Raw genomic sequence first — 57,415 nt, 5'->3', positions numbered from 1 at the left:
TTTCGAGGCTGGTAAACGGGACCAGCCTGTACAGGATCCTTAGACCACAATTTAGATTTGTTGGTTGTGATTGTAAAGAATGGAATGGAACCATGATGTCTGCGAAGATGTAGATAGTAGGCCACCTCAACCCTCAGCAGCACTAGCCCTCACAGCAGGTTTTGCCTAATCTACGACAACTTCATAAAGACATCATGCTAGGTTCTACAGAAAAACGGAAATACATAGGTTATTGTACTGTGCACATGCTAGGCATTGATGTATCGAAATCAGATCGTCATTCAAATGCATTTTGATAGGATCCTCACACACACACACGGCAGTCTCAGACGCCAGTCTATATTAGGGACAAACCAGTGGTCGGTCAGTGGAACTCTGGCACCACCAAGTGGTCATTCTAGAGTAGCGTAACGAGCCCCGCTAAGAACAATGTCCAATTGCTGACACAAAAAATAATAAATAATAATATGCCATTTAGCAGACGCTTTGGATAAAAGCGTCTGCTAAATGGCATATTATTATTTATTATTTTTTGTGTCAGCAATTGGACATTGTTCTTAGCGGGGCTCGTTACGCTACTCTAGAATGACCACTTACAGTCATGCGTGCATACATTTTTGTGTATGGGTGGTCCCGGGGATCGAACCCACTACCTTGGCGTTACAAGCGCCGTGCTCTACCAGCTGAGCTACAGAGGACCACAAAAAAGCAAAGTTTGGTTAAAAAAATTGTAGCATGTGGATGGATGATGGTCATGCTTAGGCAAACAAACTATTAAGGGAAATAAGTGGCTACCATTTACACTTTCCTAGTTATTTAATGAAATATTGTTTTTGAAAAAGGCATATTTTCCCCAATTACTGGGGTAACTCCCCACCCCCACCAATTGGGTTAACCAAGCCCCCGAAGATCAGTGTGTTAAAATCTATTGTATAATTTTTATTTTGACATTTTTCATTAATTAACTCTTAAAAGCTCGAGTCTAGGTATCTTATTTTAATAATATCAAACACTGCGCTATTAATATCCTCACTATGATGAGGTTTTTATGTTTCTGCACCAAATCATGTCCAAATCATCCTAAAGTAAAAAAAAAAATGGACTGTGTAACGAAGTTACTTGTAGATCATTTGGACATGATTTGGAAAATGCTAATTTAGGTACCTCTGACTTGCATCCCACTCAGCACGCAACGTCCACAGACTTTGAATTCTAGGCGATATCAGGTCCGTCCGTCGAGGTCGTATTTCGCCCCCCCAAAATAGTAATCCCAAATTGGGCTGTGTTTAGTCTGTCCGTTTCGGTCAAAATGTAACCGAAGATCAGCCTGACCACTAGTTTGCTGTCCTCATTGAGAACATGAAATCCACGAAAATAATCATACACTATATATACAAAAGTATGTGGACACCCCTTCACATTAGTGGATTCGGCTATTTCAGCCACACCCGTTGCTGACAGATGCATCAAATCGAGCACACAGCCATGCAATCACTGCCAGGTCGCAGTTGTAAATGAGAACTTGTTCTCAACTGGTTTACCTGGTTAAATAAAGGTGAAATAAAAATAAAATAAAAAATCTCCATAGACAAACATTGGCAGTAGAATGGCCTTACTGAAGAGCTCAGTGACTTTCAACGTGGCACCGTCATAGGATGCCACCTTTCCATCAAGTCAGTTCGTCAAATTTCTGCCCTGCTAGAGCTGCCCCGGGTCAACTGTAAGTGCTGTTATTGTGAAGTGGAAATGTCTAGGAGCCGCGAAGTGGTTGGCCACACAAGCACACAGAACTGGACCACCGAGCAGCCACACACAAGCCTAAGATCACCATGCACAATACCAAGCGTCGGCTGGAGTGATGTAAAGCTCGCCACCATTGGACTCTGGAGCAGTGGAAACGCATTCTCTGGAGTGATGAATCACACTTCACCATCTGGCAGTCCGACTGACGAATCTGGGTTTGGCGGATGCCAGGAGAACGCTACCTGCTCCAATGCATAGTGCCAACTCTAAAGTTTGGTGGAGGAGGAATAATGGTCTGGGGCTGGTTTTTATGGTTCGGGCTAGGCCCCTTAGTTCGAGTGAAGGGACATTTTAATGCTACAGCATACAATGACATTCTAGACGATTCTGTGTTTCCAACTTTGTGGCAACAGTTTCAAATCAAATTGTATTGGTCACATATACATATTTAACAGATGTTATTGCGAGTGAATGCTTGTGTTCCTATCTCCAACAGTGCAGTAGTATCTAACAATTCACAACAATACACACACATTTAAAATAATGGAATAAAGAAATATATAAATATTAGGACGAGCCCTTTCCTGTTTCAGCATGACAATGCCCCCGTGCACAAAGCGAGGTCCATACAGAAATGGTTTGTCCAGATCGGTGTGGAAGAACTTGACTGGCCTGCACAGAGCCCTGACCTCAACTCCATCGAACACCTTTGGGATTAATTGGGAACGCAGACTGCGAGCCAGGGCTAATCGTCCAACATCAGTGCCCGACCTCACTAATGCTCTTGTTGCTGAATGGAAGCAAGTCCCCGCAGCAATGTTCCAACATCTAGTGGAAAGCCTTCCCAGAAGAGTGGAGGCTGTTATAGCAGCAAAGGGGGGACCAACTCTATATTAATGCCCATGATTTTGGAATGAGATGTTCTTCTGGCTGAAATTAAGCAAGTCCCATTAGGGTTTAATATTTTCCCGGTATTTTACAAATGTTCCGAGAATAAATCACTTTTCCCGCCAAAACCGGAAGGGTCATTCAAAGCATATAAATCGGCCAATGTCTGGATTTGATTAGAGCTTTATCCAATACAATGTACAGTGGGGAAAAAAAGTATTTAGTCAGCCACTAATTGTGCAAGTTCTCCCACTTAAAAAGATGAGAGAGGCCTGTAATTTTCATCATAGGTACACGTCAACTATGACAGACAAAATGAGAAAAAATATTCCAGAAAATCACATTGTAGGATTTTTAATGAATTTATTTGCAAATTATGGTGGAAAATAAGTATTTGGTCAATAACAAAAGTTTCTCAATACTTTGTTATATACCCTTTGTTGGCAATGACACAGGTCAAACGTTTTCTGTAAGTCTTCACAAGGTTTTCACACACTGTTGCTGGTATTTTGGCCCATTCCTCCATGCAGATCTCCTCTAGAGCAGTGATGTTTTGGGGCTGTCGCTGGGCAACACAGACTTTCAACTCCCTCCAAAGATTTTCTATGGGGTTGAGACCTGGAGACTGGCTAGGCCACTCCAGGACCTTGAAATGCTTCTTACGAAGCCACTCCTTCGTTGCCCGGGCGGTGTGTTTGGGATCATTGTCATGCTGAAAGACCCAGCCACGTTTCATCTTCAATGCCCTTGCTGATGGAAGGAGGTTTTCACTCAAAATCTCCACGATACATGGCCCCATTCATTCTTTCCTTTACACGGATCAGTCGTCCTGGTCCCTTTGCAGAAAAACAGCCCCAAAGCATGATGTTTCCACCCCCATGCTTCACAGTAGGTATGGTGTTCTTTGGATGCAACTCAGCATTCTTTGTCCTCCAAACACGACGAGTTTAGTTTTTACCAAAAAGTTCTATTTTGGTTTCATCTGACCATATGACATTCTCCCAATCCTCTTCTGGATCATCCAAATGCACTCTAGCAAACTTCAGACGGGCCTGGACATGTACTGGCTTAAGCAGGGGGACACGTCTGACACTGCAGGATTTGAGTCCCTGGCGGCGTAGTGTGTTACTGATGGTAGGCTTTGTTACTTTGGTCCCAGCTCTCTGCAGGTCATTCACTAGGTCCCCCCGTGTGGTTCTGGGATTTTTGCTCACCGTTCTTGTGATCATTTTGACCCCACGGGGTGAGATCTTGCGTGGAGCCCCAGATTGAGGGAGATTATCAGTGGTCTTGTATGTCTTCCATTTCCTAATAATTGCTCCCACAGTTGATTTCTTCAAACCAAGCTGCTTACCTATTGCAGATTCAGTCTTCCCAGCCTGGTGCAGGTCTACAATTTTGTTTCTGGTGTCCTTTGACAGCTCTTTGGTCTTGGCCATAGTGGAGTTTGGAGTGTGACTGTTTGAGGTTGTGGACAGGTGTCTTTTATACTGATAACAAGTTCAAACAGGTGCCATTAATACAGGTAACGAGTGGAGGACAGAGGAGCCTCTTAAAGAAGAAGTTACAGGTCTGTGAGAGCCAGAAATCTTGCTTGTTTGTAGGTGACCAAATACTTATTTTCCACCATAATTTGCAAATAAATTCATAAAAACTCCTACAATGTGATTTTCTGGATTATTATCCCTCATTTTGTCTGTCATAGTTGACGTGTACCTATGATGAAAATTACAGGCCTCTCTCATCTTTTTAAGTGGGAGAACTTGCACAATTGGTGGCTGACTAAATACTTTTTTCCCCCACTGTATATACCTAGTAGTCTTTCTCTCTCTATTGTTGCTTCATACCTTCATCGCTTTCAACAGTTACATTAAATACGTTTAGTTGTCCTTATCTCCAACATTCTAATGACATCCTTGAATATTATAGGACTAGAATGAGATGCAGAAGGTTTCTCTTCACGGAGATTGATTGGTTCTGGGTCTGGATAAATAACTGCTATAGTCTACCACCATCACGCGCTCGCTCTTCTTTCAAACTACCTGTGAGTTCTATTGGTCTGCTGCATTTAACATTCAGCAAACAAGAGCTTGCGTAACCTATTGGTATAAGAAATGCTAAAAAAAAAATTATGTCCAGAAATCTATTCTAGTCTAGCTTTTCCTGCATGGGACTCCAAGAGCTAAGGAGTCAAACAAGTTGTTTCCATGTGTTTGGTACCATTCCATTGATTCCATTCCAGCCAATAGAATGAGCCCATCCTCCTATAGCTCCTCCCCACCAGCCTCCTCTGGTGTGCGTGTATGTGTGCAGGCCTGCGGGGTCGGGGAAGAGTTGGGTTCCTCCTATAGCTCCTCCCCACCAGCCTCCTCTGCGGGGTCGGGGAAGAGTTGGGTTCTGTGGTTCTGTTGAAGACCGATGCGGTTCAGCAGCTTCCTCTTCCCCCTCCACTGGACACATCCCACCACCCTCACATGAAATGTCTCTCCCACGGATCACGGACCACGGACCACGGATCACGGATCACGGACCACGGATCAAGGATCACGGACCACGGATCACGGATCACGGACCACGGACGGCGAGTTTCTACGATGACGATGAAGACAATGACCGACACACACACACACATCACATGACCAATTCAGTTTGAGTTTGAGTTTATTTATTCTTGCTCACAGATAAAACTGAAGAAATGCAGAATTTACATGACTAATAATTGCAAAACCCTCATTTAAAAATCCATAACACATAATACGTGACAGAAATAGAGTACAGAACACTTGAAACATTACAGGACATTTTTCATGACGGAAATTGAAATGTTAAAATGTGATTGTAAAAAATATAATTTTGGGGAAAACCATTTAAGAGCTAGAGTTATTATACAGTCGGACAGCAGTGGGTAGAGGGGCGTTTCACAGGCGGTTCGTACGGACAGGTATACAGGACAGGTATACAGGACAGGTTTACAGGACAGGTTTACAGGACAGGTTTACAGGACAGGTATACAGGACAGGTATACAGGACAGGTTTACAGGACAGTTATACAGGACAGTTATACAGGACAGTTATACAGGACAGTTATACAGGACAGTTATACAGGACAGTTATACAGGACAGGTATACAGGACAGTTTTACAGGACAGTTTTACAGGACAGTTATACAGGACAGTTATACAGGACAGGTATACAGGACAGGTATACAGGACAGGTATACAGGACAGTTTTACAGGACAGTTTTACAGGACAGTTATACAGGACAGTTTTACAGGACAGTTATACAGGACAGTTATACAGGACAGTTATACAGGACAGTTTTACAGGACAGTTTTACAGGACAGTTATACAGGACAGTTATACAGGACAGTTTTACAGGACAGTTATACAGTTATACAGGACAGTTATACAGGACAGTTATACAGGACAGTTTTACAGGACAGTTTTACAGGACAGTTTTACAGGACAGTTATACAGGACAGTTATACAGGACAGGTTTACAGGACAGTTATACAGGACAGGTTTACAGGACAGTTATACAGTTATACAGGACAGGTTTACAGGACAGTTATACAGGACAGTTATACAGTTATACAGGACAGGTTTACAGGACAGTTATACAGGACAGTTATACAGGACAGGTTTACAGGACAGTTATACAGGACAGGTTTACAGGACAGTTATACAGTTATACAGGACAGTTATACAGGACAGTTATACAGGACAGTTATACAGGACAGTTATACAGGACAGTTTTACAGGACAGTTTTACAGGACAGTTTTACAGGACAGTTTTACAGGACAGTTATACAGGACAGTTTTACAGGACAGTTTTACAGGACAGTTTTACAGGACAGTTTTACAGGACAGTTTTACAGGACAGTTTTACAGGACAGTTTTACAGGACAGTTTTACAGGACAGGTTTACAGGACAGTTATACAGGACAGGTTTACAGGACAGTTATACAGTTTTACAGGACAGTTATACAGGACAGTTTTACAGGACAGTTATACAGTTATACAGGACAGTTATACAGGACAGTTATACAGGACAGTTTTACAGGACAGTTTTACAGGACAGTTTTACAGGACAGTTTTACAGGACAGTTTTACAGGACAGTTTTACAGGACAGTTATACAGGACAGGTTTACAGGACAGTTATACAGGACAGGTTTACAGGACAGTTATACAGGACAGTTATACAGTTTTACAGGACAGTTATACAGGACAGTTTTACAGGACAGTTATACAGTTTTACAGGACAGTTATACAGGACAGTTTTACAGGACAGTTATACAGGACAGTTATACAGTTATACAGTTATACAGGACAGGTTTACAGTTTTACAGGACAGTTATACAGGACAGTTTTACAGGACAGTTATACAGTTTTACAGGACAGTTATACAGGACAGGTTTACAGGACAGTTATACAGTTTTACAGGACAGTTATACAGGACAGTTTTACAGGACAGTTATACAGTTTTACAGGACAGTTATACAGGACAGTTTTACAGGACAGTTATACAGGACAGTTATACAGTTATACAGTTATACAGGACAGGTTTACAGGACAGTTATACAGTTTTACAGGACAGTTATACAGGACAGTTTTACAGGACAGTTATACAGTTTTACAGGACAGTTATACAGGACAGTTTTTACAGGACAGTTATACAGGACAGTTATACAGTTATACAGTTATACAGGACAGGTATACAGGACAGTTATACAGGACAGTTTTACAGGACAGTTTTACAGGACAGTTATACAGGACAGTTTTACAGGACAGTTATACAGGACAGTTATACAGGACAGTTTTACAGGACAGTTTTACAGGACAGTTTTACAGGACAGTTATACAGGACAGGTTTACAGGACAGTTATACAGGACAGGTTTACAGGACAGTTATACAGGACAGGTTTACAGGACAGTTATACAGTTTTACAGGACAGTTATACAGGACAGTTTTACAGGACAGTTATACAGTTTTACAGGACAGTTATACAGGACAGTTTTACAGGACAGTTATACAGGACAGTTATACAGTTATACAGTTATACAGGACAGGTTTACAGTTTTACAGGACAGTTATACAGGACAGTTTTGCAGGACAGTTATACAGTTTTACAGGACAGTTATACAGGACAGGTTTACAGGACAGTTATACAGTTTTACAGGACAGTTATACAGGACAGTTTTACAGGACAGTTATACAGTTTTACAGGACAGTTATACAGGACAGTTTTACAGGACAGTTATACAGGACAGTTATACAGTTATACAGTTATACAGGACAGGTTTACAGGACAGTTATACAGTTTTACAGGACAGTTATACAGGACAGTTTTACAGGACAGTTATACAGTTTTACAGGACAGTTATACAGGACAGTTTTACAGGACAGTTATACAGGACAGTTATACAGTTATACAGTTATACAGGACAGGTATACAGGACAGTTATACAGGACAGTTTTACAGGACAGTTTTACAGGACAGTTATACAGGACAGGTTTACAGGACAGTTATACAGGACAGTTATACAGTTTTACAGGACAGTTATACAGGACAGTTATACAGGACAGTTATACAGTTTTACAGGACAGTTATACAGTTATACAGGACAGTTATACAGGACAGTTTTACAGGACAGTTTTACAGGACAGTTATACAGTTATACAGGACAGTTATACAGTTATACAGGACAGTTATACAGGACAGTTTTACAGGACAGTTTTACAGTTATACAGGACAGTTATACAGTTATACAGGACAGTTATACAGTTATACAGGACAGTTATACAGGACAGTTATACAGGACAGTTTTACAGGACAGTTTGTGGCTGCTTCTCAGGAGCCTGGTGGTGCAGTTACCTCTGTTTGGAGGGAGCAGGTCATTCAGTGGATGGTCAAGAGTGTGCATGTCCTTCACCAGGTGCACTGCAGCCCTGTTCTCGCCCGCTCTGCAGTGACGGGAGCTGTGGTTGGACTGGTCCACCTCTGGAGATGATCCTCAACGCCCTCCTCTGCACCCTGTCATTCAACTAACAGCAGTCCACTGTATTCCAGACAAGGCCTGACCAGTGTAGTTTTATACTGTGACCAGATCTTCAGTGTGTAGGCCATTTCTAGCAAGAACAGTCAAAAAAAGTGCAGGCGTTTTGAGGCCTTCCTCACTGACTGCTCCACGTGTGTCACCACTGAGGTTAGAGTCTAGATGAAAACCAAGATACTTGGTCGTGGTTACCACTGGTACTTCCTGTCCTCCTAGGATTAGTGGTGCAGGTTGTGGACGGTCTCTAGAAAAACATATCCCAATTTCCACAGACTTTTTCCCCATTCAGGAGCATGTTGTTAGATGTGGCCCACTCTTCCAGCTGCTCTGCCTCCAAGCCCATGGAAGTGTCCTGTTGGATGCTGGTTAATGGTACGGCTCAGGTCAGCCCTACATCGTCTGCATACCCAGTGTCCAGAGTGTCACTGAAGACAACTTTTTCGGGTGGACATGTGAAGGAGAAACATATATGGTGAAACTACTCCCCCTTGTGGCGGTAGCAGCGCTGCACTTTGGGAGGTAGTCATACTGATTCGTGCATTCAGATAGAACTGTTGGCAGGAGTTTTTTTTTTTTAATGATGAAGCTCTCCTGGGTTTTTCCAAGGCATGAAGTTAGAGAGATGGGCCTCCAGTCACTCGTTGTACCTGGGTTTGACATTTCTTTAGGTACGGGACACGCATTGGCAGTCTTCCAGGTCAGCAGGAACAGTCCCCCCTGCCAGTCGGACGTGTTAACAATGTGTGTGAGGACAGGGGCTAGATCTTCTGCTCTTTTAGTAGCCAGGCTGGAATGCCATCAGGCCCACATGCTTTACGTGGGCTGAGTCTGGTCAGAGCTTGCTTTAACTGGCCAATGCTGCACAGCTCAACCTGCCTTGTAGACACGGGCAGGGGGAAGATGGCAAGAGGGGTGGTGCTTGTCCATGCCTCAGCAAAGAAGCCATTTAAAACATCTGCCACGTCGTCGTCTTCAGTTCCCTCGACCTGTATTCTCCCTCCTGATGTTTCCTTTCGCCCCAGTCCATTGTTAATGAAGTCCCACCAATTCCTCAGAGTTTTTCGTCTTTAGGTCCTGGATTTCAGTTTTGTAGTAGTTTGTCTTTGCTTCCTTGATAAGCATCTTCTGTCTTTTCCTGATTCAGCCTTTATTTGTTCAGTCATCCACTGTTGTTGTTTTCTTATTTCAGACATCCTTTTTCCCGCAGCACCTCGCTTCTCCCTCCTGATGTTGTGTTTGGGGAGAACAGCAGACATTTGTGATCACTGGATCCGAGAGGAGCAAGTTCAGTTGGGGTGTTGTAGTGGTTCTTCAGATTTGTAATGATCAGATCTAGGATGGAGTCCCCTCTGGTCTTGTCTTTGACCACTTGTTTCATGTCTGGATGGGAGTTTGTCAGCATGTTGATGGGCAGGTGATTAAAGTCTCCACACAGGATGAGACCCATTTTGCGAGAGGACATCCTGATTCACGTGAGCGATTTTGTTTTCGATGTATTTTAGGTCTGTTACCGCCTATTGTCAGTATTTTCCTCCGTCTGTCCTTACCAGCCGTAGTCCATCTCACCCGGGCTTCTTGCGTGCATTATCCCGAAGCACTGAAGTTTGTCTCGGATATGCGGTGCCAGTGGAGGTGCATGTTTTTTTTTTTTTGTAAATCCGTGGAAAATGTGATGAGTATTCCACAACGTTTATACAATCCATCGTTATCAAAGCCGTGCTTAATCCGTTAAAAGAGAAAGGAAAAGTATGCAGTGCAATAAAAACCCTATAAAAAAAAAAAAACATTTCCAACATTGTAACTGTCGAGCGGCTGCCTGGAAGCGCCACCATACATAATCCAGGGGATAAGAGGGTTTAAAAAAAATAGATATCCTACGACCCCTGACATGACCCCTGACCCTACTGTCCTATGACCCCTGACCCTACGACCCCTGACACACACATCTCAGTCCCTGTTTTAAGGTTATAATGTGGCCTACGGCTCTCTGTGTTTGTACAGTCAGATGAAATAGCACTTTGTTTTTGTACATTTGCATGTATTGTTTGCATTTGATACTTGTTAAAAAATATAATACTGACTTGTTTTTGAACATTTTGCAATTCTTCCTGACAGACAACACAATATAAATTATTTATATATGAACGTTCTGCAACGTTACATCCTTCTGAACAGACCCCATAATTTCGTAATATTATTACAGATTCAGTGATTGGTTAACACACTTTGGTCCCGCATTTGATGACAGAGGAAGAAGGAAGTACGACAGAAGAGGAAAAAAGGAAGTACGACAGAACACAGAGGAAGAAGGAAGTACGACAGAACACAGAGGAAGAAGGAAGTACGACAGTACACAGAGGAAGAAGGAAGTACGACAGAACACAGAGGAAGAAGTAAGTATGACAGAACACAGAGGAAGAAGTAAGTACGACAGAACACAGAGGAAGAAGGAAGTACGACAGAACACAGAGGAAGAAGGAAGTATGACAGAACACAGAGGAAGAAGGAAGTACGACAGAACACAGAGGAAGAAGGAAGTACGACAGAACACAGAGGAAGAAGGAAGTACGACAGAACACAGAGGAAGAAGGAAGTACGACAGAACACAGAGGAAGAAGGAAGTATGACAGTACACAGAGGAAGAAGGAAGTACGACAGTACACAGAGGTGCTTGGATTGGGGAAGTATCAAAATGTTCCATATTCATTATCTCCAGCACCACCGCAACATCAACATATGAGAAAATGGCACATTTCTATGTTTTCTAGTCAAAAAGATAAGTGTTTCCGATGACATCATCTGGTGTTCATCATGTGATTTTAACCAATTGGTAACCCATGCCTCCTCGTAATTGGTTAAAATCACATAGTGCACACTAGATGATGTCATCGTCAATGAAAGATGGTCCAGTCATAAACCTACAGTAAGAACCTACAGTAAGAACCTACAGTAAAATGCAACTTCATGGGCCCTTAAAAAGGATAGTTTACCCAAATTACAAAATTCCATTGGTTAACCTGGAAGTAGTCTATGGACAAGATATGACAGCAATCCCATGCTTTGGTTTAGTTTTCCTGGCACGGTTTCCGAATGCTAATGTCTTAGCATTTGTGGCACAAATCCCATTCAAAGTCACGAGACCGATATTAGCATTTTTCACGCATCACATCCAAATCATCCGAAGCTGTGGAGCTCTTCTCTTAACACGTATAGACCCAGAATTTAATAGATAATCTGACCAATTATGCAAGACTTTAGTACTGGGTTAACCGAGATTACTTACAGGGTAAGGAATGTGTAGTGTATGAAAATGTATGCACTCACTAACTGTAAGTCGCTCTGGATAAGAGCGTCTGCTAAATGACTAAAAATGGCAATGTAAAATGTAGTGTCAATTTGTAATTTGGTGTACTATCCCTGTAATAGTGCTTTAGAGATGCATAAACCATTTAATGGTGGAAAAAGTGTCAGAGGAAAGGGAAGAGTTCAGGTGAAGACACTTCACAATGAACACGTGTTATCAACATTCTGGAATACTTTGTGGATAAAACATAATCTCTGGAGCATCAAAAGGTTCATTTCAAACGAATGGGTTCACTTATAATATCATAATAATTGTCTTAATGCTGGTCAAAACATGGAAAGCCAAATTAAAGCATCTTAAAGAAGAAGTTACAGGTCTGTGAGAGCCAGAAATCTTGCTTGTTTGTAGGTGACCAAATACTTATTTTCCACCATAATTTGCAAATAAATTCATTAAAAATCCTACAATGTGATTTTCTGGATTTTTTTTCTCTAATTTTGTCTGTCATACTTGACGTGTACCTATGATGAAAATTACAGGCCTCTCTCATCTTTTTAAGTGGGAGAACTTGCACAATTGGTGGCTGACTAAATACTTTTTTCCCCCACTGTACATGTTGACAGAATGGTGAGACGGAGAGAGAGAGAGACGGTTGCTGTACTCCCAGGTAAGGCCCCATGGTTCCTTCTGGAACCCCTGAAGGCCCCAGTATTCACTCAGGCAGCTTGAAGATGATGATGTCACCATCCAGGTCCTTGTCACGGCATGCAGTGGCCTGGTAGGGATGGTGGAAATGCATGATGTACCTTTTACCACTAAAGCCGCGTTGCTGAACAATTCAACCCTTTTGTTAGTGTTCCATTGACATGGAAATTCACATACAATCTAAAAGTTCTTAAGCATTGACCGTAACACCTATAGCTAACCCTGTTTTTGAGGCGTCAGGTAGCTTTAGTGGTTAAGAGCGTCGTGCCAGTAACCGAAAGGGTCGCTAGTTCTAATCCCCAAGCCGACTAGGTGAAAAATCTGTCGATGTGCCCTTGAGCAAGGCACTTAACCCTAATTGCTCCTGTAAGTCGCTCTGGATAAGAGCGTCTGCTAAATGACTAAAATGTAAAACATTTAACCGACCTGGAAAACAAGGTGTGTTGAATTTAGGCTGAACTGAAATGAACAATTAGCCCAGTTGGCCTGGGCTGCGTCCAGTACATGAAAACGTAACAGAACAATCCACTGATCGGAAACGGTGCTGTACTGAACGACCAGTTGCAAAATGAGGGGTTGGGTTGTGGGTTCAAATGCACCACTTCCCTTTAAATACATCACTTAGTGCTTCAAGCCACACCCGGCACACCCACCGAACGGAGCAAAGACATCACAAAGTCTGTTCAAGAACGTACAAGAAAGTTTTGGCAAAAGGTGTTGTTCAGTACAAACCGTTCCACAACATATCAAAAGTTCAAGTGAACTGAATTCGCCCCTGGCGTTGTGCATAGTAGGGATAAAATCCTGCAATACCTGCGGCACTCCAGGAACAGGGTTGCCTACCCCCTGCTCTAGGGTCCTGTGGTGAAACGACCGCTGTGCAAGGTATTGGGCAACAGCTTTCTTCCAGGGCCCCGTTTTCACAAAGCAGCTCACAGTAGGGATAGTGATCTAGGATAACTCACAGTAGGGATAGTGATCTAGGATAACTCACAGTAGGGATAGTGATCTAGGATAACTCACAGTAGGGATAGTGATCTAGGATAACTCACAGTAGGGATAGTGATCTAGGATAACTCACAGTAGGGATAGTGATCTAGGATAACTCACAGTAGGGATAGTGATCTAGGATAATCTTCCCCTTGTCGATGTCCTCCTACTCTGAGATTCTTTGTGAATATGGGCCCTGGCTCGTCAGCAATGCCACAGCAATGCAACAACAAAAACATTAATAAGAATTAGCTTCGTCAGTCAGTAACTTAGCTAACTAGCTAACGAAACATTCATGTAAAATGTGCACAAGCCCCCGTAATAAACCAAATTATATGAAAACAACAACACAGCCAACTTTCAGTCACCAATACATCAATAAACAAGCAGGGAAACAAAGTAGTTTGACAAAACGTGTTCAATAGACAGTAACTAGCTAGTCTTTAAAATATAGCTACCAATAATATCGCAATTTGTTGTTTGCTAGAAACGTAGCTACAGTCCACTTTCCTAGCAAGCTAAGGTGAACTCTGATGGTGGGAGTAAACTAAGGTTAGCTAGCTTTCCCCCAGCAGTTTCAAGATCTCTGTCTAGTTAAAGCTGCAATATGTAATGTTTTGGGCGAACCCGACCAAATTCACATAGAAATTAGTGATGGGGGAACGAAGCTTCCTGAAGCATTGAGATTTTCCAACCAATTGTGTCGAAAATAGGTAAATTACTCGAGGATTTGATCAACAGTGTACCCCAGTGGCATCTGCTGAGCAGCCAGATGACATCCCGTACAAGTAGCGCAGCGTAGCCTTTTTGTCTCCTACCAAACCGATACCAACAAAACAAAGCTTCAGACGTTATTGATCACATGCTTCTGATAAAGCGATACAGGCATCAGACTCACACTGCTTCAAAGTACACTGCTTAGTGATTTCGAGGCATAGCTCTGGTATCAACCGTAACATCACTAATAGAAATGTGAATTGTAGATCTGTCATTCTCATTGAAAGCAGGTCTAAGAAGCGGTAGATCTGTTCTATGTGCGCTATTTCTATGCTTCCCGTTCTTACGTTTCATTTTTACGTCTTTTACTTTCGGTTTTGTACACCAGCTTCGAACAGCTGAAAATACAATATTTTTGGTTATTGAAAATATATTTCACAGCGATTTTAGATGGGACAATGATTCTCTGTTTGTTTTGACACAAACTGAAATTAGGACCAGGAATTTTAGCAACCAGGAAAAGTGGAGTGATTTCTGCATATTGCACCTTAATGGCATTTTTATACATTTGATCAATCAGATGTATAGCTAGCAAACATATTCGTTCACCTATGCGATTTAGGTTTATGGGAAAATATGGTTGGGAGTTTGAAGGGATGGATTTGAACCAACCAAATACAGTACATCTGAAATCCAACACTGTCGCAGGTTTACCAGTAGATGTCGCCAGGGGGCTGTTTGTCCTCTGTTGGCTGGCTGCATGCCGTGTGTGAAAGCCACAAACCCTGGGAAAAGCAGCGCTTTGCCCAAATAAGGCTGCAATCCATCCGCTTCTCTCTTCCTCCCCTGCTCCTTTCCTCTCTCTCGCTCCGTCTTTCTCAGACTGGAGGGATATTTAGAGATCGGGAGTCTAGGCCAGCCAGACCTACCTTATTAGGAGCTGAGCCAACCAGACCCACCTTATTAGGAGCTGAGCCAACCAGACCTACCTTATCAGGAGCTGAGCCAACCAGACCTACCTTATTAGGAGCTGAGCCAACCAGACCTACCTTATTAGGAGCTGAGCCAACCAGACCCACCTTATTAGGAGCTGAGCCAACCAGACCTACCTTATTAGGAGCTGAGCCAACCAGACCCACCTTATTAGGAGCTGAGCCAACCAGACCCACCTTATTAGGAGCTGAGCCAACCAGACCCACCTTATTAGGAGCTGACCTTGTTGTCAGCATCTATATTCCTAGAGGAGAGGACAGTGGTCAGATGGGTCTGTCTGTCTCTACTCTAGCTGCTCACTGCACTGCACAGCACAACACAACACACATAGATGGAACTAGCAGATGGGACTGTCTGTCTGTCTGTCTGTCACTCTCTCTCTCTCTTATTCTCTGTCTGTCTGGGACTGGGCTTAATACTGACTGACTGGTACCCATGGATGGATGTGAACCATAGTGTTACCGGTGGATGGATGTGAACCATAGTGTTACCGGTGGATGGATGTGAACCATAGTGTTACCGGTGGATGGATGTGAACCATAGTGTTACCCGTGGATGGATGTGAACCATAGTGTTACCGGTGGATGGATGTGAACCATAGTGTTACCGGTGGATGGATGTGAACCATAGTGTTACCCATGGATGGATGTGAACCATAGTGTTACCGGTGGATGGATGTGAACCATAGTGTTACCGGTGGATGGATGTGAACCATAGTGTTACCGGTGGATGGATGTGAACCATAGTGTTACCGGTGGATGGATGTGAACCATAGTGTTACCGGTGGATGGATGTGAACCATAGTGTTACCGGTGGATGGATGTGAACCATAGTGTTACCGGTGGATGGATGTGAACCATAGTGTTACCGGTGGATGGATGTGAACCATAGTGTTACCAGTGGATGGATGTGAACCTACAGTACATCTCCAAATACTTCTAACGGTCTCACAACTTCTTTGAGTCTATATAAAACACTTTGGACTGTTTTCCCAGACACAGACTAAACCTAGTTCTGGACTAAAAAGCCATTTCAATAGAGATGCTCTATTGAGCGTTCTATTTAGTCCAGGACTAGGGTTAATATGTGTCTGGGAAACAGACCCTTACACTTGCAGTAAGTCTTGGAGATGCAATGTTGCAAGAAGTAGCTTGACCTTGCAACTGTCAGGAGGATCAAACGATGACAACATTCCTCTGATCAACAACAGTCTCTCTCCCTCTCACACAACACACACTCTCTCAACCCCTGGATACAGAGACACACAACAGACACACAGTCAACCCCTGGATACAGACACACAGTCAACCCCTGGATACAGAGACACAGTCAACCCCTGGATACAGAGACACAGTCAACCCCTGGATACAGACACACAGTCAACCCCTGGATACAGACACACAGTCAACCCCTGGATACAGACACACAGTCAACCCCTGGATACAGACACACAGTCAACCCCTGGATACAGAGACACACAGTCATCCCCTGGATACAGACACACAGTCATCCCCTGGATACAGACACACAGTCATCCCCTGGATACAGACACACAGTCAACCCCTGGATACAGAGACACACAGTCATCCCCTGGATACAGACACACAGTCATCCCCTGGATACAGACACACAGTCATCCCCTGGATACAGACACACAGTCAACCCCTGGATACAGAGACACAGTCAACCCCTGGATACAGAGACACAGAATTAAATCAAACACTGGATACAGACACACAGTCATCCCCTGGATACAGACACACAGTCAACCCCTGGATACAGAGACACAGTCAACCCCTGGATACAGAGACACAGAATGAAATCAAACACTGGATACAGACACACAGTCATCCCCTGGATACAGACACACAGTCAACCCCTGGATACAGAGACACAGTCAACCCCTGGATACAGAGACACAGAATGAAATCAAACACTGGATACAGACACACAGTCATCCCCTGGATACAGACACACAGTCAACCCCTGGATACAGACACACAGTCAACCCCTGGATACAGAGACACAGAATGAAATCAAACACTGGATACAGACACACACATCCTTTATTAAGTGCCATCCTCCATGTAATATCTTAGACCAACATGGTGGGGGAAGAAGACTACATGGAATTCACTTCTGAAGGTTATTATTATTATTCATTCAAAACTAATATTATTTATAATATAATATACATAACCAACAATTTGCCTCCCTTTCAAAGTGGGAGAGATTGACATCAGATAAATGGAAAAATATGAAAATAATATTTATCATGATAATAATAATAATAATAATAATAATAAACAATGCATAGCATATATGTTTTTACAGAACAGCAAGTCTCTCTAATATTGTGCAATGATCTTTGACCCTCAGGTCTGCGGCGATACCTCACCTCCCTCCCTCCCTCCATCCTCCCCCTCCTTCCTACCCAATAGAAACCTAAGGAGGGAGTCCTTTGCATCCCGATAATCGTTGCTTTCTACCAAATTGTTCACTTCTTATCATGGTATAAAAGCAAATGACTGGTATAAAAACACGGTGAAGCCCATGCCTATTCAAGACTTTTACATTTGTGACGGAGTGCACAAGTGCAACCCGTCAGGAGAAAGGACAGATTATTGGGATGCAGATTCGTGTAGGAGAGGAGCTGTTTTTGTATTAGCATGACTCAGGACATGGGGCGAAGCCTCACTGATCTGTGATCGCTTAGCTTTGCCTGGTGCTGCACTGATCTGTGATCGCTTAGCTTGGCCTGCCTGGCTGATGGTGAGTAAAGTGCAGTGGTCAACAGACTGCTCTGTCTGTGGTCATTTAAAAGGAGCATGGAGTTCGTCTGTGGTCTGTGTGTGTCTGGGTACATCCCAAATGACACCCTATATAGTGCACTAGTTTTGACCAGGGCCCTAAAGTAGTGCACTACATAGGGAATAGGGTGCCATTTGGGATGCAGAGACTGTGGTCACAATAGTTTGTGAGGGGGAGGAGTGCATCGGTGGTGGGAGAGGTAGGTGGGTTCAAAACACATGTGGAGTGGAATGACACTACCAGATTAAGAGGCTCATGGATGTGGAATGACATTACCAGATTAAGAGGTTCATGGATGTGGAATGACATTACCAGATTAAGAGGCTCATGGATGTGGAATGACATTACCAGATTAAGAGGCTCATGGATGTGGAATGACATTACCAGATTAAGAGGTTCATGGATGTGGAATGACATTACCAGATTAAGAGGCTGATGGATGTGGAATGACACTACCAGATTAAGAGGCTCATGGATGTGGAATGACCAGATTAAGAGGCTCATGGATGTGGAATGACACTACCAGATTAAAAAGCTCATGGATGTGGAATGACCAGATTAAGAGGCTCATGGATGTGGAATGACACTACCAGATTAAGAGCCTCATGGATGTAGAATGACATTACCAGATTAAGAGGCTCATGGATGTGGAATGACATTACCAGATTAAGAGGCTCGTGGATGTAGAATGACATTACCAGATTAAGAGGTTCATGGATGTGGAATGACATTACCAGATAAAGAGGTTCATGGATGTGGAATGACATTACCAGATTAAGAGGCTCATGGATGTGGAATGACACTACCAGATTAAGAGGCTGATTGATGTGGAATGACACTACCAGATTAAGAGGCTCATGGATGTGGAATGACATTACCAGATTAAGAGGCTCATGGATGTGGAATGACATTACCAGATTAAGAGGCTCATGGATGTGGAATGACATTACCAGATTAAGAGGCTCATGGATGTGGAATGACATTACCAGATTAAGAGGTTCATGGATGTGGAATGACATTACCAGATTAAGAGGCTCATGGATGTGGAATGACATTACCAGATTAAGAGGCTCATGGATATGGAATGACACTACCAGATTAAGAGGCTCATGGATGTGGAATGACATTACCAGATTAAGAGGCTTGTGGATGTGGAATGACATTACCAGATTAAGAGGCTGATGGATGTGGAATGACATTACCAGATTAAGAGGCTGATGGATGTGGAATGACATTACCAGATTAAGAGGCTCATGGATGTGGAATGACATTACCAGATTAAGAGGCTCATGGATGTGGAATGACATTACCAGATTAAGAGGCTCATGGATGTGGAATGACACTACCAGATTAAGAGGCTCATGGATGTGGAATGACATTACCAGATTAAGAGGCTCATTGATGTGGAATGACATTACCAGATTAAGAGGCTCATGGATGTGGAATGACCAGATTAAGAGGCTCATGGATGTGGAATGACATTACCAGATTAAGAGGCTCATGGATGTGGAATGACCAGATTAAGAGGCTCATGGATGTGGAATGACATTACCAGATTAAAAGGCTCATGGATGTGGAATGACACTACCAGATTAAGAGGCTGATGGATGTGGAATGATTTTACCAGATTAAGAGGCTCATGGATTGGGTTTCCCCCTGGTCTTCATTTTAGAGATTGAACTCTGAAAGTGACTGAATACTGAAAGTTTAACCAGTTTCATGGTTTCTGTTTCTTAAACCGGTTCTTCAACTGAGAAACGTTAAGGGCTGGTTTCCCGGACACAGGCAGTATTCCCACGTATGTATCTTTATCTTCACAGACTAAACCTAGTCCTGGACTAAAAAGCTTGCTCAATGCAGAGCAGAACCTCAATTAGGTCTGGGCTAGGCTTAATCTGTGTCCAGGAAACAGGCCCAAACTGTTATGAAAGGTCATGGTTTCTGTTTAGAGTTTAGGATGTTACACAAAGAAAGCTGGATGGATGTCTATGGTATGGATCCAGGTTATGGATGGAGTCAGTTAAAGCCTCTATAAAGGGTGTATTTGTGGGTAGGATCATTTGAGTGGGAGGGACAGGGATTGGTAGTTATTACAATAGTGGAGTGGGTTGGTGATGGTAAAGGTTGTGTGAATGTGGTGGTCACAAAACAAATCCTTACTTGGTGGGAGAGTTATGTAAAGGGAACAAGATGCCTTGGACTGGTCCAATGTGCATGGAGAGTGTGTGTGTGGCACGCAAAGAAGACTATAGGTCTGTGTGTTTATTAGTGTTTTCCCCCCTGGTGCACATTGTCATGGGCATTTGGCTGCTGTCACGACTCGTTACTACTATGCGAGCTGTTGTCATGGCTGCGTCTCTCTCTCTCTCTCTTTTCTCGGGAGGGAGGGAGAGGAAAAATTCCCTCTTACTATTTGGAGAGCTTGTTGATGACTATTTGGAAAGCTTGTTGATGACTATTTGGAAAGCTTGCTGATGACCCTGATCAGCGCTCCGTTCTCGTCTTTCAGTCGCTGGTTGTCAGCTCTCAGGTCACCTAGCACCTAGAGGAACAAAGTTGTTATTGGTTGAAAAACTGACATTGGATACATCCAATGCACCCTACACACTGAGTATACAAAACATTAGGAACACCTGCTCTTTCCGTGCCAGACTGACCAGGTGAAAGCTATGATCCCTTATCGGATGTCACTTGTTAAATCGACATCAATCAGTGTAGATGAAGGGGAGGAGACAGGTTAAAGAAGGATTTTTAAGCCTCGAGACAATTGAGACATGGATTGTGTATGTGAGCCATTCAGAGGGTGAATGGGCAAGACAAAACATTTAGGTGCCTTTGAGCGGGGTATGGTAGTAGGTGCCAGGTGCACCGGTTTGAGTGTGTCAAGAACTGCAACGCTGCTGGGTTTTTCACGCTTAACAGTTTCCCGTGTGTATCAAGAATGGTCCACCACCCAAACGACATCCAGCCAACTTGACACAACTGTGGGAAGCATTGGAGTCAACATGGGGCCAGCATCCCTGTGGTACGCTTTCGACACCTTGTAAAGTCCACGCCCCAATGAATTGAGGCTGTTCTGAGGGCAAAATTAGGAAGATGTGTTCCTAATGTTTGGTATACTCAGTGCACTACTTTTTACCAGGGCCCAAAGAGGTGTCATCTGGGACGCGGACATTTACTTTAATTGTTTGGTTGAAAACTAACATTGACTTCAGCTGTTTGTTGGGCTGAAAACTAACTACATTGGCTTCAGCTGTTTGTTGGGTTGAAAACTAACTACATTGGCTTCAGCTGTTTGTTGGGTTGAAAACTAACTACATTGGCTTCAGCTGTTTGTTGGGTTGAAAACTAACTAACATTGACTTCAGCTGTTTGTTGGGTTGAAAACTAACTACATTGGCTTCAGCTGTTTGTTGGGTTGAAAACTAACTACATTGGCTTCAGCTGTTTGTTGGGCTGAAAACTAACTAACATTGGCTTCAGCTGTTTGTTGGGTTGAAAACTAACTAACATTGGCTTCAGCTGTTTGTTGGGTTGAAAACTAACTAACATTGACTTCAGCTGTTTGTTGGGTTGAAAACTAACTGACATTGGCTTCAGCTGTTTGTTGGGTTGAAAACTAACTGACATTGGCTTCAGCTGTTTGTTGGGCTGAAAACTAACTAACATTGACTTCAGCTGTTTGTTGGGTTGAAAACTAACTGACATTGGCTTCAGCTGTTTGTTGGGCTGAAAACTAACTAACATTGGCTTCAGCTGTTTGTTGGGTTGAAAACTAACTACATTGGCTTCAGCTGTTTGTTGGGTTGAAAACTAACTGACATTGGCTTCAGCTGTTTGTTGGGCTGAAAACTAACTGACATTGGCTTCAGCTGTTTGTTGGGCTGAAAACTAACTAACATTGACTTCAGCTGTTTGTTGGGTTGAAAACTAACTGACATTGGCTTCAGCTGTTTGTTGGGTTGAAAACTAACTAACATTGGCTTCAGCTGTTTGTTGGGCTGAAAACTAACTAACATTGACTTCAGCTGTTTGTTGGGCTGAAAACTAACTAACATTGGCTTCAGCTGTTTGTTGGGCTGAAAACTAACTAACATTGACTTCAGCTGTTTGTTGGGCTGAAAACTAACTAACATTGACTTCAGCTGTTTGTTGGGCTGAAAACTAACTAACATTGACTTCAGCTGTTTGTTGGGCTGAAAACTAACTAACATTGACTTCAGCTGTTTGTTGGGTTGAAAACTAACTAACATTGACTTCAGCTGTTTGTTGGGCTGAAAACTAACTAACATTGGCTTCAGCTGTTTGTTGGGCTGAAAACTAACTAACATTGACTTCAGCTGTTTGTTGGGCTGAAAACTAACTAACATTGACTTCAGCTGTTTGTTGGGCTGAAAACTAACTAACATTGACTTCAGCTGTTTGTTGGGCTGAAAACTAACTAACATTGACTTCAGCTGTTTGTTGGGTTGAAAACTAACTAACATTGACTTCAGCTGTTTGTTGGGCTGAAAACTAACTAACATTGGCTTCAGCTGTTTGTTGGGCTGAAAACTAACTAACATTGACTTCAGCTGTTTGTTGGGCTGAAAACTAACTAACATTGACTTCAGCTGTTTGTTGGGCTGAAAACTAACTAACATTGACTTCAGCTGTTTGTTGGTCTGAAAACTAACTAACATTGGCTTCAGCTGTTTGTTGGGCTGAAAACTAACTAACATTGGCTTCAGCTGTTTGTTGGGCTGAAAACTAACTAACATTGGCTTCAGCTGTTTGTTGGGCTGAAAACTAACTAACATTGACTTCAGCTGTTTGTTGGGCTGAAAACTAACTAACATTGGCTTCAGCTGTTTGTTGGGCTGAAAACTAACTAACATTGACTTCAGCTGTTTGTTGGGCTGAAAACTAGCTAACATTGACTTCAGCTGTTTGTTGGGCTGAAAACTAACTAACATTGACTTCAGCTGTTTGTTGGTCTGAAAACTAACTAACATTGGCTTCAGCTGTTTGTTGGGCTGAAAACTAACTAACATTGACTTCAGCTGTTTGTTGGGCTGAAAACTAACTGACATTGGCTTCAGCTGTTTGTTGGGCTGAAAACTAACTAACATTGACTTCAGCTGTTTGTTGGGCTGAAAACTAACTAACATTGGCTTTCTTTCCAGAACAACTGTAACAATCGTATGTACTATCAGAGAGATCAATCATTGGATTTTCATGCTGTTCAGGTTAACACCTATTTGAGCTCAGTTATGTCTGCAATAGAAATGGAGAGTTAAATGAACACAGCAAAAGGAGGATGGTAGGATGAGTGTTTGGACAAGAAAACAGGAGATCAGGAGGAGTGTTACGGGGTGATCTGGTGAAGAGAGAGATTGAAGACAGGAGGAGGGTTACGGGGTGATCTGGTGAAGAGATAGATTGAAAACAGGAGATCAGGAGGAGTGTTACGGGGTGATCTGGTGAAGAGATAGATTGAAAACAGGAGATCAGGAGGAGTGTTACGGGGTGATCTGGTGAAGAGATAGATTGAAAACAGGAGATCAGGAGGAGTGTTACGGGGTGATCTGGTGAAGAGATAGATTGAAAACAGGAGATCAGGAGGAGTGTTACGGGGTGATCTGGTGAAGAGATAGATTGAAAACAGGAGATCAGGAGGAGTGTTACGGGGTGATCTGGTGAAGAGATAGATTGAAGACAGGAGAACAGGAGAAGTGTTACGGGGTGATCTGGTAAAGAGATAGATCATCATGGTTGTAGTTCTTTATGATAGCCATATTAGCAGCTTATTAGCAGTTCATATTTTGCGGGTAAATACAGACGAATGTATAAAAGTCACCTTGTCCTAGAGAGATTTGCACGGTTAGCAAAACGTCACGCCAGGGTAAGCCTACACAAAACACAGCCCTTATTTTAAGTGTTTCTAAGATCCCTTATGGGGAAAAATGAAAGGTGTAAAAACGATTGGAACCATTTCCCTGTTTGACCGCTAGGTGTTATGGGTATTATGACTCATACTGTGGTACTCTATGGGCCCTGGTCAAAAGTAGTGCACTATATAGGGAATAGGGTGCAATTTCGGACACAGACTCAATGTATTGCTACAACACTAGTGAATTGCAGCACAAGCTGTGAAAGAAGCAGCGAGCTGTAATCATGCGTGTGCATGCGGTGTCTGTGTGGAGTTAAAGCTGGGTTCAAATGCTATTTGTTATCTGTCAAATACTTCGATTTCATGGCAATCTCAATCAAAGCCCAGCTAATGGATTTCAAAATTTCGGATACTATTTGAACTTTTCACCTTCAACTCCGCCTCCAGCTCAGCAACACGCCGCTCCAACATCCGTCGCTCCTGATGAGACAGAGAGAGAGAGAGACAGAGAGAGAGAGAGAGAGAGACAGAGAGAGAGAGAGAGAGACAGAGAGAGAGACAGAGAGAGAGACAGAGAGAGAGACAGAGAGAGAGAGAGAGAGAGAGAGACAGAGAGAGACGACAGAGAGACAGAGAGAGAGAGAGAGAGAGAGAGAGAGAGAGAGAGAGAGAGAGAGAGAGAGAGAGACAGAGAGAGAGACAGAGAGAGAGACAGAGAGAGAGACAGAGAGAGAGAGAGAGAGAGACAGAGAGAGAGAGAGACAGAGAGAGAGAGACAGAGAGAGAGACAGAGAGAGAGACAGAGAGAGAGACAGAGAGAGAGAGAGAGAGCAGAGAGAGAGAGAGAGACAGAGAGAGAGAGACAGAGAGAGAGACAGAGAGAAAGAGACAGAGAGAGAGAGAGACAGAGAGAGAGAGAGAGCAGAGAGAGAGAGAGACAGAGAGAGAGACAGAGAGAGAGAGAGAGCAGAGAAGAGAGAGAGAGAGAGAGAGAGAGAGAGAGAGAGAGACAGAGACAGAGACAGAGAGAGACAGAGAGAGAGAGAGACAGAGAGAGAGAGAGAGAGACAGAGAGACAGAGAGAGAGAGAGAGAGAGAGACAGAGAGAGAGAGAGAGAGAGAGAGAGAGAGAGAGAGAGAGAGAGAGAGAGAGAGAGAGAGACAGAGAGAGAGAGAGAGAGAGAGAGGAGAGAGAGGAAGGAAGAAAGCGGGTCAGGCAGCAGCAGTCAGTCGTGAGGCCAGGCTCAGCATCAGGTGTTTGACACTAGTTACTGTACTAGTTACTATATATATAACACAACACAAGCCAAGCCACACACGGCAGGAAGGAAGAGGAGGGACTTACCTTCTTCTCCAGCTCCAGCGTTGCTGAACAACTAAACCGCTCCTGTCTCTGTAACAACACACCCGCAGATGTTCACGTCAATAAAAGTCAACAGTTTGCAGTTACATTGAAATGGAGAGGCTGCAGAAGACTGCTTATTGTGGTCATTATGAAATGTATAATGCTGGTAGGCATGGACGGTATCCAGATTGTCACACCATACCGGGATATTCGGTAATACCGGCACTGAACACAAGGGGCACTATGTTCTAACCCCACAGCCTCTGTAATCTGAAGGTTAGCAATGCAAACAAGTACATGTAAAATCCCAGAGAATGCTAACTAAATGCTAACGAGCGGATTGCGAAGATTTTTATACATTCTCTGACCTAAACTACTCAAAAATGCTACTCACAGGTTGCTGCACGCAAATAAATATATTAGACAGCAAGGCTCTTGATCCAGGAGGGGATCCTCTGCTGTTTCCATGAGAAGCATGATTTTGGAAGAAGCTAACCACTTGGCTAGATAGCTAACTAGATACTAAATTAGCAGAGCATTTATCACATTTGAGACAGTTAACTTAATAGTTATAAGATATCTAGCTGGCAAACATTTAGTTGTGAACTGTCAAGAAGCAGTGCGGCTTGGCAGGGTGGTGTTTTCGGAGGACGCATGGCTCTCGACCTTCACCTCTCCCGAGTCCGTAGGGGAGTTGCAGCGATGGGACAAGGCTGTAACTACCAATTGGACATCAGGAAATTGTGGGGGAAAAGAAACACTGGAGGTGGTGGATCTGAATATCCTGTCCTACAAGACCTGCCTGCTCATGGCTTTGGCTTCGGATATGCGTGTTAGGGAACTACCAATCAGTTATTTTCAACAACCAAACTACCTAGCAGTTATTTTCAACAACCAAACTACCAATCAGTTATTTTCAACAACCAAACTACCAATCAGTTATTTTCAACAACCAAACTACCAATCAGTTATTTTCAACAACCAAACTACCAATCAGTTATTTTCAACAACCAAACTACCAATCAGTTATTTTCAACAACCAAACTACCTAGCAGTTATTTTCAACAACCAAACTACCAATCAGTTATTTTCAACAACCAAACTACCAATCAGTTATTTTCAACAACCAAACTACCAATCAGTTATTTTCAACAACCAAACTACCAATCAGTTATTTTCAACAACCAAACTACCAATCAGTTATTTTCAACAACCAAACTACCAATCAGTTATTTTCAACAACCAAACTACCAATCAGTTATTTTCAACAACCAAACTACCAATCAGTTATTTTCAACAACCAAACTACCTAGCAGTTATTTTCAACAACCAAACTACCAATCAGTTATTTTCAACAACCAAACTACCAATCAGTTATTTTCAACAACCAAACTACCTAGCAGTTATTTTCAACAACCAAACTACCAATCAGTTATTTTCAACAACCAAACTACCAATCAGTTATTTTCAACAACCAAACTACCTAGCAGTTATTTTCAACAACCAAACTACCAATCAGTTATTTTCAACAACCAAACTACCTAGCAGTTATTTTCAACAACCAAACTACCTAGCAGTTATTTTCAACAACCAAACTACCAATCAGTTATTTTCAACAACCAAACTACCAATCAGTTATTTTCAACAACCAAACTACCTAGCAGTTATTTTCAACAACCAAACTACCAATCAGTTATTTTCAACAACCAAACTACCTAGCAGTTATTTTCAACAACCAAACTACCAATCAGTTATTTTCAACAACCAAACTACCAATCAGTTATTTTCAACAACCAAACTACCAATCAGTTATTTTCAACAACCAAACTACCAATCAGTTATTTTCAACAACCAAACTACCAATCAGTTATTTTCAACAACCAAACTACCAATCAGTTATTTTCAACAACCAAACTACCAATCAGTTATTTTCAACAACCAAACTACCTAGCAGTTATTTTCAACAACCAAACTACCAATCAGTTATTTTCAACAACCAAACTACCAATCAGTTATTTTCAACAACCAAACTACCAATCAGTTATTTTCAACAACCAAACTACCAATCAGTTATTTTCAACAACCAAACTACCTAGCAGTTATTTTCAACAGAAACAAGACAAGGAGACACACAGCAATGTAAGCTTAATGTCGGACCTGTGTAACCTTGTCCAGGTCCAGTCTGGTCTGAGAGATGGTCCTCTGGGCGTCCTGCAGCTGAGACTGGAGCTGACCATTCTCCCTGGACACCTCCTCCAACAGCTGGGACAGAAAGAGATGACATTTTAATTAATACAAACAAGCAATGTTTGAAATAGAATTCCATTCCACTATACATGTCAAAAACAATGTCAATATATTTTTGAGAGAGCGCGTGAAACGGAAACAGAGAGAGAGAGACAGAGAGAGAGAGAGAGAGAGAGACAGACAGAGACAGAGACAGAGACAGAGAGAGTTATAGAGAGTGGAAGAGAGAGCGGGAGACATGGAGAGAGAAAGAGTCCAAAATTGGACAGGATGGGACTCCTAATATTGACTAGACCCTTCCAACCATTCGAACTTTATTCCATCTCCCTACCTTCTTGTAATCCTTGGTCTCAGAGCCTCCTCCTCTGTCGTTACATGACACGTCAGACCTGGGTAAAGCAGGGGTCAGAGGTCAGAGATATTATAATGACACCTCAGATACCAGTCACTTCTATGACAGTCAGGAAACAGGACAGGACAGATCAAAGAGCAGAGCAGAGTGTAAAGGTGGGATCCATACCTGGTGCTGGAATGGCTGTCTGTCTGTGGATCCTGCCCATTGCCTCCAAACCCCTCCTCTCCACTCATGTCGTTGTCATCACTCTACAGCAGGTCAATACATTATGGATGTCAATGTCCTCATTATTATTACCAGGATATAACCTAGTAACCTTATAACCACTCATTATGGATGTCAATGTCCTCATTATTATTACCAGGATATAACCTAGTAACCTTATAACCACTCATTATGGATGTCAATGTCCTCATTATCATTACCAGGATGTGGTCCTCTGTAGCTCAGCTGGTAGAGCACGGCGCTTGTAACGCCAAGGTAGTGGGTTCGATCCCCGGGACCACCCATACACAAAAATGTATGCACGCATGACTGTAAGTCGCTTTGGATAAAAGCGTCTGCTAAATGGCATATTATTATTATTATTATTATATATAACCTAGTAACCTTATAACCACTCATTATGGATGTCAATGTCCTCATTATTATTACCAGGATATAACCTAGTAACCTTATAACCACTCATTATGGATGTCAATGTCCTCATTATCATTACCAGGATATAACCTAGTAACCTTATAACCACTCATTATGGATGTCAATGTCCTCATTGTTATTACCAGGATATAACCTAGTAACCTTATAACCACTCATTATGGATGTCAATGTCCTCATTATCATTACCAGGATATAACCTAGTAACCTTATAACCACTCATTATGGATGTCAATGTCTTTGATAACCACTCATTATGGATGTCAATGTCCTCATTGTCATTATTATTACCAGGATATAACCTTGTAACCTTATAACCACTCATTGTGGATGCCAATGTCATCCTTGCGACAGGTTACAAACAGGACTATGACAGGTTATAATGTCTATGTCGCCCCGTTGAAAGGTCATAACCAGGACTAGCTCATGCACTCACCTTACAGGAGCAATTAGGGTTAAGAGCCTTGCTCAAAAGGCACAGACAGATTTCTTTACCTAGTCGGCTCGGGGATTCGAACCAGCGACCTTTTGGTTACTGGCCCAATGCTCTTAACTGCTAGGCTACCTGCCGCCCATATACAGTTGAAGTCGGAAGTTTACATACACTTAGGTTGGAGTCATTAAAACTCGTTTTTCAACCACTCCACACATTTCTTGTTAACAAACTATAGTTTTGGCAAGTCGGTTAGGACATCTACTTTGTGCATGACACAAGTAATTTTTCCAACAATTGTTTACAGACAGATTATTTCACTTATAATTCACTGTATCCCAATTCCAGTGGGTCAGAAGTTTACATACACTAAGTTGACTGTGCTTTTAAACAGCTTTGAAAATTCCAGAAAATTATGTCATGGCTTTAGAAGCTTCTGATAGGCTAATTGACATATTTTGAGTCAATTGGAGGTGTACCTGTGGATGTATTTCAAGGCCTACCTTCAAACTCAGTGCCTCTTTGCTTGACATCATGTGAAAATCAAAAGAAATCAGCCAAGACCTCAGAAAAAAATTTGTAGGCCTCCACAAGTCTGGTTCATCCTTGGGAGCAATTTCCAAACGCCTGAAGGTACCACGTTCATCTGTACAAATAATAGTACGCAAGTATAAACACCATGGGACCACGCAGCCGTCATACCGCTCAGGAAGGAGACACGTTCTGTCTCCTAGAGATTAACGTATTTTGGTGCGAAAAGTGCAAATCAATCCCAGAACAACAGCAAAGGACCCTGTGAAGATGCTGGAGGAAACAGGTACAAAAGTATCTATATCCACAGTAAAACGAGTCCTATATCGACATAACCTGAAAGGCCGCTCAGCAAGGAAGAAGCCACTGCTCCAAAACCGCCATAAAAAAGCCAGACTACGGTTTGCAACTGCACATGGGGACAAAGATCGTACTTTTTGGAGAAATGTCTTCTGGTCTGATGAAACAAAAATAGAACTGTTTGGCCATAATGACCATCGTTATGTTTGGAGGAAAAAGGGGGTACTTGCAAGCCGAAGAACACCATCCCAACCGTGAAGCACGGGGGTGGCAGCATCATGCTGTGGGGGTGCTTTGCTGCAGGAGGGACTGGTGCACTTCACAAAATAGATGGCATCATGAGGAAGGAAAATTATGTGGATATATTGAAGCAACATCTCAAGACATCAGTCAGGAAGTTAAAGCTTGGTCGCAAATGGGTCTTCCAAATGGACAATGACCCCAAGCATACTTCCAAAGTTGTGGCAAAATGGCTTAAGGACAACAAAGTCAAGGTATTGGAGTGGTCATCACAAAGCCCTGACCTCAATCCTATAGAAAATGTGTGGGCAGAACTGAAAAAGCGTGTGCGAGCAAGGAGGCCTATAAACCTGACTCAGTTACACCAGCTCTGTCAGGAGGAATGGGCCAAAATTCACCCAACTTATTGTGGGAAGCTTGTGGAAGGCTACCCGAAATGTTTGACCCAAGTTAAACAATTTAAAGGCAATGCTACCAAATACTAATTGAGTGCATGTAAACTTCTGACCCACTGGGAATGTGATGAAAGAAATAGAAGCTGAGATAAATCATTCTCTCTACTATTATTCTGACATTTCACATTCTTAAAATAAAAGTGTTGATCCTAACTGACCTAAGACAGGGAATTTTTACTAGGATTAAATGTCAGGAATTGTGAAAAACTGAGTTTAAATGTATTTGGCTAAGGTGTATGTAAACTTCCGACTTCAACTGTATGATGCCAATGCCATCCTTATGTGCAAGGCTTTTATAGGGTTATAAGCAGGGGTTGGAACCGATATTATTTTCCAATAGTTTCGTTCTGAATAGAAACATAATTTTTACGTTCCGTTCCACTGTTCCGACCAGCAAAATAAAGTTCTGAACCGGTTTGAACCCCAAAAAGGTACCAGTTTATATAATTCATATATAATTTTTTGTACATTTAGCTCATTAAATGACTTCACCAATCAGTGCGGATAGAGCCGGCGAGCTGGTTGTTTACATACGTGATGGACAGACGAGTGTAGCCAATGGCGCAAGATGCCACTGAAATGTTACGGGTGAGGAGAGAGCGAGAGAGGGTTGAGGAGGAGGCTTGAAGCACTCGGCATCTTGTTATGACATGCATTATCTGAATTAGGTCCACAGAATAATACCTACGGAGGAGCGGCTTCTATGGAGGAACGCTGAATGTCCTTTGGGCTAGCTAGCTAACAAGCTTGTGTGTGTGCAGAGCGGCACCAGAATTAAAAACACTTCTTACCATTTTGTAGTTAATAAATCCAACGTGAAACGTGATCACTAGGCCTATAGTATCCTTAACTAGCATTGAAAAAGTGAATCCATTCTTCTATAGCTAATTAAATCTCTCTCTCCCTTTCTTCTGAATAAAGCTTGTAAGGTCAGTAGCCTCTGCTTCGGAGGGGGGAGAGGGAGGTAGCATAAACACACACTGGCAAAGGTTTCCAGCTGGCAGGCAGACACTGGAACACGCATAAACACACACTGGCAAAGGTTTCCAGCTGGCAGGCAGACACTGGAATACGCATAAACACACACTGGCAAAGGTTTCCAGCTGGCAGGCAGACACTGGAACACGTTTCTGAGTGACAGAGTGAGGGCTTTGCATAGGTGCTTTGATGCATTTTTTTTTTGTTCGACTGAAAAAAATGCCTGGAATTTTAAAAAAACGGTTCTGTTCCGGAATAGTATGGACCACTTTCGTTCCTGGTTCAGTTCTGTTCCCTGAACCAGTTCTAACCCCTGGTTATAAAGCACTCACCTCTCCGGCTCTCTGAGCTCTCCTCCTGGCCCTCCGTCTCTCCCTGACGATACGGTCACTCTCACTTTCCCCTCCTGCACTACTCTCCTGGCCGGAGGTCTGGGGGCGAAGGGTACCAGCGGGTTGAGTCAACCCCAACAGGTCAGACTTCTGCAGGCTGGCGATACGGGACCTCCAGCTTACCTCCTGAAGACAATAGTAATGTAATCAACCATAACATAATACATCAACGCAGTTCTTTACCATCGCTACGACATATCACATCCAACATACAGGTGTAACATTTGCAACCCACGCCGACACAACTCGGCACCATCAACTGATCAAGAAAATCGACAGTAGGTCCCACGGTGGGTGACGTCACTTGCATGATGTTGTACAACCCCCCTCATAAACCTTAAGACATTTTAAACATATAAACACCTCTTCTGCCTTCTTCCTCTTCTTCTCTTCCTCCTCTTCCTTTGTCTTTTCTGTCCCTTTGTCCGTCTTCATGGTCTTCTCAGCTTCCTGCAGGTCTGTGAGCGTCACGCCCTGATTGGACAACAGATAGAAGGTGCTGGTCCTGTTACTTTCTAAATGTAAATCTGTTACAGTTACTAGTTAGTCACTCACCACCTTCCGGAGTCACTCACCACCTTCCGGAGTCACTCACCACCTTCCGGAGACACTCACCACCTCCCGGAGACACTCACCACCTTCCGGAGACACTCACCACCTCCCGGAGACACTCACCACCTTCCGGAGACACTCACCACCTTCCGGAGACACTCACCACCTTCCGGAGACACTCACCACCTTCCGGAGACACTCACCACCTTCCGGAGACACTCACCACCTTCCGGAGTCACTCACCACCTCCGGAAACACTCACCACCTTCCGGAGACACTCACCACCTCCCGGAGACATTTGAAACCCCACCTCTTTAAGGAATCCCTGGGATAGGATAAAGTAATCCTTCTACCCCCCCTTACCCCACCCCAAAGAAATTAAAAAATATATATATAAACATATTGTAAAGTGGTTATCCCACTGGCTATAAGGTGAATGCACCAATTTGTAAGTCGCTCTGGATAAGAGCGTCTGCTAAATGACGTAAATGTAAATGTAGTTACCTGTCCCAACATTTTCATCAGCAACGTAACTTTTGGATTACCCAAACTCATTAACGTAATCTGATTACTTTCAGTTACTTTGAGATTATTTTCCCCTTTAAGAGGCATTAGAAAAAGACAAATAATAATATTATCAACTGTTAGAGTTTACCTGAGGTGGGACCAAGTCTCAAGTCGAGTCTCGAGTCGAGTCCAAGTCGTGCATTCTAAGAAAAAGTCAAGTCGTCTTTTCAAGTCAAGTCAAGTGAAATATATATATATTTATGCAGCGACTTCAAATCTTTCTGTATTTATTTGGAGACAGAACTTTTGATTATTTACTTCACAGCACATATGGATTATGTAAAAACATGGACCTTGTAGCAGTCAATAGGGCATGAAGTCGGCAGATGGCAAGTCAGGTTGACCTGCTCAGAGGGTAGATTTATTTACAGGTCTTGCTAATCCAATGGTGAAAGCGCCATATCATATACGAAATATAGCCTATAAGTAGATTTACCAAATAGGTATTCACGGGCAATAAACCAAAAGAAATAGCCTCTGTATCAGGCTTAACCTGTCCTGTCTGAACGGACACAGGTAGACGGCAAGACTGTACAGCCTCCCCTTGAAGAACCAAATCGAATCTGTTTAACAGGAGGTCCAACAGGTAGCCTTCATTTAAGCCCCTCCCAGGACCAAGTAGCAACCAATAAACTAGTTGTACAATGTCAAAGGCAATTTGCACATCCGTTGTTACATTCGTCTTAAATCAGACTTGATGATTATTATTTCATCACTATTCGTTTTCTCTTATTCAACGTACAAAGCGCGGAGCGCAGGACGCGTAGCCTATTTCTTATCAAACATGAAACAGAAACGTCTACGTGTTGCAACGGTACGGGGGGATGGAATGATGAAACGCTAGCAATTATTGTAGGATTAGATGGAATATAAATGTACCACATGTGCATTTAAACGTGTGAAAGCAACAGCATTTAAACGAGAGAACAAAACGTTGGGAGATGTTGCGCCTGGTGCGTCTTCGCCACAGTGATTATTAACAACAAATTCATGCTTCATAAGTAAATTATCAATTTAAAAGGCCCTTTTGACATACCACACACCAGAAGGCCTATGCTAGTAATTGTTGCTTGATGCCAAATTGCTGGTGAGCTTGCAACGGTTAACATTCTTGATCACCGAACAATTTACGGAGATGTTGTATTCGTTTATGTCAATCCTCTCTCTCTCTACAATGTGACGTTTGCGCTGCACCCCGGATCCTGTAGGTGTACAGCTCACTCTGTTGTTTATGATTTTGTTGTCATGGACGACTGATTGAGCTCATTGCTGTTGAGTTGAAAAATAAATGCTGCTCTCTTGGAAAAGGCATGCTAGGAGCAATACCGAAAAGTGCTACTTGAATGTCAAAAATTCATGCCACATTACAGGCCTATCGTTTACATTTTGTTGGTATCACTTTGATATCTCGTTAATTAAGGGTAAATCCACAGTTGAAACAATAACAAACATCGGAGAAAAACAGGCTTCTATTTCGGATTCTCATGCGACCGTTGAACTAATAAGCTCATGAGGCATTTATAAGTCACATTCTTCTAGAATCAATGGGTATACATCATTCATTTATAAGTCCCCCCCAAAAAATGGATGTAGAAACTACAGATTGCCCCCTTTTAAGTCTATCAAAAGTGTGTGAGTTTGAGCATGTGTCCCCTTAGTCCTATGGACATATATATATATTTTTAATCAACACAAATTAGATTGAGCAATAAAAGGCCCACTCGTGGTCTTCTTAAATTAAACTAGTTGTTGTCTGTGTGGAGCACAATACCACGGAGGAGTTTAGAAGGGAGGAACTCAAACTGTTATCCCATAGGCCCGTGATCCACACTATGCAGATGTCGCAAGAGCGCATTCTTCACTGGCTGTCCACTGGTCGCAAAATAACTATGATTGACAGGCAGCTTACACTTCTTCAATTCAATCATTATTGGGTTAAAAAACACATTTACAGCAACCACAATCCGTAAGGCATAAACAGCTAAATGAGAGAGCAGCAGCGTGATTAACGTCAATGCCCTATGTAGATATCAACAGTAAGTCATATCCATATTGCCCGTAGACTACACCACTGTTGTCGTCCTTACCTCCAAACGTATCTTCCAATTGGATCATATTTGGATGCTTGACAGCAGTAGCACCATTAGAAGACATATCTTGGACTGTAGACTAAAAAAGCCTATATTCCCTGGTCTTTTCACGCGATCCATCAAACACATTTGGTGCGTCGTCACAGTGGTCTCTCACTCGTGGTCAGACTCCGCTCAGGCGGAATAAACTTTAAAAAGGTGCACCTTTTTTTCAATGCCGATTTGAATGTAATTGAGAAAACAGAAAGGTGTAAAATATTTGTTTTCTCTCGCAAACATCCTTTCAGAAGTAATCTTAGAAGTAATCATCTAGTTTATCAAAATGATCTGTAATCTGATTACAATATTGTTGCTGATAAAGTAACAGATTACCGTGTTTTTGTAATCCATTCCTCTTCTTATGTCAGATCAACATGTCATAATATTGAACAGTATAAATAATGATTATTGAGCAGCGGTCTGACCTACTTCACACACTAAAGCACCTTGGGGTCAATTACATTTCAATTCAGGAAATAAACTGAAATTCTTATTCTGATTCAATCCTATTGTATGAGTATGTCAGTTAAATGTATATGTCTACATTTTTTTTTTTCATTTTAGTCATTTAGCAGACGCTCTTATCCAGAGCGACTTACAGGAGCAATTAGGGTTAGTGCCTTGCTCAAGGGCACATCGACTGATTTTTCACCTAGTCGGCTCGGAGATTAGAACCAGCGACCTTTCGGTTACTGGCACAACGCTCTTACCCACTAAGCTACCAGCCACCCCCGAGGCAGATGGACTGACCTGAGTGGATCGTCGTGACTGTCTGGCGTGTCTGGAGCGAGCCTTCCTCTGAGCCTCAGCCTCCTCATCACGAACCGGGGTCAGGTAGGATCTGGACCGGGGAAAACACAGAACAATTACCCATAACATAATTTAGACATCACACATCGGGATCAGATAGGAGCTGAGGGGAACACACAGAACATATAACTACATTTACCTACATTTAAATATATTTAACAACATTTAAATAAAATTAACTACATTTATAAATATATGACTACAGTTAGAAAGGTAAGTGGGTTTTATTTAGACAGAAAGGTAAGTGGGTTTTATTTAGACAGAAAGGTAAGTTGGAAACAGATAAGAGGAGAAACTGACAGAATTGAAAGTTGCAGATCAGCGATTTGAACCCCCATCACAGGTTTGAACCCCCATCACAGGTTTGAACCCCCATCACAGGTTTGAACCCCCATCACAGGTTTGAACCCCCATCACAGATGGCCAGAGTCAGCTGGGTAGACCACTACACCAAACTCTGGCACCGCACATAACCTCAACTATATCACATAACACTCACATAACACTCAACTACAGCCGAACACTCCCAGCATGCCAGTGTTTAAAGGTGAACGTTCAAACATCTATTAAACAGACAGCCTCTGTAAACGCTGGAACATCGCTGTCGTCATGGCGAACAGACTCACTTGCGTCTCTGCTTGGTCTCCAGGTCACTGGTGGTGACAGAGTTGGGGGTGGTGGTGGTGACAGAGTTGGAGGTGGTGGTGGTGACAGAGTTGGAGGTGGTGGTGGTGACAGAACACTGCTCCTGAGCCAGTCTAAGGGAGATAAATGGTTTGCATGGCAGATTAACTGTTTTGGTACATTTTTAACAGACACAACAAAAATCTGTCCTCTCCTCTCCTCCTCTCCTCTCCTCCCCTGTCCTCTCCCTGTCCTCTCCTAGTCTCCTCCCCTTCATCAATCTGTCCTCTACTCGTCTCCTCCCCTTCATCAATCTGTCCTCTCCTCGTCTCCTCCCCTTCATCAATCTGTCCTCTCCTCGTCTCCTCCCCTTCATCAATCTGTCCTCTCCTAGTCTCCTCCCCTTCATCAATCTGTCCTCTCCTAGTCTCCTCCCCTTCATCAATCTGTCCTCTCCTAGTCTCCTCCCCTTCATCAGCACCAATTGGAAAAGACTTGACAGGTGAAATATACAGCGCCTTCAGAAAGTATTCACACTCCTTGACTTTTACCACATTTTGTTGTGTTACAAAGTGGGATTAAAATTGATTTAATTGTCATTTTTTTGTCAACAATCTACACAAGTGGAAGAAAAATGTAAAAATAATATATTAATGGAAAATAAAACACTAATATACACTCCATCAGGGATCATCAACTAGATTCAGCCGCCGGCCGGAACATAATTACAAATAATTTGTAGACTGCAAATTGACTGCAATTATAATGTTTAACTAAGACCTAATCATTTCAAACCTTGCTTACATTTGTATACGATCACATCGTGTCTCTCCATTATGCGTGGGAATAGAGTTCTTAAATTAAAATCACTTGGAGCTGATTTACTGGTGGTTTTATTTACAGTCTTTTATGTCCAACAATTACAATTCCACACCAAAAAAATTATATATATATATATATTTTTTCCTCAGAAAACTTTGGGGGCCAGATAAAACCACTCGCGGGCCGCCAGTTGGGGAACCCTCGAGAGTGGTGATTCTAGTCGGGTGGGCGGGTGCCAGCAGCGTTCGATTGAAGAGCATGCATTTAGTTTTACTAGCGTTTAAGAGCAGTTGGAGGCTACTGAAGGAGTGTTGTATGGCATTGAAGCTCGTTTGGAGGTTTGTTAACACGGTGATGTATACAATGTATACAAAATGGTGTCGTCTGCGTAGAGGTGGATCTGAGAGTCACCAGCAGCAAGAGCGACATCATTGATATACACGGAGAAAAGAGTCGGCCCAAGAATTGAACCCTGTGGCACCCCCATAGAGACTGCCATAGGTCCAGACAACAGGCCCTCCGATTTGACACATTGAACTCTATCTGAGAAGTAGTTGGTGAACCAGGTGAGGCAGTCATTTGAGAAACCAAGGCTATTTAGTCTGCCAATAAGAATGCGGTGGTTGACAGAGTTGAAATCCTTGGCCAGGTCGATGAAGACGGCTGCACAGTACTGTCTATTATCGATCGCGGTTATAATATCGTTTAGGACCTTGAGCGTGGCTGAAGTGCACCCATCGACCAGCTCGAAACCGGATTGCATAGCGGACAAGGTACGGTGGGATTAAATGGTCGGTGATCTGTTTGTTAACTTGGCTTTCAAATACTTTCGAAAGGCAGGGCAGGATGGATATAGGTCTGTAACAGTTTGGATCTAGAGTGTCACCCCCTTTGAAGAGGGGGATGACCGCGGCAGCTTTCAATCTCTGGGGATCTCAGACGTTACGAAAGAGAGGTTGAACAGGCTAGTAATAGGGGTTACGACAAATTTCGGCGGCTAGTTTTTAGAAAGAAAGGGTCCAGATTGTCTAGCCCAGCTGATTTGTAGGGGTCCAGATTTTGCAGCTCTTTCAGAACATCAGCTGTCTGAATTTGTGTGAAGGAGAAGCGGGGGGCATGGGCAAGTTGCAGCGGAGGGTGCAGAGTTGGTGGCCGGGTAGTGGTAGCCAGGTGGAAAGCATGGCCAGCTGTAGCAAAATGCTTGTTGAAATTCTCCGATTATTGTAGATTTATCGGTGGTGATAGTGTTTCCTAGCCTCAGTGCAGTGGGTAGCTGGGAGGAGGTGCTCTTATTCTCCATGGACTTTACAGTGTCCCAAAACTTTTGGAGTTAGTGCTACAGGATGCAAATTTCTGTTTGAAAAAGTTAGCCTTTGCTTTCCTGACTGCTTGTGTATATTGGTTCCTAACTTCCCTGAAAAGTTGCATATACGCGGGGGCTATTTGATGCTAATGCAGTACGCCACAGGATGTTTTTGTGCTGGTCAAGGGCAGTCAAGTCTGAGGAGAACCAGGGGCTATATCTGTTCTTGGTTCTGTATTTTTGAATGGGGCATGTTTATTTAAGATTGAGAGGAAATTACTTTTAAAGAACAACCAGGCATCCTCTACTGACGGAATGAGATCTATATCCATCCAGGATACCTGGGCCAGGTCAATTAGGAAGGCCTGCTCGCTGAAGTGTTTTAGGGAGCGTTTGACAGTGATGAGGGTGGTCGTTTGACCGCGGACCCGTTACGGACGCAGGCAATAAGGCAGTGATCGCTGAGATCCTGGTTGAAGACAGCCGAGGTGTATTTAGAGGGTAAGTTAGTCAGGATGATATCTATGAGGGTACCCATGTTTACGGATTTAGGGTTGTACCTGGTAGGTTCGTTGATAATTTGTGTGAGATTGAGGGCATCTAGTTTGGATTGTAGAATGGCCGGGGTGTTAAGCATATCCCAATTTAGGTCACCAAGCAGTACGAACTCTGAGGATAAATGGGGGGAAATCAATTCACATATGGTGTCCAGGGCACAGCTGGGGGCTGAGGGGGGTCTGTAGCAAGCGGCAACAGTGAGAAACGTATTTCTGGAAAGGTGGATTTTTAGAAGAAGAAGCTCAAACTGTTTGGGCACAGACCTGGATAGTATGATAGAGCTCTGCAGGCTATCTCTACAGTAGATTGCAACTCCACCCCCTTTGGCAGTTCTATCTAGACAGAAAATGTTATAGTTGGGGATGGAAATTTCAGAATTTTTGGTGGCCTTCCTAAGCCAGGATTCAGACACTGCTAGAACATCAGGGTTGGCGGAGTGTGCTAACACAGTGAATAACTCAAACTTAGGAAGTAGACTTCTGATATTTACGTGCAAGAAACCAAGACTTTTGCGATTACAGAAGTCAGCAAATGATAGCGCCTGGGGGGTAGGAGTGATACTGGGGGCTGCAGGGCCTGGGTTAGCCTCTACATCATCAGAGGAACAGAGGAGGACTAGAATAAGGATACGGCTAAAGGCTTTAAGAACTGGTCTTCTAGTGCGTTGGGTACATAGAATAAAGGGGGCAGATTTCCGGGCGTTGTAGAAAAGATTCAGGGCATTATGTACAGACAAGGATATGGAAGGATATGAGTAAAGTGGAGGTAAACCTAAGCGTTGGGTAACAATGAAAGAGATAGCATCACTGGAGGCACCAATTGAGTCGGTCTCCGCGTGTATGGGGGGTGGGACAAAGGAGCTATCTAAGGCAGGTTTAGCTGGGCTGGGGGATCTACAGTGAAATAATACAATAAGAAATAACCGAAACAACAAAAGAACTAACCCAAACAGCAATAAGCTAACCATATTGACATGGGAGAGAGGCATAAAGCAATCACAGGTGTAATTTGAGAGAGCTAAGACAACAGCTGGTAATGACGACACAGTTTGGGCTGAGGCTAAACATAAACAGGATGTGGTACCGTAAAAAGGAACAGTCCAGCAGACATCAGCTGTATAGCTGAGTTATCATAAGGTCCGGTGAACAGCAATAGGATAGTTCGGAGGTTTTTTTATTTTATTTTTTATTTCACCTTTATTTAACCAGGTAAGCCAGTTGAGAACAGGTTCTCATTTACAACTGCGACCTGGCCAAGATAAAGCAAAGTAGTGCAATAAAAACAACACAGAGTTACATATGGGGTAAAAAAACAAAGTCAAAAATACAACAGAAAATATATATACAGTGTGTGCAAATGTAGCAAGTTATGGAGGTAAGGCAATAAATAGGCTATAGTGCAGAATAATTACAATAGTATTAACACTGGAATGCTAGATGTGCAAGAGATTATGTGCAAATAGAGATACTGGGGTGCAAAAGAGCAAAATAAATAACAAGGTAGTTCGGGGGCTGCTAAAGCACTAGCGGGCAAGAGATGGAATCTTCGTGGTCGACGTCGTAACGGGAAGCCTGTTGTAACCACATCAGACGATTTCGTCGGCAGACCAGTCGTGGTAGGATCGGCGGGGCTCCGTGTCAACACTAGGTGGTCCCGTCCGGTTGACAGAGAGTAGATAGCCGGGAGATGGGAGATGGGCCTAGCTCAGGATGATTAGCCAGACCACAACGTCCATTTTGTTGCAGCTAGCTGGTAGCGATGAATCCGGAGTTAAAGGTCCAGTGATTCAGTGATTCCGGCAGAAAAACTGATCTGTTCTGGGTCGATAACGCACTGTGCAGACAGTGCAGACTGGCCGAATAATAGTCCAGACTAGAAAGCTGGCTGGTAGGTGGTGCAGGCCACGGACAATGGTGAAAAACCGCTAACGGTAGCTGATAGCAAGTAGCTAGTTAGCTGGCTACTCCCGTCCGGTAGACCTAGAGGTAGATAGCCGGGATATGAGCCTGGCTCTAGGCTAGCTCGAGGCTAACTGGTGCTTGCATCGGGGGCAGTGGTGATTAGCCAAACAGCAACATCCATTCGGTTGCGGCTTGCTAGTTGCGATCCGGTGAAAAATGTCCAGTGATTAAATTATTCCGGCAGAAAAATCCAATGTTCTGGGTGAAATACCGCTAACTGTGGCTAATAGCAAGTAGCTAGTTAGCTGGCTAGCTAGTTTCAACTGGAGATTCTAGATAAAGGTAAGTCAATAATAGAATCCGTTCCACATTGAGTGAGGCGGAGTTGCAGGAAAGTATATTTTGTAGAAGGATGAAAAGTCTGATAGGGAAATATGTACGAAAAATACAAAAAAAAACAGGGTATTTACAGGCTATTTACAGACACACGACAAAAACAGGACTGCACTACTACGCCATCTTGGATTCATAGAAAGAGTTAAGGAAATATTTACCAAATAAACTAAAGTAAAAAATTATAAAAAGTAACACAATAAAATAACAATAACGAGGCTATATACAGGGGGTACCGGTACCGAGTCAATGTGCAGGGGTACAGGTTAGTCAAGGTAATTTGAACATGTAGGTAGGGGTACAGTGACTATGCAGCGGGTAGCAGCAGTGTAAAAACAAATGGGGGGGTGGTCAATGTAAATAGTCCGGGTGGCCATTTGATTAATTGTTCAGCAGTTTTATGGCTTGAGGGTAGAAGCTGTTAAGGAGCCTTTTGGTCCTAGACTTGGCGCTCCGGTACCGCTTGCCGTGTGGTAGCAGAGATAACAGTCTATGACTTGGGTGACTGGAGTCGTAGAACATTTTTGGGGCTTACCTCTGACACCGCCCAGTATATAGGTCCTGGATGTCAGGACGCTTGGCCCCAGTGATGTACTGGGCCGTACGCACTACCCTCTGTAGCGCCTTAGATGCCAAGCAGTTGCCATACCAGGCAGTGATGCAACCGGTCAGGATGCGCTCGATGGTGCAGCTGTAGAACTTTTTGAGGATCTGGGGACCCATGCCAAATCTTTTCAGTCTCCTGAGGGGGAATAGACTTTGTCGTGCCCTCTTCACGACTGTCTTGGTGTGTTTGGACCATGATAGTTTGTTGGTGATGTGGTCACCAGGAACTTGAAACTCTTGATCCGCTGCACTACAGTCCCGTCGATGTTAATGGGGGCGTGTTCGGCCCTCCTTTTCCTGTAGTCCACGATCAGCTCCTTTGTCTTGCTCACATTGAGGGAGAGGTTGTTGTCCTGGCACCACACGGCCAGGTCTCTGACCTCCTCCCTATAGGCTGTCTCATCGTTGTCGGTGATCAGGCCTACCACTGTTGTGTCGTTGGCAAACGTAATGATGGTGTTGGAGTCGGTGCCTGGCCATGCAGTCATGGGTGAACAGGGAGTACAGGAGGGGACTGAGCACGCACCCCTGAGGGGCCCCCGTGTTGAGGATCAGCGTGGCAGATATGGTGTTACCTACCCTTACCACCTGGGGGCGGCCCGTCAGGAAGTCCATCATCCAGTTGCAGAGGGAGGTGTTTAGTCCCAGGGTCCTTAGCTTAGTGATGAGCTAAGTGGGCACTATGGTGTTGAACGCTGTGCTGTACTCAATGAACAGCATTCTCACATAGGTGTTCCTTTTGTCCAGGTGGGAAAGGGCAGTGTGGAGTGCGATTGAGATTGCGTCATCTGTGGATCTGTTGGGGTGGTATGCAAATTGGAGTGGGTCTAGGGTATCTGGGATGATGGTGTTGATGTGAGCCATGACCAGCCTTTCAAAGCACTTCATGGCTACCGACGTGAGTGCTACGGGTCGGTAGTCATTTAGGCAGGTTACCTTAGTGTTCTTGGGCACAGGGACTTTGGTGGTCTGCTTGAAACATGTAGGTATTATAGACTCGTCAGGGAGAGGTTGAAAATGTCAGTGAAGACACTTGCCAGTTGGTCCGTGCATGCTTTGAGTACACGTCCTGGTAATCCATCTGGCCCCGCGGCTTTGTGAATGTTGACCTGTTTAAAGGTCTTGCTCACATCGGCTACCGAGAGCGTTATCACACAGTCGTCCGGAACAGCTGGTGCTCTCATGCATGCTTCAGTGTTGCTTGCCTCGAAGCGAGCTGGGCAGCTCGCTGCTGGGTTTCCCTTTGTAGTCCGTAATAGTTTTCAAGTCCTACCACATCTGACGAGCGTCAGAGCCGGTGTAGTAGGATTCAACCTTAATCCTGTATTGAGGCGTTGCCTGTTTGATAGTTCGTCTGAGGGCGTAGCAGGATATCTTATAAGCGTACGTATTAGTGTCCCGCTCCTTGAAAGCGGCAGCTCTAGACTTTAGCTCGATGCGGATGTTGCCTGTAATCCATGGCTTCTGGTTGGGATATGTACATACGGTCACTGTGGGGACGACGTCGTCGATGCACTTATTGATGAAGCAGATGACTGAGGTGGTATACTCCTCAATGCCATTGGATGAATCCCGGAACATATTCCAGTCTGTGCTAGCAAAACAGTCCTGTAGCGTAGCATCCGTGTCATCTGACCACTTCTGTATTGAGCGAGTCACTGGTACTTCCTGCTTTAGTTTTTGCTTGTAAGCAGGAATCAGGAGGATAGAGTTATGGTCAGATTTTCCAAATGGAGGGCGAGGGAGAGCTTTGTATGCGTCTCTGTGTGTGGAGTAAAGGTGGTCTAGTTTTTTTCCCTCTGGTTACACATGTGACATGCTGGTAGAAATTAGGTAAAAGAGATTTAAGTTTGCCTGCATTAAAGTCCCCGGCCACTAGGAGCGCTGCCTCTGGATGAGCGTTTTCCTGTTTGTTTATGGCCTTATACAGCTCGTTGAGTGCGGTCTTAGTGCCAGCATCGGTTTGTGGTGGTAAATAGACGGCTACGAATAATATAGATGAGAACTCTCTTGGTAGATATTGGGTCTACAGCTTATCATGAGGTACTCTACCTCAGGCGAGCAATACCTTGAGACTTCCTTAATATTAGACATCCCTCACCAGCTGTTATTGACAAATAGACACACACCCCTCCGCCCCTCGTCTTACCAGACGTAGCTTCTCTGTCCTGACGAAGCACGGAAAACCCAGCCAGCTCTATATTATCCGTGTCGTCGTTCAGCCACGACTCGGTGAAACACAAGTTATTACAGTTTTTAATGTCCCGTTACTGGCAGTTGTCTGGCAACATTCTGACATATAGACTACTGGCAGTAGGTTAGGATATTCTTGATCGTAGATCATCCATTTAGTTTTCTAATGATTGCACATTGGCCAATAGAACGGTAGTGGAGGTTTACTCACTGGCCTATGAATTCCCAGAAGGCAGCCCGACCTCCGACCTCCGCCCCCTTTTTCTCCGTCTTTTCTTCACGCAAATGACGGGGATTTGGGCCCGTTCCCGAGAAAGCAGTATATCCTTTGCGTCGGACTCGTTAAAGAAAAACTATTCGTCCAGTTCGAGGTGAGTAATCGCTGTTCTGATGTCCAGAAGCTCTTTACGGTCATAAGAGACGGTAGCAGCAACATTATGTACAAAATAAGTTACAAACAATGCGAAAAAAACTAACAAAATTGCACATTTGGTTGGGAGCCCGTAAAACGGCAGCCATCCCCTCCGGCGCCATTACTCCACTAATTTGAAGGGATGTCCACATACTTTTCTACATATAGTGTATCTAGATGAAAGGTAATTAATCTCCCAGTGTCTGGTGGAAAGCAGACTGAACCAAGTTTTCCTCTAGGATTTTGCCTGTGCTTCGCTCTATTCCGTTTCTTTTTATCCTTAATGAAACTCCCTAGACCTTGCCGATGACAAGCATACCCATAACATGATGCAGCCACCACCATGCTTGAAAATATGAAGAGTGGTGATCAGTGATGTGTTGGGTTTGCCCCAAACATAACGCTTTGTATTCAGGACAAAAAAAGCATTTTATTAGCCAATTGTTTTACAGTATTACTTTAGTCCCTTATTGCAAACAGGATATATGTTTTGGAATATTTTTTATTCTGTACAGACTTCCTTCTTTGCACTCTGTTATTTATGTTCAGGCTCTAACAACAAAAGGTGGAAAAAGTCAAGGGGTGTGAATACTTTCTGAAGGCTCTGTACATAGCTGGTCACCAGGCTTAGTGTTCACCTGGTCAGTTCTCTCAGATCAATGCAATCAAAAACACGTGAGACAATTGAGAAAGAGCCAAATCACCCACCTCTGGGCCACTAGGATGTTGAGACGACTGAGTCCAGCAGAGCAGCTACTTCCAGTTCCTGTTGTAGAAGTCACCGTGGGGTCATCCAGTCTGCGTCCATAGGATGAGCTGAGAATACAGACAGACAGACTTCTTGACAATAATAAATACAGCATATTTCCTACAGCATATTCCCTTCAGCATATTCCCTACAGCATATTCCCTACAGCATATTCCCTTCAGCATATTCCCTACAGCATATTCCCTACAGCATATTCCCTACAGCATATTCCCTACAGCATATTCCCTACAGCATATTCCCTACAGCATATTCCCTACAGCATATTCCCTACAGCATATTCCCTACAGCATATTCCCTTCAGCATATTCCCATCAACATATTCCCATCAACATATTCCCTACAGCATATTCCCTACAGCATATTCCCTACAGCATATTCCCTACAGCATATTCCCTACAGCATATTCCCATCAACATATTCCCATCAACATATTCCCATCAACATATTCCCTACAGCATATTCCCTACAGCATATTCCCTACAGCATATTCCCTACAGCATATTCCCTACAGCATATTCCCTACAGCATATTCCCTACAGCATATTCCCTACAGCATATTCCCTACAGCATATTCCCTACAGCATATTCCCTACAGCATATTCCCTTCAGCATATTCCCTACAGCATATTCCCATCAACATATTCCCTACAGCATATTCCCATCAACATATTCCCTACAGCATATTCCCTTCAGCATATTCCCTACAGCATATTCCCTACAGCATATTCCCTACAGCATATTCCCTACAGCATATTCCCTTCAGCATATTCCCTTCAGCATATTCCCTACAGCATATTCCCTACAGCATATTCCCTACAGCATATTCCCTTCAGCATATTCCCTTCAGCATATTCCCTACAGCATATTCCCTACAGCATATTCCCTACAGCATATTCCTTCCCTACAGCATATTCCCTACAGCATATTCCCTACAACATATTCCCTACAGCATATTCCCTACAGCATATTCCCTACAGCATATTCCCTTCAGCATATTCCCTTCAGCATATTCCCTTCAGCATATTCCCTTCAGCATATTCCCTTCAGCATATTCCCTACAGCATATTCCCTACAGCATATTCCCTTCAGCATATTCCCTACAGCATATTCCCTACAGCATCTTCCCTACAGCATATTCCCTAAGCATATTTTCTACAGCATATTCCCTACAGCATATTCCCTACAGCATATTCCCTTCAGCATATTCCCTTCAGCATACAGTGGGGGAAAAAGTATTTAGTCAGCCACCAATTGTGCAAGTTCTCCCACTTAAAAAGATGAGAGAGGCCTGTAATTTTCATCATAGGTACACGTCAACTATGACAGACAAATTGAGAAAAAAAAATCCAGAAAATCACATTATAGGATTTTTAATGAATTTATTTGCAAATTATGGTGGAAAAATAAGTATTTGGTCACCTACAAACAAGCAAGATTTCTGCCTCTCACAGACCTGTAACTTCTTCTTTAAGAGGCTCCTCTGTCCTCCACTCGTTACCTGTATTAATGGCACCTGTTTGAACTTGTTATCAGTATAAAAGACACCTGTCCACAACCTCAAACAGTCACACTCCAAACTCCACTATGGCCAAGACCAAAGAGCTGTCAAAGGACACCAGAAACAAAATTGTAGACCTGCACCAGGCTGGGAAGACTGAATCTGCAATAGGTAAGCAGCTTGGTTTGAAGAAATCAACTGTGGGAGCATTATTAGGAAATGGAAGATATACAAGACCACTGATAATCTCCCTCGATCTAGGGCTCAACGCAAGATCTCACCCCGTGGGGTCAAAATGATCACAAGAATGGTGAGCAAAATCCCAGAACCACACGGGGGGACCTAGTGAATGACCTGCAGAGAGCTGGGACCAAAGTGACAAACCCTACCATCAGTAACACACCACGCCAGGGACACAAATCCTGCAGTGCCAGACGTGTCCCCCTGCTTAAGCCAGTACATGTCCAGCCCGTCTGAAGTTTGCTAGAGTGCATTTGGATGATCCAGAAGAGGATTGGGAGAATGTCAGATGAAACCAAAATATAACTTTTTGGTAAAAACTCAACTCGTCGTGTTTGGAGGACAAAGAATGCTGAGTTGCATCCAAAAAACACCATACCTACTGTGAAGCATGGGGGTGGAAACATCATGCTTTGGGCCTGTTTTTCTGCAAAAGGGACCAGGACGACTAATCTGTGTAAAGGAAAGAATGAATGGGGCCATGTATCGTGAGATTTTGAGTACCTCCTTCCATCAGCAAGGGCATTGAAGATGAAACGTGGCTGGGTCTTTCAGCATGACAATGATCCCAAACACACCGCCCGGCAACGAAGGAGTGGCTTCGTAAAAAAGCATTTCAAGGTCCTGGGTGGCCTAGCCAGTCTCAGATCTCAACCCCATAGAAAATCTTTGGAGGGAGTTGAAAGTCTGTGTTGCCCAGTGACAGCCCCAAAAACATCACTGCTCTAGAGGAGATCTGCATGGAGGAATGGGCCAAAATACCAGCAACAGTGTGTGAAAACCTTGTGAAGACTTACAGAAAACGTTTGACCTGTGTCATTGCCAACAAGGGTATATAACAAAGTATTGAGAAACGTTTGTTATTGACCAAATACTTATTTTCCACCATAATTTGCAAATAAATTCATTAAAAAATCCTACAATGTGATTTTCTGGAATTTTTTTCTCATTTTTCTGTCATAGTTGACGTGTACCTATGATGAAAATTACAGGCCTCTCTCATCTTTTTAAGTGGGAGAACTTGCACAATTGGTGGCTGACTAAATACTTTTTTTCTCCACTGTATTCCCTTCAGCATATTCCCTACAGCATATTCCCTACAGCATATTCCCTACAGCATATTCCCTACAGCATATTCCCTACAGCATATTCCCTACAGCATATTCCCTACAGCATATTCCCTACAGCATATTCCCTACAGCATATTCCCTCAGCATATTCCCTCACTATTCCCATATTTCTTTTCAACATATTCCCTTCAACATTTCCCTCCATATTCCTACAGCATATTCCCTACAGCATATTCCTCCATTTCTACACCTATTCCCTTCAGCATTTCCCTACACATATTCCCTACAGCATATTCCCTACAGCATATTCCCATCAACATATTCCCATCAACATATTCCCTACAGCATATTCCCTACAGCATATTCCCTACACATATTCCCATCAACATATTCCCTACAGCATATTCCCTACAGCATATTCCTACAGCATATTCCCTACAGCATATTCCCTACACATATTCCCTACAGCATATTCCTACACATATTCCCACATATTCCCATCAACATATTCCCTTCAACATATTCCCTACAGCATATTCACTACACATATTCCCCTCACATCATATTCCATTCAGCATATTCCCTACAGCATATTCCCTACAGCATATTCCCATCAACATATTCCCTACACTTTCCCTTCAGCATCTTCCTACAGCATATTCCCTACAGCATATTCCCTCAACATATTCCCTTCAGCATATTCCCTCACATATTCCCTTCTATTCCCTACAGCATATTCCCATCAACATATTCCCTTCGCATATTCCCTAAATATTCCTACCATATTCCTACACATATTCCCACAGCATATTCCTACAGCATATTCCCATCAACATATTCCTACAGCATATTCCCTCCGCATATTCCCTACACATATTCCCTACAGCATATTCCCCTACAGCATATTCCTACAACATTCCCTCATATTCCCTTCATATTCCCTTCACATATTCCCTCATATTCCTCTATCCCTACAGCATATTCCCTACATTTCCCACTTTCTCACATATTCCCTCACATATTCCCTCACATATTTTCTACACATATTCCCTACAGCATATTTTCTACAACATATTCCCTTCACCATATTTTCTACAGCATATTCCTACAGCATATTTCTCTACAACATATTCCCTCACATATTCCCTACAGCATATTCTACCATATTCCTACGGCATATTCCCTACAGCATATTCCCTACAGCATATTCCTACAACATATTCCTTCAGCATATTCCACTACAACATATTCCCTACAGCATATTCCCTTCAGCATATTCCCTTCAGCATATCCCCTACAGCATATCCCCTACAGCATATCCCCTACAGCATATTCCCTTCAGCATATTCCCTACAACATATTCCCTACAGCATATTCCCTACAGCATATTCCCTTCAGCAGCGGTTCCCAAACTAGGGCTCGCGACTGCTATGAAAATGGGGTCGCGGGAGAATTTCCAACAGCCCCCCCAAAAAATATAAATACTTTAAAACATTATAATATCGTCTTTGTATCTCAAAATCATTGTAATGTGGTTAACTTAAAAAATCGAAATGAAAATTATTCAAATCTAAAAGATAAAATTCAACCTTAAATCACGAGAAAAGGCCACACTTGACCGTTGCACTTTATTTTTTATTTTATTTTACCTTTATTTAACTAGGCAAGTCAGTTAAAACAAATTCTTATTTGAATGTCCCTACACGGCCACCGTATGCCAATTGTGCGCCCCCTATGACTCCCAATCACTGTGATACAGCCTGGAGATCGAACCAGGGGTCTGTAGTGCCGCCTCAAGCACTGAGATGCAGCTGCCTTAGACCCCTGCCCACTTAATCATTCCCACGGTGATTGGCTAGCTATAACCACACACTTGCGCTTTATATTACTGGATTTTGATTATTAACAATGTGTGGGGAACCACAAGCTCACATCAATACCTTTGTCAATACACTGTTAAACAAAGAATGTATGTTATTTCTAGCAATCAAGAGGAAACTCTCCAGCTTATGCTCTCCAAATGGACGTTAGCTGTGAGGGCCGAGATGCCTGTGCATTGAAATATGTTCACTATACATGTCGGGGGATGCTATTCACGAGGACATATTGTTCTGTCTCACGAGTTCCGAGCATGAGCGGCTGAAGTGATGTTCAGTGTGCTCGTGGCTATATTGATGAAAACGCATATTCCCTTCATCATTTCCTACGCATATTCCCTTCAGCATATTCCCTACACATATTCCCTTCACATATTCTACAGCATATTCCCTACAGCATATTCCCTTCAGCATATTCCTACTCATATTCCCTCCAGCATATTCCTACAGATATTCCCTTCAGCATATTCCCTCCAGCATATTCCCTACAGCATAATTCCTATAGCATATTCCTACAGCATATTCCTTCAGCATATTCCTACCTAGCATATTCCTATAATATTCCCTCCAGCATATTCACTAATCATATTTTCTACCAACATATTCCTACAGCATATTCCTACACATATTCCTCCAGCATATTCCCTTAGCATATTCCTACAGCATATTCCCTACAGCATATTCCCTCAGCATATTCCCTCATTCCCTAGCATATGTCCCTACAGCATATGCCTCCTACAGCATATGCCCCTGCGGCATATACCCTACAGCACTTTCCTTCCCATATTCCTACAGCCATATTCCCTCCACATATTCCCTACAGCATATTCCCTCTATTCCCTACAGCATATTCCTACACATATTCCTACAATATTCCTACAGCATATTCCCTACACATATTCCCTCATATTCCCATATTCCCTACAGCATATTCCCTACCCCATATTCCTACAGCATATTCCCTACACACTATTCCTACAGCATATTCCCTACAGCATATCCCCTACAGCATATTCCTACACATATTCCTCAATATCCCCTACATATTCCCTACACATATTCCCTACATCATATTCCCTACATATTCCCTACGCATATTCCCTTCAGCATATTCCTACAGCATATTCCCTTCAGCATATTCCTTCATATTCCTACGCATATTCCTCCATATTCCTCCATATTCCCTACAGCATATTCCCTACATATTCCTCAGCATATTCCTACAGCATATTTTCTACAACATATTTTCTACAACATATTCCCTACAGCATATTTTCTACAACATATTCCCTACAGCATATTTTCTACAACATATTCCCTACAGCATATTTTCTACAACATATTCCCTACAGCATATTTTCTACAACATATTCCTCGCATATTCCCTACAGATATTCCCTTCATCATATTCCTTTTCCTACAACATATTCCCTCCATTTTTCTACCTATTCCCTACTCATATTTTCTACAACATATTCCACACATATTTTCTACAACATATTCCCTACACATATTTTCTACAACATTTCCATATTCTTCTACACATATTCCTACACATATTTTCTACAACATATTCCCTACAGCATATTTTCTACAACATATTCCCTACAGCATATTTTCTACAACATATTCCCTACAGCATATTTTCTACAACATATTCCCTACAGCATATTCCCTACAACATATTCCCTACAGCATATTTTCTACAACAGCCACATAAATAGCGTATGGTTAGAGCTCCCTTGTGAAATAAGTCTTTTTTAGCCACTATGTTTCACTGTTAAATCAGTTTGGATGCCAGACTAAGACCTCAATGGGACACATCAAGCAGCCGGTTCAGACAGGAAACCCCAGTGATGCATCAGCTGCACCAATTAGATCGTCACTTTACGTTAATATGACCGTCTATTTAGTCCACCAGGTTCTGCACACACTTCTCTGATGACTATGTCCTGGTGTTCTTGGCTATGTCTGGTGTTCTTGCTCGTCCTGGTGTTCTTGCTTCGTCCTGGTGTTCTTGCTACTCCTGGTGTTCTTGGCTCTCCTGTGTTCTTACTCTCCTGGTGTTCTTTTCCTGGTGCTTGTCTCTTTCTTTCTCCTGGTGTTCTTTCTCCTGGTGTTCTTTTCCTGTGTTCTTACTCTCCTGGTGTTCTTGCTTTTCCTGTGTCTTGGCTTTCTGGTGTTCTTGGCTTCTCCTGTGTTCTTAGCTCTCCTCATTGTTCTTAGCTCGCATCCTGGTGTTCTTGGCTATGTCCTGGTGTTCTTGCTATGTCCTTGTTCTTGCTACTCCTGGTTTTCTTAGCTACGTCCTGGTGTTCTTGCTTTGTGCCTGGTGTTCTTGGCTTTGTCCTGGTGTTTCTTGGCTATGTCCTGTTGTTCTTTCTCCTGGTGTTCTTGCTTCCTGGTTTTCTTGGCTATGTCCTGGTGTTCTTGCGCTATGTCCTGGTGTTCTTGGCTTCTCCTGGTGTTCTTGCTCTCCTGGTGTTCTTGGCTACTCCTGTGTTCTTAGCTCTCCTGGTGTTCTTGGCTACGTCCTGGTGTTCTTGGCTATGTCCTGGTGTTCTTGGCTATGTCCTGGTGTTCTTGGCTATGTCCTGGTGTTCTTGGCTATGTCCTGGTGTTCTTGGCTATGTCCTGGTGTTCTTGGCTACGTCCTGGTGTTCTTGGCTATGTCCTGGTGTTCTTCTATGTCTGGTGTTCTTGGCTCTCCTGGTGTTCTTGGCTATGTCTGGTGTTCTTGGCTACTCCTTGTTCTTGTCTCGTCCTGGTATTTCTTGCTATCTCCTTGTTCTTAGCTTCTGTCCTGGTGTTCTTGGCTATGTCCTGGTGTTCTTGGCTACGTCCTGGTGTTCTTGGCTATGTCTTTTCTTGTATGTCCTGGTATTCTTGGCTATGATCCTGGTGTTCTTGTACATCTATTCTGTAACAGGAGATGATTTGACTACAGGAAAAAAGAGAGGACCGAATACGCCCCCATTCTCATCGCTCGGGGCTGTAGTGGAACGGGTTGAAAGCTTCCAGTTCCTTGTGTCCACATCACCAAACTTCATGTCCAAACACACCAAGACAGTGACGTGAAGAGGACGCGCGCCTATTCCCCCCTCAGAACTAAAAGATTTGCATGGTCCTCTCTCCAAAAAATTCTACAGCTGCACCATCCAAAGCATCCTGACTGGTTGCATCACCCCTGGTATATGCTTCACACTGCTTTCTACTGCCTACGAGGGGTTTACGGCCCATACATCACTGGGCGCAAACTCCCTGCCATCAAACCTCTATACCAGCGTGTCAGAGGAAGGCCCTCAAAATTGTCAAAACTCCAGCCACCCCTAGTCTGACTGCTTCTCTCTGCTACCCGTGGCCAGCGGTAGGGGTGCCAAGTCTAGAGTCACAAAGACTTCTCTACAGCTTCTACCCCCAAGCCATAAGACTCCTAACAGCTAATCTGCTAGGCTTTTCACTGCCCCCCACCATCCTTATTTACGCTGCTGCCTACTCTGTTAAGTATTTATGCATATCACTTTAACTCTACCCACATTACATTCCTCAACTACCTCAACTTGCTTGGTCCCCCCACATTACTCTACATACCCCCTGTATATATACACCTCCCTACTGTCACTTTATTTCACTTGTGCTCTTTTTTTCTCAACACTTTTTTGTTGTTTTTTATTCTTACTTTTTGTTGTTTAAAATAAATGCCTGTTGGTTAAGGGCTGTAAGTAAGCCTTTCACTGTAATGTCTGCACCTGTTGTATTCGGGCGCATGTGACCAATAAAATTTGATTTGATTTATTTGATTTGACATGCATGTCTGTTTTCTCCTTTTCCCACCTCCTTTGGTTCTGTGTTTCCTTCCTGCAGTTTGTACAGCATACCTTGCTCTCTGCCTGATTTATTTCTCAGATGCATGCTCTGTAGTGAGAACACCTACCTTAACTAATATTGCATGTATTTTAATATTTTCTAATAAATACTTCTCGTGTTTTCATGTCTGAACCTGGTTAAAGAAAGGCTGAATGAACATAAAACAATATTCAGAGACATCCAGCAGTAATACTGAACATGCACACACACACCACAGAGTGGGAAATTCACACTTCAACCAGAAGCCCCCCAAAAAGCAAAGACACCAATGGATGGAGCCAGGGCTGTAGGACATACCTGCGAGGCAAGGAGGGGGTGGAGCTACTGAGATCACATCCTGTGCTATTGAGGCGGCGGGTGTAAGAGGAGCTACGGCTCAGCCAGCTGAGAGAGAAAGAGACAGGAGGGAGAGAGGGAAGAAAGAGAGAGAAAGAGACAGGAGGGAGAGAGAGAGAGAGAGGGGGAGAGAGAGAGAGAGAGAGAGAGGGCCGAGAGAGAGGGCACAGGGGAGAGAGAGAGACAGGGGGAGAGAGAGAGAGAGAAAGAGAGAGAGAGAAGAGAGAGAGGGAGAGAGAGAGAAGAGGGGGAGAGGGGGGGGGAGGCAAGGGGGGGGGGGAGGAGGGGGTGGCAAGGGAGATGGGGGGGGGATAAGGGAGGGATGAGAGGGAGGAGGGCGATGGGGGGGGGAAGGATGGGGAGTTGATACAGTAAGGCTCAAAACCCTGTTCAGCTATTCTCACACCCTCCCCACACTTGTCCATCTCACACACACACACACACACACACACACACACACACACACACACACAGAGTAGAGCTGATGAGCAGCCTTTCCCTGTCATTCCATTCTGTGGTTCATCATGCAAGGCAAGCTTCATGCAAACCCACCTGCTACTGCTGTCTGGGATATTGAAGAGACGTCTCGTTGGAGTGGGGTTCACTCTGGCAGTCCTGGGTTCCTGAAAGTAGGAGGAGGTTTGATGATCTATCAATCCCTAGCTTTGAATAGCTTCAAACATATCACTACTAACTAGTTGGTCCAGTCTAAGAGTACAGTAGTGTATTAGAGGTGTTGATGTAGTTGGTCCAGTCTAAGAATACAGTAGTGTATTAGAGGTGTTGATGTAGTTGGTCCAGTCTAAGAGTACAGTAGTGTATTAGGGGGGTGTTGATGTAGTTGTCCAGTCCTAAAATAGGTAGTGTATTAGAGGTGTTGATGTAGTTGGTCAGTCTAAGAGTACAGTAGTTGTGGAGGTGTTGATGTAGTTGGTCCAGTCTAAGAAAATACAGTAGTGTAATTAGAGGTGTTGATGTAGTTGGTCCAGTCTAAGAGTACAGTAGTGTATTAGAGTGTTGATGTAGTTGGTCCAGTCTAAAGTACAGTAGTGTAGTAGGGTTTGATGTAGTTGGTCCATCCTAAGTGTAGTTGTTTGTTCCTTGATTCCTTGGGTCCTCTCTCTTACTACTTCTCTAAATGATTGAGGTTGTTTTGAGATGTGCGGAGATCTATTATAACAATGTTTAACAGTTGTCACAAAGTGTTAGAATAATTCTCAGCCTGTACCCCCCTTAGCTTCGGTCCCTTTCTAAGGTGTGTTCATACGACCAACGTGTGCTGGTTCCAATTCCTTGGTGTCTGTGGTGGTTCGGAGCTGAGGCGTGGGCTGGAGGCAGGCGGGTCATACCCAGGCCAGACTCAGTCGCCCGCCATGGACCCCTGGCCCAGGTCGAGAGGTGGCACACAGAAGGCCCCAGGGTCGCGGGCTGCCTGCCCTTACGAGAGAGGTCCTCCAGGAGCCAGGGGCCGCGCCAGGGGCCGAGGCCTGAGGCTGGGAGGCTTCCTGGGTCCTGCTGCAGAAGGAGAAATTTACCATTCAAATAATTCCCCGTCGATAATGACCTTCCAACTGAGGTAATATAAAGGCAATTTACCAAATCACTAAGCGTCAATAGCAGAGTGCACAGGTTGTTCATCTGAGTTTATTTCCCGCTATTTTAGGCCTTCACGATGAGCTACAAGAAGTCCCAGCTACCCTAAGCAGCATTCTGATGTTCAACACCAATCCTTTTTAACGGTGTTTCCTGATGTGCTGGTTGCCGTGCTGGTTGCCGTGAAGGTGGCGTGGGGGACAGCTGTTGCGTTTGTTGTTCAAGTTGTTGATGATCTCTGGTTTTGGCTTTCTCTGCAACAACAACGCCATCAACCAGTTACATCATTCTGGCACAACAGAACAAGTCCACATTAGGTTGCTGTCTTTTAGGCATGGTCATTGACAGGTTTTAGATCCCATTCCCATTTCAATTCAGTAAATCTAAAAATATACTTCCCATAATTACTAGACTGAAATGGAATTGACACCAGGGACCCTGGTTCATGAGCGTCATCATCTCTCAGTCTCTCACCTGATTCTGCATCGGCTCTCAGACTGCGTCCTCCTCTTCCTCAGACTGGAGGCTGCACCCACGACCTTGGCCTGTCCCCCTGGGTCCCCTGTCCCCCTGTCCCCCTGGGTCCCCTGTCCCCCTGTCCCCTGGGTCCCCTGTCCCCCCTGTTCCCCCTGGGTCCACAGCCCCCCTGTCCCCCTGGGTCCCCTGCCCCCCCAAAGGCTGCAGTCTGTCCCGGCTGGGTCCCCCCTCTTCCCTCCTCCTCCTCGGCAGGGCTACTGGTCAGGGCAGGGGAGGAGTGCTTTCTCTCTCTGCATTTAGGCAGATCTTCTCCCGGCTGCTCATACGAGGAGATTGAGGGTTGTCCTGCAGGAGGGGCAGGGGAGTGGGTTGACAGAGGTAGGCATGGTGCCAATCAGTGAGGAGTGATCACTAGGGGTTGATAGCCAAACCGTGTGTGTGTTACAAACAAAAACCAAACACCACCTCTTGGACAATAAATGATCCTGGGGGCAGGTTGACAGCTTTATTTGTTGTTGTTGTGTGTCTGTAATATTGAACGTAATGGATGTCAACATCTATAAAATATGTATTTTCAACAGATACTTCTATAATATTCTTTCCATAACCGCTATCACAGGGCTATCATCACCCAGCCAATCCCACACAGCCAATCACACACAGCCAATCACACAGCCAATCACACACACAGCCAATCACACACAGCCAATCACAGCCAATCTCACACAGCAATCCACACACAGCCAATCACAGTAATCACACACACAGCCAATCACACACACAGCCAATCAGCAATACATGCTT

General features: G+C 43.5%; 2 protein-coding genes across 2 annotated transcripts; both read right to left on the bottom strand.

Annotated features, from left to right (window-relative positions):
* Positions 1–17,446: 17,446 nt before the first annotated feature.
* Positions 17,447–19,675, bottom strand: LOC123485059. The gene is made up of 2 exons (XM_045215915.1): positions 19,063–19,675; positions 17,447–18,640 (listed from the first exon to the last, which is right to left on the bottom strand). Exons 1-2 carry the CDS (start codon positions 19,673–19,675, stop codon positions 18,321–18,323), a joined length of 933 nt encoding a protein of 310 aa, XP_045071850.1. The 3' UTR covers positions 17,447–18,320.
* Positions 17,447–56,079, bottom strand: LOC123485057 (protein phosphatase 1 regulatory subunit 12A-like). The gene is made up of 15 exons (XM_045215912.1): positions 55,984–56,079; positions 55,834–55,869; positions 55,094–55,164; positions 54,503–54,589; positions 45,593–45,700; positions 36,699–36,830; positions 36,013–36,103; positions 32,378–32,488; positions 31,955–32,140; positions 28,194–28,276; positions 28,005–28,062; positions 27,584–27,688; positions 25,427–25,474; positions 24,511–24,561; positions 17,447–20,751 (listed from the first exon to the last, which is right to left on the bottom strand). Exons 1-15 carry the CDS (start codon positions 56,077–56,079, stop codon positions 20,665–20,667), a joined length of 1,350 nt encoding a protein of 449 aa, XP_045071847.1. The 3' UTR covers positions 17,447–20,664.
* Between the last annotated feature and the right edge of the window lie 1,336 nt (positions 56,080–57,415).

The sequence above is a fragment of the Coregonus clupeaformis genome, unplaced genomic scaffold (genome assembly GCF_020615455.1).
Source record: "Coregonus clupeaformis isolate EN_2021a unplaced genomic scaffold, ASM2061545v1 scaf0552, whole genome shotgun sequence".
In the NCBI taxonomy this organism is placed as follows: Eukaryota; Metazoa; Chordata; class Actinopteri; order Salmoniformes; family Salmonidae; genus Coregonus; species Coregonus clupeaformis.
The sequence above is the reverse complement of the archived record's forward strand: the minus strand, read 5'-3'. Positions and strand labels throughout refer to the sequence as shown.

Bases quoted from the DNA above. Each gene is read 5' to 3' on its own strand.
- LOC123485057 (XM_045215912.1), bottom strand. From the start codon at position 56,079: ATGGTAAATTTCTCCTTCTGCAGCAGGACCCAGGAAGCCTCCCAGCCT. The intron at 45,701-54,502 runs GTATGTCCTACA...CTGTATTCTCAG, and splicing joins ACCCCCTCCTTGCCTCGCAG to CTCATCCTATGGACGCAGAC. The intron at 36,104-36,698 runs GTGAGTCTGTTC...TCCCCGGTCCAG, and splicing joins GAGACCAAGCAGAGACGCAA to ATCCTACCTGACCCCGGTTC.
- LOC123485059 (XM_045215915.1), bottom strand. From the start codon at position 19,675: ATGAGCCTCTTAATCTGGTCATTCCACATCCATGAGCCTCTTAATCTG. The intron at 18,641-19,062 runs CTCTTAATCTGG...ACATCCATCAGC, and splicing joins GTCATTCCACATCCATGAGC to CTCTTAATCTGGTAATGTCA.